The following is a 70215-nucleotide window of genomic DNA, read 5'->3' as shown; positions in this document are numbered from 1 at the left end:
TATATATATATATATATATATATATGTGTGTGTGTGTGTGTGTGTGTGTGTGTGTGTGTGTGTGTGTGTGTATATATGTACCCAATATACTGAGGAGTAGGGCTGCAACCATCACTTGCATTTATTTTTCAATAATGTATTGATTAATCCATTGATCCTTCATGCTATAAACTGAAGCTGTAAAGAAAGTGTTGGAGTCTTTCACCTCCATGTGAACACAGATGAGCGGTTGAACTCGCATGTGAACAACGACTTGTTATCACATCTTCACTTCCAGTATTCTGTTTCATCCGGTCACAGAAACACAGCACAGCTTCTCCTGGACGTTTGAGATGAAGCCAACACAAACGCTCCATGTAGAGACCAGCGTGTTCCCTCAGACCGATGCTCACGAGACAAAGGAGCCGCTGGCGCCTCTTTTCTTCTGTTCTCACGTGTTTATTTACAAGCCGGTGAAACAATGGATTGTGTCCTCTGATATTAGTGACGTCACTCGTTGGGTACGGAAAACCAACATGGCAGTGTTTTGTGTTTATGTATAGTATACTTTAAACAATTAGTATATTGTAAGAAAAAAGTATTGTTTTAGCACCGGTATTGGAAAAAAATAACAATACCCAGACTGCTTAGTACATGAGTTACAGCCGACAGGTGGAGACTCGTTTCAGTCTCAGGTGTCCCATGACCTGCAGGACACATTTAAGCGTGACACAAACATGCAGCTCACTTATAGGGCATATAAGTTATAACTTATAGCTCACTAATAGGGCATATAAGTTATAACTTATAGCTCACTAATAGGGCATATAAGTTATAACTTATAGCTCACTTATAGGGCATATAAGTTATAACTTATAGCTCACTTATAGGGCGCTAAACAGGCGCTAAAAGCCCAAAATGTCCGCTGTGAGCTGCTCCTCTCCAGGAGGCTTTATAGCGGCCGGTGCGCAGGTAGCGGGATGTTGTTGCGATAGGCCCCGCCCCCGCGATAGGCCCCGCCCCCGGGCCAATCAGAGCGCGCGCTCCCCGCACGCATTATGCTAATGAGCCCCGCGTCTGCGCCAATCACGCGGCCGCTGACGCTGCTTTCCTGCATGCATTACGCGCAGAGGAGCCGCGGCGCGGAGCGGAGCCGCGCGCTCAGTCTTTGTGTGTCCGTCCCGCTGGAGCTCTCTGCGTCCGGAGCGCGCCGCGCACCGCCTCCCTCTCCTCCGGTCCGCGGCCCCACGATTATGCGAGACTTTTCTACTTTTATACCGCGGGGCTTCCAGGAGCAGCCGAGGACTCGCCTCCCGGGGTTTTAATGGGCTGGATATGACTTCCCAATGTTACACAGTGGCGATGGATCTTGGTGTTTGTCAACTGAGGAATTTCTCCATCTCGTTTCTGTCCTCTGTGCTCGGGAAGGAGCGCGCGGCCGTCCGGGTTGACAGCAGGTAAAGCCACTGCGCATTCCTCTCCATGACTTCATGCCCCACTGATCCTCCGCCATCGGACCTTTTTTTTTTTCTTCTCCTCTTCCCCTCGACCTCCATTTGCTTTGTTGCAGACTCTAAATGAAGATGCTCCTCTTATTGCGTGTGTTTCCCCACGTGACCCGGGCTTTATTCATGTGTAATGTGTGATAAAGTCATCCTCATCTAACATCAGCTTCTCCTCCTGCAGCTCCTCCGGTGCCAGTGTGGTGGCCATCGACAACAAGATAGAACAAGCAATGGTGAGCATCTGATCCTGTCTGGTGTTATGTAAGCGCTGCGGCGCCTGCTGCTAGATTCATGGTTCATGGAATATGGTTGAGTGGATGTGTGGGCTTCAGTGCAGAGGGAAGTCTCAGGGTGACATTAGGCAAGTGGAGGAGCGAAGAGAAGCACGATGGTGTTTTTCTGTTTTTTCTAACAGTAAAATCCAGCTGCAGACTAATTTCATGCGTAAATGCACCTGCTGGTTTCTAAATTAACGGCAGCAGGAGTTTCCTGCTCCGTCACAATTTAGACCGATGACCTCCTGGCAACTTGATGTGGGCCGGGCGACGGTTCACACGCTATCCCCTCTCTCTCTTCCTCATGCATATACATGCTAGTCCCTCGCCCTCCTCCTCCCTGCCCAGTGTTGCTAGGCAAGCAGCAGCCTCCCTGCAGCTCAGTATAAATAGCTCTGCCGGTGATTGGCTCCTCCCACCCCAATGCAGGAACATTTTGTTCCCTTATTGCGTATGGGGCAGGAGGAGGAGGAGGAGGAGGAGGAGGGGCGGGTCCACAGAGGGGATGCTCGATGATTAAAGGCAAATCCTCCAGCAGGCTGCTCCGGCAGCGTGGGAGTGCTTTGTGCTCCTGTGCAGCGTTCTGTGATGTTCTGTTCAGACTGAAGCCATGCACGACGTTACAGAACCGCTCCACTCGGCTGCTGCACCGGTTTCCTCTAGCGGAAGCTTTCCGAGCCAGTTTGATCGAGTCTAGTTTGTTTTTAAAGATAGGTGTGTGTTATCCACGCATTATCCACACATATATATATAGAAAGTGAGAGTAAATTAAAATGTAGACAAGCCAATACATAAAAAGAAAGGAGACCACAGATGGTTTAGGAAGTCAAGCAGTATGTGTGAATCATGCAGAGTGCACTCCACTATTTTAATTATCGATCTATTAATTGATACAATTATAATTCCTCAAAGACCAAAGTGACATTTAGTTTTTTTTACATTTTCCTGGTGATGTGAAACTCAGTTGAGAAACTGTAACACAATATGTTCGATATGATTAATCGATTATCCACATAGCTCCTACATGTTGGTCAGTTAATTGACAAATTATTAATTGATTATAATTAGATTTATTTAAAATAAAACCTTAGATACCGAGGTGATGCCCTCAAACTGCATGTTTATCTGACCAACATATTGAATGTCTAACGACAGACGAGCAGTACCTCTTCCTCCAGAAGCTGTTGCTGCACAGTGTTTTATTAGAACATGACAAGAAGTTCAGATCTTTACGGTTTCACTCTGCAAGCCAACTTAAAAACACATCAGAATATTTACAGATGAATCTCCCGACTGATCACACCGCTGACTCAGTCGTCATTGTCTCGCAACGAGGAGGTCTAACCGTGTCCTGACCGTGTCTTAACCGTGTCCTATCCGTGTCCTATCCGTGTCCTGACGTGTCTTGTCTGCGTCCTCAGGACCTGGTGAAGAGCCACCTCATGTACGCGGTGCGTGAGGAGGTGGAGGTTCTGAAGGAGCAGATCAAAGAGCTGATTGAGCGCAACGCCCAGCTGGAGCAGGAGAACAACCTGCTGAAGACGCTGGCCAGCCCCGAGCAGATGGCCCAGTTCCAGGCGCAGGTCCAGACCGGCTCCCCGACCGGCGCCGCCCAGCCGCCGGTCCCGGCCGTATCCGGCGCCGCACAAGTCGTCCCTTCCACACAGAGCTCCGGCACGTCTGCGTAACACAGAGGCTGCACTCTGAGGAGGAGGAGGAGGAGGAGGAAGAAGAGGGAGTCGTGCCATACTGTGAACTGACTCTACATCAAGACCGACTGCAGGAGACGCTTTCAACCGGAGGACGAACTTTTCTTTTGTTGCACATTTAATTTAACTTAAAGACTTTGGAGTTGCACCGACGTGTGTGTGTGTGTGTGTGTCCGTGTGTGTGTCCGCTTTCATCACCTGCTTCAGACAATCGTGGTCTTCATCGCCGTGACGATGAGCTGGAGGACGGAGGGATGAGCTGAAGTGTTCCGTCGTCTCCGCTCCTCGGCGCCGACCCGTCGGCACACACCTCCTTCTTTCTTTCTTTTCTTCATCTTGTTTCCTGTTTTTCTTTTTTCTCTCCATGCACTGTTTTTCAAACGACTCAAACGTGGACGAAACTCAAGAGGTTGGCGCGTCTGGAATGGGAGACAAAAGACTGACGTTGTTTTCTTCATCTGAAGACGATGGCGTTCTGGCTTCAGGAGCTTATAAAGAATGCTTAAATATAAATATATATATATATTATCTGCGCCCGTCGTTCACTTGAAGTCTTCGTCCTCCCGGTCCTGGACGCAGAGCATTACACATTTATGCAGGGAATCAAAAGTTTAGTTTTTTTTCTTTCTCGGGAAAGGTTTGTGTTTTTTTTGTCTGTTTATGTTTCCGCTCATGTCGATGTAATTAATGTCCAAGTGATGTGTGTACAATAATTGATGAAAGGAGAAAACAAGTAGGACTGTTTCTAGGACATTTTGTACAGATTAAAATAATTCAAATTAAACTCTGCCAAGTGCCTGGTTTCTAACCATAGATACATATATACGCGCTTTTTTAGTTGTTTTATTCAAAAATGTGTATATACATGTACATATATATATCTATGGTTTTGCCAGGTGAACTACCTGTGATGTCATAACTCAGGGCGGCAACACAGAGGTTACGACCTCGACACCGGATGCTGTCGCTCGACTCATCAAACTATTCTGGTTTTACCGTTTGAGGGGACGCCATGTTGTTTGTTGTTTCCATGACGACGGCGTCTCCTTGTTTGTTTTGTACAGCCAGGTGTGTTTGTTGCTCGTTGGAGCCGAACACGACGAGACAGAAAGGAGAAGCTAGCGGGAGGAAGTTGGTGTTTCGTGCATGTTCCTCAGCCCATCACTATGTGACGTTACAATTGCACTAGACAGTTGCACCTCAAATAAAAAAATGAAAACAAAACAGTAAAAACAGCTGGACTCTTTTTTTTTTCTTTTTTTTTTAAACAATGTTGTGGTTTTATTCAGTAGAAATGACATTTTATGATAAATAACATGACTACTCTATAAAAACTATGAACTGTATTTAAATCAGTAAATTAATGCACAATGTATTTCTCACACAGATCCCAGTTAACAGCATGAATGGCCGCGTCCTCCCCAGACCTCAGCGCACATGCGCAGAACTGTCCCAGCATGTAAACATTTACCTAAACGTCGGCCTCTCATTGGTTACATCCGACCGAGCCCCTTCACAGCGTCCCACGGTGACTCCGCCCCCTGCACGTGGACCTGCACGCTAGTCGGGCACGCGCAAACGGGAGCGCGCAGATATGTAGGACGATGACGTCATGTTAAGGCGCTTATAGCAGCTGAACATTACGACGTGTGTGGTGTGTTTTTATTGTGTAAACTATTTTAAAACCACTTTAAAGTGTTTTATTTATCTTAAGCTGCACAGAAACACCCTCCAGTTGTTTTATAGGACATTTATAGTATTAAAAGCAAGCAATTAATAGGTGACTGTGAGGAAAAGCAAACCTCTATTCATATAATACTAATAATAAAGTTTGTAATACAGCATTCAAAACTAACGATTGCAAAAGTGCATTAGAAAAGAAAATATCTTCAAACATACATTATCTATTATAATACCTGTAAACACATGAATACACAGAAGATCTGCCTTTTAATCTCCTATATGTTTATACTTCTGCTGTGATGTCTTAAGTATTAATGTAAAACTCAACATGATTACTATGAAGCGTTTATCTTCTCCAACATGGACAGATGCTGCAGTACACACTATGCAGTATTTGTATAATTCATAACAACGTTATCCTCAGGTGAGATTTATTCTCTATACTAACATCAGTTTAATGCGACCGGAAACCACCTTCATTAAGTTTTATATCCATGACAGCAGACTAAATATTGAATAAAAGTTAATACAACGGAACATCGTAACCACTTAATATGTAATAATGCACCATAATGCACCATAAGCATCACTAGACATTAGCTATATAGTAACTATAACATTGCAGTCATTTTGACGTTTATTATAAATTTCTCTGCAAATCTAACATGTAAAATTCACGTCAGTGTTATTTAAACACATTTTACACCAAAGAAGTGTCAGACTTTAATGTCCAGGTTTGGACCTCGGCTGCAGCAGCAGGAAGCCCTTTCCTCTCAGTTCAGGCCATCAGGACGAGGTCTTTTTTATCGTTTCTTGATTGTTTCAATAAAAATAAGCTGCTTAATGTGGAATTAATCTTCTTCTTGTACTCTGGTATGGTTAGAACTGGACCTGGGAACACGGAGAGCTTCAGGTTGGGACGTCCTGGGACACAAGCTAATTCATTAAGGTCTTCAATCTGAGGTAAACCCGTTCAGTCAGCCTCGGCCCGGCCTCCTCCTCCTCCTCCTCCTCCTCCTCCTCCTCAAGGCCAGGGTCTGACCCCAGACCCTGGCCTTGAGGAGGAGGAGGAGGAGGAGGAGGCCAGGTCTCAGTGTCTGATCCCAGACCCTGAGACCTGGCCTCCTCCTCCTCCTCCTCCTCGTCCTCGAGGCCAGGATCTGACCCCAGACCCGGCCTCGAGGAGGCGGCCCGGCTGAGAGGCAGAGCTCTTGTCCAGATGGCACTTTCGCAAATTCTGTTTCATTGACAAAAGGTGTTTTCTACAAGCGCGCCGCCTCCGGGACAGGATGTCCTCCGAGGCCGAGGGATCACACGCGGATTAACCTCGTCTATTTGTGCCGCTGCTGATGTTTGGAGGCGCCGACGGAGCAGAGCATCATGTACGGGGTGATCCTCATGAGTCTTAATGCCTGCCGGCACAGCGAGGCTGTTTATTAGTGGGCAGCGTTTTTACTGACATGAACGCACATACACTGATACGCACACCACCTCTGTTTCCGGCCCGCTGCTTCCAGACATACAAAGACTCACAAATCAATCCCTAACCCCTCTCGTCGCCCCTGAACCGGCCCTCCCTCTGTGGTTCCTTCCTGCTGAGAGAGCAGGTGGCTGCTGGGTAAACCACGTCCAGACTGTCAACCCCTCCTCCGAGACGCGGCATGGGGATAAGCCTGTGCAGGGTCCAGGCATCACAGAAACACTCCATGTTTACACACACACACACACACACACACACACACACACACACACACACACACACACACACACACACACACAGAAAACACCCGGTAACAGCTCTCCTCGCTGTGAAAACTATACTGAGGATGAATCCAGACGTCGTAGTTAAGAGGAAACGTCCAAACTGATGTGACCTGGAAACACAACCTGGAGTGAATGCAGAGGAGCCTTGAGCCCGAAGCTGTGATGAGCGCTCAGAGCCTCTACATGGGAACGGTTCGGTCCTGTAGTTTACCAAAGAGAGAAAATAAATCTGCTTATTTAGAACTAGAAATCACAAAATGCACAATTTGACTTTGACTTTATTATTTGATGTGGACATCACAATGGCTTTATAATGTCTAGCACACATGTATGCACAAAGGAAACACCAGATGTGTGTACAGTGTATATAAGTGTATATAGAGAATGATAATTTCCAACACTTGTCCACAGGTAAATAATAAAAGTAAATAGAGGTAAACTCATTTAAATATGTTTTGTTCACCTGATGATTTTTTCTTGGAGGTCGAGATTATTTAGCTTTGCCGAGTCACTCAGTAGTTAGTGTCATATCCATCCAGCTGATTGTTTTCACTTGAAGCTTTTGTGCATTTCTGATGCTATTTCTTCATAAAAGCTTCATTCATAAAACCAGCTGAGTATTGATTCTGGACCGAGGATAGTCGGCTAGTCGGATAGTCTTCATTTCTTGACCTCACACTATTTTTAACCACTTTTTGTTTGGTGTAAAATATGATAAGAATGACACGTGCAGCCTTAATGTGACGCCCGGACTAAACATGAGTCTCTTCTCTTCGCGACGTTGAGGTCAGACTTTGTTGAAACGTTCATCTGATGTTCTGTTCTGAGCTTTGATCTCTTCAATGATCGACTCTGCGGTTATGCCCGAGCCGCCCGAACAAATGAATCCTCTGTGCTTTCACACACACACACACACACACACACACACACACACACACACACACACACACACATGCACACACACACACACACACACACACACACACACACACACACACGCACACACACACACACACACACACACACACACACACACACACACACACACACACACACACACACACACACACACACACACACACACACGTGCACTCAATCAAGCGCTAACTTCCAACTGAAGTCAGCTGCTGCTCCACATGTGAACATCCAGTTCCACCCAGACGTGATCACTGGATGAGCCGCGTGACGCTGGGAGGAAAACCCTGAAACACGAAGACGCTCCCGCTCGTTTCCAGCTGTGCTCCTCCGTGATGTGAGTTATTGTTATGATGTTTCCTAAAGCGATTTCCTGCAGAAAATACTCAGAAAGTTGACACGAGGCTGCAGCATTTAGTTTAACTCTCCTCACAAAAGAGCCGCACTTTAACACAATGCTTCACAATTATGAAATAAACAAATTAAACTGGCAAATAGCTGCAAGATGTGACATTTATTACGTATTTTAGTAAGAAACTCAAAGTGCAAGTTGAGCAGAAGGAGACCTGCGAGGTCACGGAAGAGTTGGTCCTCATATCTCCTCTGATCTCGTCTGTTATTGAACATTCAGAGCAAAGTATTGAGTCAGAAGGAGATTTCTGCTTTCATTCACAAACAACAACATCTGCACCAACGAGGACGTGAAGAGACGTGAAACCAGATCTTATCTTATGATCGTGAACTCGACACAACGTTCAGAGCAAAGCTGAGCTGCTGTGAGATGAAACTAAGAGCCGCAAATATTAAAGATGGAAAACGTTTCTCTGCTCGTCTCTGGTGGTGCAGAGAAAATGAATTATTGTTCAAATCAAACGGAGAAAATATCCATAAAAAATAAAACTCCAATCTGAAAATGTACATGAACATGTAACACACACACACACACGCACACACACACACACACACACACACACACACACACACACACACACACACACACACACACACACACACACACACACACTCTGTCTCTGTCCTCGTTCGTCCTTCACCCAAAGTCACATTCTCAGAGCGAGCTTCCTCTCAAGTTTCAAAACAAACCGCAGACGGAAGCGTGGGGAGCGAGCGCCCCGCCGCTGGCGCCCCGCCGCTGGCGCCCCGCCGCTGGCGCCCCGCTGGGAGAGAGGGGGATTATGGGGGATTACGGCCCGCTCTTATCCGCCACTTTTCCTCCCCTCAGCCCCGTCTCTCGCTGCACAGGAGTTGTCAAAACAAGAAAGGTTTTCACCCTAAAACCTCCGGTCGATGATCATCAGGTTCTGCTGCCACTGGTTCTGGTTCCTGAGCGTCCGTGTGGTTGTGTGTCGTTTAGTCCGGATCCACAGCTCATTACGTCGTGTCATTCGGTGAATCTTTGCTCGCCTGCAGCGTTTATTATTTAATACTTTGAGAAGAGGAACGTATCTCATGACGAGGCAGACAGCTGCAGCTCCAAATGATTTGAATGCTTTGTTTGTTTTGGCACACACACACACACACACACACACACACACACACACACACACACGCACACGCACACAGGGAGTTGTGTGTGTGTGTCATTACAGCGCAGCAGGAGTGATGTCCCTAAAGAGCTTTCCTCCTAATCAGTTGTTTATGACAGACCGGCCTCAGTTTATTAGAAGGACGCTTGAAGGACTTTTTAGTTTATGGGCCAGACAGTGAACTGTGGAGCAACGAGCCTGTTGGTGTCACACGGCTCACCAGCATGGAGGTCAAAGAGCTTCAGCCACTGGAAACACATGGTGAAAGTTAAAAGAGACTCCAGCATCACTTCTCAACAATAGTTTAGTTTATCGACAGCATCTCATTTCCAGCTGGACATTTTGAAGCAACGTGCACCAGAGCGAGTTCAACTAGACTCTAACGGTAAGAGTCACACCATCACTAACGTCGGGTATATTTCACCAGATATAATGGACCTGATGAAATATTAAAGATGCTAGGGTTCTAGTTCTAGTGTTCCAGGACCCATCGTTCCAAAAGTTGCACAGACTTTTGAGGTGTAATGCATCATTTCTGCCTCCGTTATCATCCGGCTCCGGCGAGGCCAACGGATGATCTCTTCACACTGAGGCCGACCGTAATGGATCCCAGGCTCACGCAGACCCACAGCCACCGCCTCAAGTGCAGACGCTCACAATGCCAGCGTGAGCGTTTAGCGCGTCCTTCCTCTTCCTCTGCGGTGGAACACTCAGCACTCGCCGTTCAGACGGGAGGAAGGAGAAGTCTCGACCTTGTGCGACGCCATGTGACCCGAAACCGCAGCCGTGCCCGAAAATAACCCGAACGTGACCGAGAGAGAAAAGACCTGCGCTGACGCTGCTCTGTTTACAGGATTCATTTCATGTGTGCCGAACACTTCCCCTGCATCACCACAGCTGGTGTGTGTGTGTGTGTGTGTGTGTGTGTGTGTGTGTGTGTGTGTGAGCAGCTGTGCACCAAATGCAGTTGACAAAAGCTCAAGGCTCGCCCTGACCCTGGATCAGCCCAGATACTGGACCTTGAGTCAATAAGCAGTCGCCGGCCTCATCTGGCCGACATCTGCCGTCTGTGGCGACTCGTCTCCAGGAGGAACTCAACAAATCCTCCTCTTGTGTTTGCAGCCGGCCCGTGGGTGAGCTCAGAGAGCTCAGAGAGCTCAGAGAGCTCAGTGTGCAGATAATTGGACACAGCGAAGTTTAAACAAACCGTGACTTCTCCCCTAGAAGACATTTGCTCTCGGCTCGCCTCCCTCTACCTTTCCTCCTACAGAACTACTCGGGACGTAAACAGTGACCTAAGTGAGATGGATGATCCGGACCAGAGGCTCAGTCTCTTGCTCCACGTCCTCAGACCCGCCTCCGTCCTGCAGCTGCACATCGTGTTCAACCAGATATGAACATGTCTGAGGTCAGCCTCTGTCACGCCGTGCTTCCTGTTTGCTTCCTGTTTGCTTCCTGTTTGCTTCTTGTTTGCTTCTGTTTGCTTCCTGTTTGCTTCCTGTTTGCTTCTGTTTGCTTCTGTTTGCTTCTGTTTGCTTCCTGTTTGCTTCCTGCTTGCTTCTGTTTGCTTCCTGTTTGCTTCCTGCTTTCTTCTTGTTTGCTTCTGTTTGCTTCCTGTTTGCTTCCTGCTTGCTTCTGTTTGCTTCCTGTTTGCTTCCTGCTTTCTTCTTGTTTGCTTCTGTTTGCTTCCTGTTTGCTTCCTGCTTGCTTCTGTTTGCTTCTGTTTGCTTCCTGTTTGCTTCCTGTTTGCTTCCTGTTTGCTTCTGTTTGCTTCCTGTTTGCTTCCTGCTTGCTTCTGTTTGCTTCTGTTTGCTTCCTGTTTGCTTCCTGTTTGCTTCTTGTTTGCTTCTTGTTTTCTTCTTGTTTGCTTCTGTTTGCTTCCTGTTTGCTTCTTGTTTGCTTCTTGTTTGCTTCTGTTTGCTTCCTGTTTGCTTCCTGTTTTCTTCTTGTTTGCTTCTGTTTGCTTCCTGTTTGCTTCCTGTTTTCTTCTTGTTTGCTTCTGTTTGCTTCCTGTTTGCTTCCTGTTTGCTTCCTGTTTGCTTCTTGTTTGCTTCTGTTTGCTTCCTGTTTGCTTCCTGTTTTCTTCTTGTTTGCTTCTGTTTGCTTCCTGTTTGCTTCCTGTTTGCTTCCTGTTTGCTTCCTGTTTGCTTCCTGTTTGCTTCTTGTTTTCTTCTTGTTTGCTTCCTGTTTGCTTTCTGTTGGCTTCCTGGTTGCTTCTTGTTTACTTCCTGTTTGCTTCTTGTTTGCTTCCTGTTTGCTTCCTGTTTGCTTCTATTTTTCTTCCTGTTTGCTTCCTGTTTGCTTCTATTTTTCTTCTTGTTTGCTTCCTGTTTGCTTCCTAGTTGCTTCTTGTTTGCTTCCTGTTTGCTTCTATTTTTCTTCTTGTTTGCTTCCTGTTTGCTTCCTGTTTGCTTCCTAGTTGCTTCTTGTTTGCTTCCTGTTTGCTTTCTGTTGGCTTCCTGGTTGCTTCTTGTTTACTTCCTGTTTGCTTCTTGTTTACTTCCTGGTTGCTTCTTGTTTGCTTCCTGTTTGCTTCCTGTTTGCTTCTATTTTTCTTCCTGTTTGCTTCCTGTTTGCTTCCTGTTTGCTTCCTAGTTGCTTCTTGTTTGCTTCCTGTTTGCTTCTATTTTTCTTCTAGTTTGCTTCCTGTTTGCTTCCTGTTTGCTTCCTAGTTGCTTCTTGTTGGCTTCCTGTTTGCTTTCTGTTGGCTTCCTGGTTGCTTCTTGTTTACTTCCTGTTTGCTTCTTGTTTACTTCCTGGTTGTTTCTTGTTTGCTTCCTGTTTGCTTCCTGTTTGCTTTCTGTTGGCTTCCTGGTTGCTTCTTGTTTACTTCCTGTTTGCTTCTTGTTTACTTCCTGGTTGCTTCTTGTTTACTTCCTGTTTGCTTCTTGTTTACTTCCTAGTTGCTTCTTGTTTGCTTCCTGTTTGCTTCTATTTTTCTTCCTGTTTGCTTCCTGTTTGCTTCTATTTTGCTTCCTGTTTGCTTCCTGTTTGCTTCCTGTTTTTCAGATAGTAAGAGGAATCAGCCGACTTCTCTTCTCAGCTGACCGTCGTTTCCACTTCCGTTATCTTTTTGAAAAGGGAAGTGGGAAGACATGCAATACAAAATAAAAAAAACACCACTATCACCATCATGATGTGTCATTATACTTATTACACTGTCCTGCAAATGGCATCTTCATCTTTATTTGTTGTAGTCTTGGCATTGTTGCAGTGAGACCAGCAACACAACGTGGATGTTGCCTCTCTGGTGAACGGTTGTGTCTTTTCTTTCCCTTCTTTTGCATTTTAGTGTCGTGTGAACGTGAAATGAGCAGAAAATACGACAAAAGAACGTCTTTCCGTTTTTTAAGTCACAACTTGTAAACTGAGCTATCATATAAAACATTTCCCAATATGAAGTGATAAATGCTTCTTCTTGTTGTCATACAACACACACACCAACCGCCTTATAAATGATGACATGGATATTAAACCACGGTGGTGCTCCACCTTTAATACAAGCACTTTAATATTAGATCAGACTTCTATTTAATTATTTACTGCCGCGCATGAAGCAGTCTGGTGTCTGAAGATGAAATGATTTCCTCCATCCCTCCCAACAAATCATTTGACGTGTCGCTTTAAAATTCTTCTCTCCTTTAAATCTGTGGTTCTCTTCACGTTCTCCAGCTCGGCTGCAGGCAGCGACACGTAGAGAGAGAGAGAGAGAGAGAGAGAGAGACGTGTAGAGAGAGAGAGAGAGAGAGAGGAAACATGCCGTCTCAGGTGTGACGTTCTTAACTAATTGTTTCCATTGATGCCGGCGTGCCGCTGCTGCAGCAATCTGGCATTTGTCAAAGAAGACAAATTGGCTTCCACTCCAACGCTTTGTGACTCAACTCAGCAGCTTTACTTCCTTGGTTGTCTATTAACCAACACCCCTCTCTAGTATTTCAGCTCTCAAACCGGTTCCATCTGTTAATGGTCTCCTTTGGCTCAGAGACCCGTCACCATTGAAACCTCCTCTTCAAGTTAATTCCCCAAGGATTTACTGGGTTTACACACACTATAGTTTAGATGATATATTATCTACTCTGCAGCCACTGAAGAATCAAGAAAGAGTGGAGACATCGATTAACAACCCCTCTTGTGAAGTGGATGACAGCACATAGACGGAAGCTGAGTTGATATGTAGGTCAAAGCCTCTGATGGAAGCACAGCTTACCGCTCGCCCCTCCTCTCTTCAGGCCTGAGAAGTACAGAGTGTCCTCGTACAGATTGTGTACAGCTGACACGCTTCATCCGCCAGACTCACATGCACACAAAGACAGGCGCTGCCTTCATTTGCATTGTATCAGGACACCGTGTCCGCCACACAGGACGGGTGCAGCTTTAATGCTGACACACAGAGTGTCTGAGTTTATATGAGGTGAGTTTAGTAAATACAGATGCATCTTTTCTGTCCTTCAGTTCAGTCGTTTCTCGTTACATAACTGCACATATTGTTTTGCTCTAGCGTGTAACGTCCTCAGGACTTACAAGACGCTCCTGGTGGAAAGAAAGCTATAATTTGCTTCAAAACAAAAGGGAACAGAGATAGTGATCAGGGAAAATGTACTTAAGTTTAAATGGATCCTTTAAAGGAAATGTGTATTTTCATTTGGACGCTATGATTGTGATATTATTATAAAACACTAAATATCGAGATTAAATTAATTGCAATGATAACATTTGAACGTACAGTCGTTCTGAGGTTTGACTTACACATGGAATCTTATTTGTTTTAAACTAATTAAGCGTTTAGTTTCATTAAATTATACTTAATTATAGCTCCAGAACAATAACAGCAGGAGATAATATACCTGTCTCAAATAGTTTCTCATCAGTAACACATTCCTGCACACGTGCAAAGATTTAAAAGCTTCCAGACTCATTCATATCTCCTCTCTCTCTCTCTGTCGACAAAACCAGATCTCCTTTCCCTCCTTTATCCAACACCGACACAAATGCTGTATTTGTAACTTTAGAAATGTGGGAGTTGAAGCCGAGTGCAACTCACAGCGACTGAGATGCACAAAGAAGCACAAAAAGAAACACACATAGAAACACACAGAGAAACACACAGAGAGAAACACACACAGAAACACACAGAGAAACACACACAGAAACACACACAGAGAAACACACAGAGAAACACACATAGAAACACACACAGAAACACACATAGAAACACACACAGAAACACACAGAGAAACACACATAGAAACACACAGAGAAACACACATATAAACACACACAGAAACACACATAGAAACACACATAGAAACACACACAGAAACACACATAGAAACACACATAGAAACACACAGAGAAACACACACAGAAACACACATAGAAACACACATAGAAACACACACAGAGAAACACACAGAGAAACACACATAGAAACACACACAGAAACACACATAGAAACACACATAGAAACACACAGAGAAACACACATAGAAACACACACAGAAACACACATAGAAACACACATAGAAACACACAGAGAAACACACAGAGAGAAACACACAGAGAAACACACACAGAAACACACAGAGAAACACACACAGAAACACACATAGAAACACACATAGAAACACACACAGAGAAACACACAGAGAAACACACATAGAAACACACACAGAAACACACATAGAAACACACACAGAAACACACATAGAAACACACAGAGAAACACACAGAGAAACACACAGAGAAACACACATATAAACACACATAGAAACACACACAGAAACACACATAGAAACACACACAGAAACACACATAGAAACACACTTAGAAACACACACAGAAACACACATAGAAACACACACAGAGAAACACACACAGAGAAACACACACAGAGAAACACACATAGAAACACACAGAGAAACACACATATAAACACACATAGAAACACACACAGAAACACACATAGAAACACACACAGAGAAACACACAGAGAAACACACATAGAAACACACATAGAAACACACATAGAAACACACACAGAAACACACATAGAAACACACACAGAAACACACATAGAAACACACACAGAGAAACACACAGAGAAACACACAGAGAAACACACATAGAAACACACATAGAAACACACATAGAAACACACACAGAAACACACATAGAAACACACACAGAAACACACATAGAAACACACTTAGAAACACACAGAGAAACACAGAGAAACACACACAGAAGCACACAGAGCGTGTTGTTTGGGCGGGTTTGGGCGGGAGGTGGATCACACGTCCAGCTCGATGCTTTGAAGCAGGAAAACCAAACACCTGCCAGGCGCTCACCTGCTCTGTGATTCATCTTCCAACACAAAGTGTCAAAGCCAGAGAGACGTCAGTGTCACGGCTTACAGAGACGAACACGAGGAAGATGTGACCGCAGAGCTCGTAATGCGACGTGTTGGGAGGGATTCACCCTGAGGGAGTCTCTCTGTGACTCCTGCAATGAGTTTCCTACTTCACAGCTAAGACTCCTCCTGAACGTTGTCTGTGACCTGCAGCCGATGCTCTCATTTAAAAAACAAGACAAAGTCAAACATTGGCGTGTAAAGTCACCTGGTGAACGAGCGGCCTCCTCACAGGCGCTTCACTGCTCCATGTGTTTATCTCCCTATTTAAAGAGACAGAAGAGCAGCGTGCAGCATTAGGCATTGTTCTTGCAGGCGAGAAGAGCGTTGTAAACGTTCTGTCTTTAAGATGCTCGTCGGGTTGCTAGACGGCGGTTTAACTGATGTGCATTTGATTGTTGCATCGAAGAGGAAGCGCTTCTCCTGCCCGATTCAGTTGAGTCTAAAATACGACGCGCGTGTTAGAGTTAATAGTGATACTGTAGCGGACCACTTGTCTACATCCATAAGTCCACAGCCATGAAGCTCCTCCTCAGAGAAGAAACCACACCGTGTCCTCAGCTGAGAGGTCAGATTGGTGTTTTCTCTCAGTCATATAGGAACAGTTTAGGAACAGAGCAGCGCGGTGAAGGGGGGGGATGTTGCTCATGCTTTTCATTGCCGATGTTTAATGCCTTGTGAAGAAGGGGGAGCAGAAAGTGATCAAACTGCAGCTGTGGTGCTCTGTGAGCGGGACACATGGGGAACAGTGTGTACGGGACGCCAGAGCTTCCTCTCTGTGAGAGAGACAGTGAAACACAGAGGAAGAGAGACATATTCAAGCTGCACTTCCTTTCCGCCCTCAGTTTCATTCATAACTTACTGAAGCGAGTCAACGGCCCTCCCTCCTCCTGCCGGCCTCGACCCGGGACCCTTACTGCCTGCTTCCTATAGCTGCTGCGAGGAAACTAATCTGCTTCCTCATCGCTTGCTGCAGTTGTGAAGGAGGCCAGAGGGTTCTGCCATGCGAGCATCCAGACAGGCTGTTTACTCACAGCGCTATTTATAAGAAGTGTGCCAACGGGGCGCTGCCAGGATGAGGGTCTGACGCTCCTGATGCGTTCCCTCTCAGGAGCACATGAGGGATACGCCGGATCAGAGGCTGGAGGGAAGAGGAACGCTGTGCTGTGTGATTTGAGGAATTAACAAAATATCATTTTCCTGTGACTGAAACTGCTGTAAAAGGCATCTGAGGTCAAATGCTGAACACTTTGTATTGTTTCTCTGGAAAATATTGAACTTGTTACAGCACTGCAGTAAATGTGGATATTAAACGCCTCTATTGAGCAAAGAAAATACAATGCATTGGATGAATTGTTGTGAAATGAGCACTTCCATCTCAACAGCTCAAGGAAACGTCTCCAGATGTCAAACGTTATTGACTTTACTATCATAGAAGAGTAAAACACATAAATAATGACATGCATGAATAGTAAAATAGTCTTTTATCCATTAATTAATCGTTTTAGCTCGACATTAAACCGCCCAACAATACAATGGATAAAACCAGCTACACAATTATATATCAATGCATCCGTCATAACAATCTAATAGCATAATGAATAATAATGTACGCTGACACGTCTAGCTCCATAGTGTAGGACAGATAACACATGCATGCTCTAAAGTAAAATATGAAAATACTTCCTCCGTCACCACGATCAGTGCTGGAGGATTAAAGGGCTGAACAGCCTTTAGAGAAGTGACTCACTGCTGGATGGGAAGCACCGACTCTACCGCCTCCAGACCAAGTACATATACACAACACTGTATATATATATATATATATATATATATATATATATATATATATATATATATATATATATATATATATATATATATATATATATATGTATGTATATGTGTATATATATATATATATATATGTATATATATATATATATATATATATATATATATATATATATATATATAGTGTGTTCAAATGGATTCATGATTCATTTGAGTCTGAATAGATCCTCTCTGACACAGTGGTCACGTCTCTGAGGGAGTTCATGTAATAAGTGATGTCAGCTGGTTTTAGGACAAAGACTCGCTGACTGTGTCCGAACACGCGCTGAGAAAAGAGTCACCAGCCTGGATACCAGTACATAGAGAGTGTGTGTGTGTGTGTGTGTGTGTGTGTGTGTGTGTGTGAGTGTTTGTTTGCGTTGCTCAGGTAGCAGGGTGGGGCTCCGTTATGGGTGTGTGTGTGTGTGTGTGTGTGTGTGTGTGTGTGTGTGTGTGTGTGTGTGTGTGTTAAAGGTTTCGTTTATTACATCTATTTTTGGTCTGGGCTATTTCCTGAAGCTAAGCGAAACCATTTAGGCCCGTCACGCTACTGAGAGAGTTAACTATTCCCACATTCCTGATGTCTCGCTCCGAAGCCCGGGCCACGCCCCTAACAGCCTGGCCACGCCCCCACCAGCTCCACACCTGCACCTGGTTTCTGTGTACAGTAGGACGGGCTCGGCTCTCGGCCTTTGGGAACGAACGTTACCCAGTGGGATTGTTTAGAGTCGGAGGAAGATTGTAGTCATCGTGACTCACAAGCTGAAGCTGTGACTGAGCACTGCAGCAATGTGAAGGCCAGGATGCTGGAGGTGGTTTGTGGCAGGCTGCTGTTGTTTAGTTAACACGGAGCAGAGGGAGCAATCAGAGGCCAGCAGAGCCAGAGGTGTCCCTGTGATCCTGAGGGATCTCCTGAGGGATCTCCTGAGGGATCTCCCTCCTCACCTCTCTTTAATGTGTTGTCCACACACACTACACACTCTTGAGTTGCCTGGATGACTTTACAGAGACAGTCATTACTTGTGCAAACAAAAGAAGCTAAATGAAGTCCCTCTGGGCTCTGGAGGTGAAGCTTCTCACGCTGAGCCGCTGCCTGAGGCACGAAGACGGAAACAATTACTGCAGCGCTGGAATGTACAGCGGATCCTCCATGAACTCATGTTCATCTCATGTTCATCTCATGTTCATCTCCCTGAACTCTCATGTTCATCTCATGTTCATCTCGTGTTCATCTCATGTTCATCTCATGTTCATCTCGTGTTCATCTCATGTTCATCTCATGTTCATCTCGTGTTCATCTCGTGTTCATCTCATGTTCATCTCCATTAACTCTCATGTTCATCTCATGTTCATCTCGTGTTCATCTCATGTTCATCTCCCTGAACTCTCATGTTTATCTCCCTGAACTCTCATGTTCATCTCGTGTTCATCTCATGTTCATCTCATGTTCATCTCATGTTCATCTCATGTTCATCTCCCTGAACTCTCATGTTCATCTCATGTTCATCTCGTGTTCATCTCGTGTTCATCTCGTGTTCATCTCATGTTCATCTCCCTGAACTTTCATGTTCATCTCGTGTTCATCTCGTGTTCATCTCATGTTCATCTCATGTTCATCTCCCTGAACTCTCATGTTCATCTCATGTTCATCTCATGTTCATCTCCCTGAACTCTCATGTTCATCTCATGTTCATCTCGTGTTCATCTCGTGTTCATCTCATGTTCATCTCATGTTCATCTCCCTGAACTCTCATGTTCATCTCATGTTCATCTCATGTTCATCTCGTGTTCATCTCGTGTTCATCTCATGTTCATCTCATGTTCATCTCCCTGAACTTTCATGTTCATCTCGTGTTCATCTCCCTGAACTCTCATGTTCATCTCATGTTCATCTCATGTTCATCTCCCTGAACTTTCATGTTCATCTCATGTTCATCTCCATGAACTCTCATGTTCATCTCGTGTTCATCTCCCTGAACTCTCATGTTCATCTCGTGTTCATCTCCATGAACTCTCATGTTCATCTCGTGTTCATCTCCATGAACTCTCATGTTCATCTCATGTTCATCTCATGTTCATCTCCATGAACTCTCATGTTCATCTCATGTTCATCTCCATGAACTCTCATGTTCATCTCATGTTCATCTCATGTTCATCTCCATGAACTCTCATGTTCATCTCATGTTCATCTCCATGAACTCTCATGTTCATCTCATGTTCATCTCATGTTCATCTCATGTTCATCTCGTGTTCATCTCATGTTCATCTCCATGAACTCTCATGTTCATCTCAAGGAGGTCATTTGTGACTGGACTGCTGATATGAAAGAGGAAAACTCCTCGGTGTGTAAACGCTCAAAAAGGACCAGCTGATGGTGAACACACACTCTGGAGGTGGAGCGCCGCCCCACTCACCAGCTGCTGGTGGGAGTCGTTGTTATCACTGGAAGATATCAGCAGGTGTCTGGTCATAACGGTCGGAGGCGGAGAGAAAATGAAAAGTTTGGTTTGTCTTTTGGAAAAGTACATTGGATGATCTGTGCTGAATAAAACCTGTGGCTCACGTAAACACACCTGTGTTTCTTCTGGGAAATGTTTTGGATAACGTCTTCTTCTTCTTCTTCTTCTTCTTCTTCTTCTTCTTCTTCTTGGAAAGTACTCAGATGTTCGTTGCTGCAGAAAGCAGATGCTCAACTTATCGTTGTAAAAGTTAAAGTCTGGCTGTGCAGCAGCAGACGAGTCGACACTTATCACACATATTCCCATCAGGAGCTTCATCTTCAGACTGGCTTCTTTATAAATGCTTTCCCAGAAGACAATATCCCAGAATGCCTGGCAGAAAAAACCTTGCTGTCTAGATAACGAGCAAAACAAACACACTCCCACAATGCATCAGCTGTTTGGTTTACACCTCAACCTGAAGAGTTCAGGAATCTATCTCACAACGCCTCCAAATAACACACGCGTGTGCCAACGACCGTAAAAGTGTCACACGCACTCACACACGTCAGGAATGCAGCGCTGCCACCACAACATGCAGCAGACCTGAATACGAACTCACCGGTTGGTTCATGTGTGTCTCACGTCTTTCTGCACATGAGTAAAGTACGTTCTGCAAACATTGACAACTATTTAAACAGTGGCTTCTACTCATTGTTGGATATTCTCTCCTCCCTCCACTTGTTGAGATAAATGATGAACGCTACACTGAAGTAAATGAGTCAATGTGAAAGCTTGCCAAGCGTTTTATCGCCGTACTCATTTACCACAAGGTGAACTCAGGGAGAGAGACGGTGTTCTATGGAGGACAGCTTACGTCAATAAAAGCCTTTTTTTTAACAATAACTTGTTATGTGAATGGTCAAAGTAGATGGTCGTAGTTTTGTCCTCTTAGAGTTGTAAAAATGTCCTTTAAGGTGAAGCAGCTGATGAAAAATGAGCTTCATGTCTTTTACATGTTAATAAAACTCTACATTGTCACATGAGTTCATTTGGTTTAATCCCTAAACTCCTCCTCTACTTTTAGCTGCCAGGTGCATTTTGAATTGAAGGTAGATGCCAAGGTGGAGAAGACAAATAAATAAAACAGCAAGTGGCAGAGGGTTGGTGTTGACGTGTTCCCTATAGCGAGGTTTAAACAGCTCCAAGGTTCTGGATGACATTTATTTAAAGACTTTTATATAAAGAAGCTCACTGCTCCAACACAGAGCGCAGTAACACATGAAGTTACTGAGGTCGAAGCAAATACAGTTTTACTTGAATAGAAGAAACAGCCGCGTCTCGTGTTTTTGTTAAAAGGTCACGCTGTTCCCTGCCGTGTGTTTCTACACGGGACCGTCCCTCCAAGAGGAGGCTTTGGGCAGCGTGCCATGACTTCATGCGTGTAATATACTGTGTATTAATATACCATATAATACACTGTGTTTCCAGTTTGTGTGCAGGGCCGGAGCAGAGGACACGCTAAGGCCAGCCACAGAGCAGAGGACACGCTAAGGCTAGCCACAGAGCAGAGGACACGCTAAGGCTAGCCACAGAGCAGAGGACACGCTAAGGCTAGCCACAGAGCAGAGGACACGCTAAGGCTAGCCACAGAGCAGAGGACACGCTAAGGCTAGCCACAGAGCAGAGGACACGCTAAGGCTAGCCACAGAGCAGAGGACACGCTAAGGCCAGCCACAGAGCAGAGGACACGCTAAGGCCAGCCTGGCTGCATGGACTACCCCGTGTGGTTGTGGGTAATGAAACCCTCCTAACGGTTTGAGTAAATCATCACGTGTTTCCCACACATTCAAACAGACTCTGGCTGTTTATTACAGCTGAAGGCAGAACAGGTTCCCACAGCTTGCATCTTTTCAGGGGGTAGTTGTTGTCACACGGTTGCATGTCTTCATTTTGTCATGTCGGGGTTGACTTGTATTTATTTGCCGGATAAGCTTTATGAAAGCTGGCACACGTCATCCTCTCTGCAGATAATCTGCACAAAACGTAACGCAACAGATTCCACACGACCACGGCCAGAGTTTCATGAAAAGGCAGTTCCATTGTTTCAGGGTTCTGGTTGAAGGCCCGCCCCCGTTACCCGGCGGCGGGCCGTCGCCTCGCGGGCCGTCAGGCGGCCGGTGAAGCGGACGCTGGAACAGCGTGTGCCAAAACAACACCGCGGCACCGACAGTTAGAGCCGACACTCGGCTTCTGTTGTGGACCAACGATTAACTGTCACCGCCTAAAATCCCATCCCACGCACGGCTGATGTTGCCCCGATTCAGTCTGGAGCAGCCGCTCGCCGTGCAGCTGTCCTGTTTAAAACACAGCAACCTCACTGAGAACACACACGTTTTAATACGGACCTCTCACATGCATTTACAGGAACACAATCAGAAAGAACAGGTATGTTAATAACAAGGTGATGGTTTTGTGATGAAATGAAACAGATCGCTCAACATTTAGTTGACACCGCTGCCCCCTGCTGCTCAACTGCAGTAACAGCAACACATATACCTGCAGGCCTCCCTAACAAATGGATCCTATACTAAACGGCATCATAAACCATGTTCATGCAGCTGGTTCAAGATGACGGCAGCTGCCCTTTGAGCTCGGCGAGCTGCCTCTCCAGGTGATGGACGTCTGTAGACATTTGCCTGAGTGAGTAGAGGAGTGAAGCACCTTGTTTAACACGTGGGACGTTAATGCAATAGAAGCCTCTGAATAGCTAAATAACAACAAATGTAAAGGCGCTTAAGGGAGATGGGCCACTTTAAATGTATTACAAATAACAACATATGAGTGGTTTGTTCCTAATATAACATGTGCACCTGCTGCATGAATACAGATGTATGATTGCTGCTGTTTGCATGCTTACCTGTGAGCAGCCTGGGCTCGGCTCAGCTGGCAGCAGAGGCGCTTGAGGATGGCTTCAAAGCGCCTGTTCTGGATCTGGAGGAGCGGAAACACAACATCACGGCCTTAGCGCTGATATCTTCCCTCCTGGTTCTGCATCCATGTCAATAACGTTGAATTAAATTCCCCATTCCTCTGTTTTGCCGTACCTCTATGTCTTTCTTTATCTGAGAATGAGTCTCAAACTCTTTTTTCACTTGCTCTCTCTTCTTAGCGATGGTCTCCCTCCTCACGGAGATCTCCCTCTTCAGAGCATCATTTTCACTCTGCAGAACAAAGAAAGAAGGACAGTAAACACTCTTAAAGTTTAGAAGTATACAACATCCACTTTCTTTCCTCCACCTTTTCCATGTGCACCGTGTTTCCATTTGGATTCTCCAGATCTTTCCTCAGCTCCTCTTTCCTCTGGGCCAGCATCCTGAGCAGCGCCCTCTTGTCCTGCAGCTCTTTGTGGGCGTCCGTCTGGCTCTCCGCCTGCAGAGCCGCCGCTCTGTGCGCCTGCATGATGCCTCGGTAAGTGTTGAACCTCTCCAGCGCCATGCGAGCTTTCTCTTCCTCCTCGGCTACACCGATCTGGAGCTCTGTGTTTTCCCCGCCGATGGCGACACAGCGACCTTGCAGGACGTTAGTCCGGCCCTCCAGGGCCTCCAGCTCGCCCTGCAGCAGCAGGAACGCCCTGTCTTTAGACCTCAGCTCCTGCTCGGCCGCCTCACACTCCCTGCTGACGCCTGAGAGAGCTGCCTGGAAAAGAAGGCAAATCAAAATGTCCAAACCTTCTCTGCAAATATACATTTTTGTGACACAAAGGGATTTGAAATAAGGAAGTAGATCAGATGAATTAGAGGCCAACTGGTGCAATATAAATACATGTTTTCACTAAATGTTATTCTGTCTGTCATCTGTTTGTCTGAGCACTATATTTTTGACTTAATTTAATATATATTGCACTGTTGTTGTTGTTGTTGTTGTTGATTGTCTCGTCTAAAGTTATGCACAAGAAAAAATCCTTGTTTGTGTAAAGATACCTGGCGAAAAAATGGTTCTGATTCTGATATATAAAATTGCTATTGTGGATTCTTTACTGTTTTTATTACGGTTTAACTGTTTATTTATACTACTACTTTTTTATTTTACTATGCGTTCACTTTACCTGTCTGCTGCTGTAATCCTGCAATTTCCCCACTGAGGGACTAATAAATAATAATAAAGGACTATTTTATCTTATGTCAACGTGTCTATTTGTTACCATTGTATTGCATGGATGCATATTCCTTATAATGAACTATTTGTTAGTTTGATATGTTGTACCGCATGTACTTAACTTTACATTAAACCAGGCTCACGTTGCCCCTTTGTGTCACCACAATATTAACAATATGTTCAATATAACCATAAATTCCACTACTGCTGTTTCTGCCACTTCTACAAGGACACGTTATAACGCTTATAAGCAGCTAGTTTGATAATTAATGAGTGAATCCGTGAATGAGTGAATGAGTGAATCCGTGAATGAGTGAATCCGTGAATGAGTGAATCCGTGAATGAGTGAATCAGTGAATGAGTGAATGAGTGTCGGGTGCAGTGAACCTGGAGGGAGGAGAGCGTCCTCCTCTTCTCCTCCAGGGCCTCCGTCTGGGTGAAGCCGTGTTGGCTCACGTCCTCCACGGCTCTGGTCAGCGCGGCCCCGGGCTGGTGCTCCGGTCCTGGGCCAGGAAGTCTGGTCAACCCGCGGGCTGTTAGAGGAGATGAACACCGAGAGGAAGCAGTTAACGCGAGCAAAAAGAGCTTAAACAGGTTTATGGTCCAATAAAAGTATCCTAACTGAGTTAAACCCACTTTGTTATAATGAAATGTATTTATTTTAAGACTATAAGTCTAACTGTAGTTAATATCTTACCAGAGTCACTCAAGTGAGACATGTTGACCTCAGTTAAACGATTTCCAAACGGCCGATACAGCGGCACTACATTTCCCAGAGTTCCCTGCGCGTCCTCGACCTCTAACTACATCCGGGTACGTCTCGCTACAGCAGCAGCTCTTTGACAGCAGCAGCACGTGTTCTCGCTGTATTGAACTAAATGAAGTCCGATGCTCGTCTCTCGCTGTTTGCGGCTGCGCTCCTGCGGTAGTCGTGTAGTTCCCAGCAGCGGAACATGGCGGCCTCTGACGCGTGTTTACTGGGCGCCAACACGCCTCTATCACGGGGACCTAGGGGACCTGTACGAGAGCCCGTCTGTGCAGAGGCACCTCCAGCAGCGCATGCAGGAGTTCCGGGACGTTCACCAGAAGCTGCAGCGCGCTTTCCTCAGCGAGGCGGACCGGAAGCTGCTCCTGCAGAGGCGCGCGGAGCTGCTGCCGCTGGCCGCTGCGCGCGAGCGGGCCGAGCGGGCCGGGAGGGACCTGGAGGAGCTGCTGTCTCTGCTGCAGGGTACCACTGCTGCTATGACCACTGGTCAGTGCACACGTAGACCGAGCATTGGTTCCTCAGGTTCTCTTAGAGGCAACATTGACAACACTGTTCTATAAATGCATGTCACGTGCATAAAGGTTGCAGGCTGTGTTATTAGGTGTCCATGCTGAGCTGCGTTCCTCTGCCTGCAGGTTCAGGGACCCCAGGTGAAGATGAGCAGCTGACCCAGCTGCTGAGAGAGGAGGAAGCACACCTCTCCTGCAGGGCGGCGGCCTTAAGGAAAGATGTACGGACACAAAAGAATCAAATAAGTGTGGATTTGTGTTATCGGATGGTTAATTACAGAGAGTCTTCTCTCTCCAGGTGGTCACAGCTCTGGTGCCCACCGACCCTCTGGACTCCAGTAACATTCTGCTGGAGGTCGTATCCGGACGGACAACAGGAGGTATGAGGGATGCAAACTGTCTTTTGAAGACCGATACCACACACAGCGTTTAACACCTGTCTCTGGCTGCAGGTGACGTCTGCCAGCAGTTCACCAGTGAGATGTTTGACATGTACCAGGGCTTCTCCTCCTACAAGAACTGGGACTTTGAGCTTCTGAACTACTCGCCTGCTGAGTGTGGTCAGTCACGTTTTATCTTGCCGTGGCGGTTCTAAATGTGGGGCATGATGGAGAAGTTCCTGTCTCTCTTTCAGGTGGTCTGCACCATGCAGCAGTGAGGATAGCCGGGGACGACGTGTACAGACACCTGAAGCATGAAGGGGGAACCCACCGGGTGCAGAGGATCCCTGAGGTGGGCCTCTCCTCCAGGATGCAGCGCATCCACACGGGGACCATGACCGTCATCATCCTGCCTCAGCCGGTGGAGGTGAGCTGCACTCTGCCTTCATCAGTCGGTGTTATGAGTATTATTGTTGTTTGACTCTCTCTCTTGTCCCATGTGCCAGTAGCTTGACCTCCACGTGGATCCAAAGGATCTCCGCGTCGACACGTTCAGGTCCCGAGGAGCCGGCGGACAAAGTGTCAACACGACCGACAGCGCGGTTCGGATCGTTCATCTTCCCACCGGTAAAACACGGCGGAGCGGCTCTGAGCGTCCAGACCAGAGACGTGATGCTTTCACGTCATATACACACTACTCCTCTATGTTTAAGCTCATCTTCCTTCAAACAGGAACAACAGCTGAGTGTCAGCAGACTCGCTCCCAGCTGCAGAACAGAGACACGGCCATGCGTGTGCTGAGGGCCAGGCTCTCCCAGAGCATGATGGGTAAAGACAGCGAGCAGAGGCAGACGGCACGGAAGCAGCAGGTGGGTGACCTCCTCTCACAAGAGCACTTTACAGCACAATGTTTGACTGTCTTCACTCCCTAGCTGTTCCTCCCGTTTGTCCGGCTGCAGGTCGGCACGCGCTCTCAGTCAGAGAGGATTCGTACTTACAACTTCAGCCAGGATCGCGTCACGGACCACAGGACTGGATATGTAGCCAGAGATATTAAGGTAAAATATTAATGTGGTTAAGAATTCTGCATAAATCACAAGAAACCTGTACATTTCTCGATTGTCGTTCTTGTGACTTTCAACCAGAGAGCTGATGTTAATGTCGCCAACTGTTTCTCATCGTTAAACTCGACGTCCGGTGTGTTCTGCTGCTGCAGGAGTTCATGAGAGGAGGGGAGGCGCTCCGGGATCTGATCGGTGACGTGCTGGGACATGCAGAGAGGGAGGCTCTGCTGCAGGCGGTGCAGAGCAGCAGGAGATGAGGCACCAGGCTCTGGTGCCTCATCTCCTGCTGCCCTGCTGCAGGAGATGAGGCACCAGGCTGGACGTCCTGAGACTGACTGCTTACAGAATGTTCTCCAACACGTCATGTCTGCACACCGGGGATGAAACGTACATTTAATATAAATATACGCTTGTGCAATAGTCGAATGCAGTTCACTCATACTTAAGATGTTTCTATTTTTCTAATAAAATATTTAATGATATATTTGTCATGGTGATTCCCTAAACAACACAATATCTTTATTAATGACTAATACTTGTTCATAAATGATCAATACTTTAAACTGCTTTAGGATAAACCAATTGCATTTTCTTAGCAGTTTTAAAACTAAGCTATTGTAGGTTAATTAATGAATACTCTGCAGCTGTACATACATTTCACTTCACACACATACTTGGCATTTTGCACTCTATTGTTTACATTTAATTTGCTAAATTAATAAATACTCTGCAGCTGTACATATATTTCATTCCAGTTATTTGTATTCTATTTTATTTGTGTATATATATATATATATATATATATATATATATATATATATATATATATATATATATATATATATATATTACTTTATTTTTATTTGTATATATCTTTCATCCCTGTTGCTTTATATATTTTATCTTTTGTGTTTATTTGTATCTGTAAACTGTAAGGTGCTCCTACGACAACACATTTCCCCTTGGGGATTAATAAAGTATATATCTATCTATCTTAAGAATAACTACCTAATGCAAAATAGATCATGTACATTTGTCTCTCTATATATATTTTTATAATTTGTGCTCTAAGTGGGAGTTTGGTTGTCTAAGTCATAATCTCATCTTGTGTCCTGGCAGACTTTAACATTACATGTGAGCCTGTTTACTCCACACATGGAGGTAAAACCTTCATATTAAAGTTCAGTAAAGATGTTATTGTCGGTAAATATCCTTCACCTCAGGGTGCGGTGAAGCCAGCTATCAGCTGTACACACACTCACTAAACACACGTCACACCATGCGTGTGTGTGCCAGCTGGCCAGCAACCTCCACATTTACTTTCTACTCATTCGACATCTTTTTATAAATATTGTTTTCACACAGTTGCATTTCAAAAATGATTTTACGTTTCCAGTATCCGGACGTTCATCATTTATTGAGATCACACGTTCCCGTCCTCCATCTCGCTGCTTCATGAGTTTGCAATGTTTCCACAATGATAAGAAAAATACAAATATGAAAAATACAAAACGTTATTAGAATTGCTGTAAATGAAAGAGGATGAAATGACAATATTGTACACGTGAGATAAGACTAGAAAAGTGTTGCACACCTTCATTATGACAGATCATAGTGCAAAGCATGTTGTGGCCATATTTATTAAAGGGAAAACTAAACAATGTGTCCTAAAAAAGATGTGTGCATCTTAAGTAAAGAAAATAAAAACACCTACATTTAATATGCTGGAAAAATGTAAAAAAAAAAATAATCCTAGAAAGAGTTTTATTTGAGTAAAGGTCTTCTGCGGCTGGAAGTCTTTATGTTTTCGGGTCAGTCGTCGTCGTCGTCTCGCTGCCGGAGGATCCTGGATCTGCCGTTCTGAGACTTGTTTTTCCTGAAGGAGGCCGGCCCGCCTTCCCCTCCCAGGGATGTGATGATGCGTTCCCTGAACTTTGCTTTCGGCTCCGGCGGCCGCACGGCTGGAGCGCTGCCGCTGGCGGTGAATCCCTCCACCTTCGGCAACTGCAAGTCCACCTTGGAACTGCAGAGGGAGGAGAAGAAGCGGTCAGAGCGTTGTCAGCACACGTATGTAGTGTGTAGCGTATGTAGACATGTCATCAGAGGACCAAGCAGCAGCACTCACTATGGATCCACCTCTTCCTTGATCTTTTCCCAGGTCCCGTATGGATTGGCAGTGTTGGGCCTTCTGGCTTGTTTCCTCACTGGAGCCACCTCCATCTTCTCCTTCTCTTCAGATTCAGCCGCCGTGCTTTGGACCGCTTCCTCTTCCTTCACCTCTTCAGCCTCCACTTCAGGAGCATCATCACTCACGTTAGCTTCTCCCTCCTCTTCTGACGGCTCGGCTCCTGCTTTCCTTTTCTGAAAACAAACAAGGAGGGGAAAGTGTGAGGTCTTCTTCTTTCTTAATTATTAATAATAATATTATTATTATTTGCCAGGACTCGTCTCACCCTGAAGCTGATCTTTGGAACGTTGGGCTGCTGGTTTTCTGGTTCAGGGACGTCAGCCTCCTGCGATACCGGGGCCTCGCTGGACCCGTCCTCTGCTCCTGGGTGTGGGCTTGAAGGCTTCTCCTGACTCTCCACCTTCATGCTGGACTCAGTTCCAGGCGGCACAATGGAAGGGAAGCCTGCTGGCTGCTCCCAGCTGGTTTCTGTGAGGGAAGGAAGACACAGCGTGTGATAATCAGACGGGACAGCAGCGGTTTTAAAACTAACTATTGAGGGATAGAACACAAATATTGCACCTCCAGTCTCTGGGCTGTAGTAATATGTATAACCAGTAGGACTGACTGCTTCCATCCAGCGACAGCCTGAAGAGCTCTAAACACAAACACAATATTAACACATAAGCAACCAACAGAGTTTGAAATCAGACGAATGCACAGAAACTATGAACATAAATATGAACCTCTGTCTGTGCAGGCGGTGCAGAGGCTGGGTTCTGTCCCTGGAAACCTTGTGGGGTTTGTCCCTGGAAACCTTCTGGTTTTTCCCATTTGGATTCTGTAGTTAAAATACAAACACAGCATAACGCCAACACCAGGTTGGAAAGAGTCTGTTTGACCATAAGGTGTAACAATACCATGTATGTTGGTTGTGTTTTCAGGCTCTTCTCACCTCCAGTTGCTGAGTTGTAATAGTACGTGTTTCCATCTTCTGTGTGTCCTTCGACCCAAACCTGTGCTTCCATTTGGCCTTTGAACTTTCTCGCTTTCTCTTGCTTTTGCTTCTGTTTTTTGGTCTGTGGTTGAGGTTTCACCTGATTTATCACCACAGGTTTTTTTGCCGGTGGCTGTGGAGTTATTTCGGCTGGCAATCCTAACACAAAAACATATATTTGAAGTGCTATGAAAGAGCAGAAGCTCCTCTCGAGAAGAAACGTTACACATTATTTAAATAAAATGTCAAAAAGAGTTACCTGCTGCCTCCCTTTCCATCCTCTTCAGATCTTCCTCATATGCCTTCAGTGCAGCCTCCTCCATTGCCGCGAACTCCTTCGACATACGCGCCTCCTGCTTGGCCTTGTCGATGCTTTTCTTTTTAATCTGCGGGAGGAAAGATCAAATGAGACGAGTGGTCAAAGAAATTAGCCAATAAAAAGAGAGCTTTAGAGCCGCAGCGTTCAGCCTGGACCTTATCTCCCCTGCCAGGCCTGAGCACCGGGCCGAGACCGGCAGGTTGTTCTGGGCCGTCGTCCATGAATATAGATTAACTCTAATCTGGGTTTTATAGTCATGCACATTAATGTGCATGTGTGTGCAAGCAGACGGAGAACCATGGAAATTGAATTACATGCAGACATATTTTTTTTGTTTTAGGGCACAATAACACCATAACTAAAAATCCAGTTATACAACTACTACTTTAAATATATCAAACTTCTCAGGCTGGCAGCATTTAACTCCTGGTAGGTGGAGCTATTCAACCCTTAAACACAGGCAGAATAAAGACATGTACAGCTTCGTACCTCAGAGATCTTTGCAGCCACATTTTCTTTGTGATTCTTCCCTCTTTCGTGGAACTCAACGCTCTGCAGGAACAAACAGGAGACACATTGGCACACTGTGGACTGTCTTCAGCAACATGCACTGCCTCCTCTGGACAACTCACAGGCTTGTTGTCCGCGATCCAGCACTTGCAGTAATTGCAGAACTTCCTTGGTTGTGACTTCCAGTAGTCAGCCCTGAAAACATGCACACAACTATCATGAACTAACGAAACGTGTAGAATCATTATCTTTAGCCTGGACAGCTAACGGGGCTAACTAGCAGCATTGTTGTCTATTTAAGATTAACTTGTAATAATACTCACTGAACCTGCAGACAAGTGTGTTCTGATTGTATCTCAATACTTACATTTCAAGTCTCGGTGGTTAAAGAACGACGAAAAGGTTTAAAACGAACCGAATAAAAAGACAAACGCTTCCCACATTTCAGGAATGACAACAAGGTCCGTTTGTGATGATGTCATCGCCAGTCGCCGGAGAGATGGTCCTCGAGCTGACATCAGATTTTGAGAAACACAAGGTAAATTATATATTCATGGGTTATAATTAATAAATACATACACGTTTGAGGTACATGATCTGCTAAAAGTGGGTTTGGTTTTTAAAGAAGTCGAGTTAAACCACACGGCATGTTAGGACCATTACCGTTAGAATGATAGAGCACATCGTCCCATATGGTCTAGCGGTTAGGATTCCTGGTTTTCACCCAGGCGGCCCGGGTTCGACTCCCGGTATGGGAACGACCATTTTTATAGTCTGCACCAAGAGTGTAAATACAATCTGACGTTTTATTGTATTTCACCAAACATTAACACATAGAGATCAGTTTGAGAGGGGTACATTTACACCTGTCATGAATATTCCACAATAAATACACATTAAAACACATTCAACATTTCTATGAATGTGACATATAAGAGAAATAAAGTACTGCTTTTTTGGTATCTTTTGAAATGTTTATGAGAACATTTTTATCTCTAAAAGGATGTCAAGGTAGACTTGACAAAAGTCTGGAAACAATTTGTTTATATATAAATGAAGGATTGTGTGTCTGTAATGTGTATTGTTGTGTCTCCAGAAGCTGCTCAGCCTGCAAGGCGAGCTGAGGATGCTGGACCAACTTTACTGATTCATAACTTGTATATTGAATTTCAAATTCAATTTGCTTGTGTTGGCACTGTGGGAACCCGGGACGTGGATGCAAGGAAGACAACAGAAGACTCAGAGACGACAGTAACAGATAGTGTTCTTTAAAAAATAGGTTTGGGTAAAGGAGGTCAACCTCAACAAAAGATTCCTCCCGGTCGGAGTAAAATACAGTCCAGACATCAGTTAATAAATATATGATCATGAGCAATCAACATAGCCATCTTATAAAAATAAAGGACTGCCCTTTCCCCGTCCTCTGCCCTGTCTCCAGGATCCATTCGAATATTTAATGATTATTATGATTACATTAAAATGTCCTCTTTGAGTCTCTTCCAACACTTGAACTTGTTTGGACTTCCACTCTGAGGAGCTGTGACGCTTGGCCCCATAACACCTGAATGCGCATGCGTGGCCGTGTGGACGTGTCCACCGCCTGCCTGCGTCATCATTGTGCGCCAGGACAGAAAGCGACGGACTGGACGCCTCCCTTCAGCTCTGAGCCGCTTTCGCCGGGTGTTGATAATCGGGTTTGTGATCCAGCTCAAACAACGAGCTCTGTGGCCGCGGATGAACGGCCCCATGGCGGCGTCCTCTCACCGGATGACGCTGGGCCCGCTGGTGGCGGCCATCGACCAGGGCACGAGCTCCACCCGGTTCCTGGTGAGTCCCCCCGCGCGACGTGCGGCTCTAACGGGCCGACAGAGCGGCGTCCTTGGTGTGTTTCTGTCTGTTGTCATCGGTGTGCCCTCTGGCGGCAGCCACCATGCATCACTATGTACATGTCCGCTCCATGCGTCACTATGTCTACTGTCCGCTCCATGCATCACTATGTACATGTCCGCTCCATGCATCACTATGTACATGTCCGCTCCATGCATCACTATGTACATGTCCGCTCCATGCGTCACTATGTACATGTCCGCTCCATGCGTCACTATGTATATGTCGCTCCATGCGTCACTATGTACATGTCTGCTCCATGCGTCACTATGTACATGTCCACTCCATGCATCACTATGTCCACTCCATGCATCACTATGTACATGTCCACTCCATGCATCACTATGTCCACTCCATGCATCACTATGTACATGTCCACTCCATGCATCACTATGTACATGTCCACTCCATGCATCACTATGTACATGTCCACTCCATGCATCACTATGTACATGTCCACTCCATGCGTCACTATGTACATGTCCACTCCATGCATCACTATGTACATGTCCACTCCATGCATCACTATGTACATGTCCACTCCATGCATCACTATGTCCACTCCATGCATCACTATGTCTACTGTCCGCTCCATGCATCACTATGTACATGTCCGCTCCATGCATCACTATGTACATGTCCACTCCATGCGTCACTATGTACATGTCCACTCCATGCATCACTATGTACATGTCTGCTCCATGCATCACTATGTACATGTCTGCTCCATGCGTCACTATGTCCACTCCATGCATCACTATGTCTACTGTCCGCTCCATGCATCACTATGTACATGTCCGCTCCATGCATCACTATGTACATGTCCGCTCCATGCATCACTATGTACATGTCCACTCCATGCATCACTATGTACATGTCCACTCCATGCATCACTATGTACATGTCCACTCCATGCATCACTATGTACATGTCCGCTCCATGCGTCACTATGTCTACTGTCCGCTCCATGCATCACTATGTACATGTCCACTCCATGGCAGGAATATAGACACAAACTCATTTTGTGGAGTTGTTGCTGTCTTAACTAGGAACAGATGTTTTTATTCATGTTCTGGGTGTGGCTGATATCTTATTCTTAATTGGCATAAATCGCCACATATTTTAAAACTTTAGATTTAAAATTCGGGGTAACGTTTAATATAACTGTGACTTCTCATTTGAGTTTGGTTCATTTAATGCAGAGATTTGTTCTGGTTGAAACTGTAGAGTACAATAATAAATGTGTGTAATTATTGAAGGTGTGTCTTAAATTACACCTGCTCATTCTCACTGCAGACATGAGCAATAATATTATCGTTGCATCGTTGGTCGATAGCCAGTGTGATCCTGCTGGGATCAAGTTAAATAACGTGATCATGAATCCATGATGAACTACAGACAAGACGCTCAGCCATCTTCCCCTGAATGATGGAGGATACAGTTCTGTGTTATTGACTCATTTCTCTCGTTGAAGGTGTTTAATTCTAAAACGGCAGAGCTCCTCAGCCACCATCAGGTGGAAATCAAACAGAGTTTCCCCAAAGAAGGGTGAGTAAGACGCTTCGATGCGTTCCTCAAAGATGCATACGCAGTTTAGAAATGTGTTTTATCTGAGTTTTATATTTTTTTGCCTTTTATTTTCAGATGGGTGGAGGAAGACCCCAAAGAAATCCTGCAGTCGGTGTACGAGTGCATGGAGCGGACGTGTGAGAAGCTCACCCAGCTGAACATCGACGTCTCCAACATTAAAGGTATTCCTTCTCTCTGAGCTTCAGGCTTCCATCGGCTCCTTCAAGACGTCCTCATTCATCTCTAAGCCGCTAACGATCTAACGTCTTTGTAAATCTGTCCAGCGATCGGAGTGACCAACCAGAGGGAGACCACGCTGGTTTGGGACAAAGAGACCGGGGAGCCGCTCTACAACGCCATCGGTAAAGTTGTTGGTTTCCTTTTCATCCTGTCGCGATCTTTATCTACACGGAGACACACATGGCGGCTGGGTTTGACTGATTCTTCTTCTTCTGTTGCTATGAAATCTCTTCAGTTTGGCTCGACCTGCGGACTCAATCAACAGTTGAACGTCTAATTAACAAAACTCCAGGAAGGAATAAGAACCACTTGAAGGTGATTTACATTCTGCTCTCTCGTTTTTGCTGAAAGTGTTGCTTATATTTGAGAGGATGTTTTTGCCCGGTAACAAGGTTTTATCTATTGTCATCATGGCTTTTTTTATGGTTATCTCAGCATTGAATCTTGTCAAGTTCCTGTTCATCCAAATATATAATTTTTCCTTCCTACACATTTGATATTAAAACGTCCTCCGGCAGCACAAAACGGGGCTCCCGATCAGCACTTACTTCAGCGCAGTGAAGCTCCGCTGGCTGATGGACAACGTGGACGAGGTCCATGAAGCCGTGGTGTCGCACCGCGCCATGTTCGGCACCGTGGACTCCTGGCTCATCTGGGTGAGTAGCGGCCGTACAGATGTCGTGTCATCTCATCTCATGTCGTGTCATGTCGTGTCATCTCATGTCGTGTCATCTCATGTTGTGTCATCTCGTGTCATGGCATGTCGTGTCATGTTGTGTCGTGTCATGCCGGGTCATCTCGTGTCATCTCATGTCGTGTCATCTCGTGTCATGTCATGTCGTGTCATCTCGTGTTATGATGTGTCGTATCATGGCATGTCATGTTGTGTCGTGTTGTGTCATCTCGTGTCATGGCGTGTCGTGTCATGGCATGTCATGCTGTGTCGTGTCATGTCATGTCGTGTTATGTTGTGTCATCTCGTGTCATCTCATGTCGTGTCATCTCATGTCGTGTCATCTCATCTCGTGTCATGTCGTGTCATCTCGTGTCATGGCATGTCGTGTCGTGTCATCTCGTGTCATGGCATGTCATGTCATCTCGTGTCATGTCATGTCGTGTCATCTCATGTCATCTCATCTCATGTTGTGTCATCTCATCTTATGTCGTGTCATCTCGTGTCGTGTCATGTCATGTCGTGTCATCTTGTGTCATGTCATGTCATGTCGTGTCATCTTGTGTCATGGCATGTCGTGTCATGTCGTGGCATGTCATGCCGTGTCATCTGGTGTCATGTCATGGCATGTCATGGCATGTGGTGTCATCTCGTGGCGTGTCGTGTCATCTCGTGTCATGTCATGTCATCTCGTGTCATGTCGTGTCATGGCATCTCGTGTCATCTTGTGTCATGTCGTGTCATCTCTTATCAAGGCGTGTCATCTCATGTCATGTCGTGTCACGGCATGTTGTGTCGTGCCATCTTCTGTCATCTCGTGTCATGTCGTGTCATGGCATCTCGTGTCACGTCGTGTCGTGTCACGGCATGTTGTGTCGTGTCATCTCGTGTCATGTTGTGCCACGGCATGTCGTGTCATCTCGTGTCATATCGTGTCATCTCTTATCAAGGCGTGTCATCTCAAGTCATGTCATGTCGTGTCACGGCATGTCGTGTCGTGTCATCTCGTGTCATGGCGTGTTGTGTCATGTCATGTCGTGTCATGGTATGTCATCTCGTGTCATGTCGTGTCTTGTCATCTCGTGTCATGTCGTGTCATGTCAAGCCATGTCGCGTCGTGTCATCTCGTCTAATGTCATGTTGTGTCGTGTCATCTCGTCTAATGTCATGTTGTGTCGTGTCATCTCGTGTCATGGCATGGTGTGTTGTCTCGTGTCACGGCATGTCGTGTCTTGGCATGTCGTGTCAGCTCGTGTCATGTTGTGTCGTGCCATACAGATGTCGTGTCATCTCGTGTCATGTCGTGTCACGGCGTGTTGCGCGCTGCAGCTGACGGTGTAGAACTGACCTCCTGTGTGTCTTTCAGTGTTTGACTGGGGGAAAGTCGGGCGGCGTCCACTGCACCGATGTGACCAACGCCAGCAGAACCATGTTGTTCAACATTCACACTTTGGACTGGGACCCAGAACTTTGCACGTACGACATCTGTCCGTCATTCACCTTCCATCCTGCCACGCTGCCGATGTGTTTTATATTGTTTTTTTATTTCGCCAGTATAATCCCATTAGATATTTCTTTGACAAGAGATGGCAGCATAACATATTCACCACATAAACACAAAGATAACAAACTTATAAAACAGTTAAAAAGGACATAAAAAAGTCACATAAGAGACGACAGACTTGGAAAAAACAGAAAATAGCATAAATCGAAGGCTTTCCAAAAAGTGTTAAGACAATTACATGCAGTGCTCAAATGATCCTTTATTCTGCATTTAAAATTGTGCATGTGTATCAAATATATAGTTTAAATTGTCGTTTAAATTCACACAAAGGTGGTCAAAAAAACGATAAATAACGGTGCAGCTTCTAGTGGTGAATTTATCTGCAGCTCCTTGTTTCTGTCGTGGACACCTAATTTCATCCTGAGGTTTTTTTGTGTAAGACCCTCAATGTGATGGAAAAGCCACCACATAGTTTCACAATACCTTGTATTGCTTCATATTCCGTATTGTTTATGAATGCAAATAGCTTGAAAGCAGAGTTGGCTCAATCATTCTCTCTTTCCCGACAGATATTTTGGTATTCCCATGGAGATCTTGCCCAAAGTGAGGAGCTCTTCAGAGATCTATGGACTCATGGTGAGCATGAAGCATGAACATCAACTCTAATTTTTAAAGTTTTATCCTAATAATGTCACTGCTGTGTTTCATGCATGAACTTGGACTAAGAAATTATTTTAGGCTTTTCTTCTGTGTGCCATTGTCTCTCCTCTCTCACTGGTAGAAAATTTGTTCTAGCCGGGTAAGTAATACTCGCCATCGCATCACTTTCCTCCTCATGCACCGTCACCGTCACCGTCACCGTCACTCCGCTTCTTGTGCCGACCGCGTGTCACACAGTGCATTTCCAAGATTCACAGAAGGCAGATAGTTTTACCACAGGAGGGTGCAAACCGAAGATCATCCCCAGAATGATTTAACAAATAAACGAGCAGAGAAACGGGAAATACGTGTTTTATGTTTATCTTGCGTAGCTTCATCCCAGACCTGTGTGCAAAACAACGGCCTTGGTTCCGTGTTCTTAGGACACACGCATGCACGGCGTGTTGGAAATGTACTGGATGCTCCGTCCCTCACCGCTTCTGTGGAACGTCGCCCTCGCCAGGGCCACGCCCGGAATGTCTTCACTCTTTGTGCACTTCTTTAAACTTCTTTAAACGTCTTTAAGCATCTTTAAACATCTTTTAAGGTCTTTTAAACATCTTTAAAGGTCTTTAAACATCTTTAAGCATCTTTAAACATCTTTTAAGGTCTTTTAAACATCCTTAAAGGTCTTTAAACATCTTTAAGCATCTTTAAGTATCTTTAGAGGTCTTTAAACATCTTTTAAGGTCTTTTAAACATCTTTAGAGGTGGAGGAGTGAAGACATTTTAACTGACACAGGTTCACGGGTTCATTTCTGTGGGAAAGTCTGTATGTTTGTGTTATTTGGCCTCCTGTTGTCAAATAACGAGCTATTGACTTAATATTTGCTATTGACTTAATATTTTTAGCTACAAATATGTTTAACTTCACGGTTTTAATCATTTTAATTTGACATGTATTTCTGGTGGGGAAAAGCACATCATCAGTTTCAAACTATTTCTACACATTCTTCTTTTTAAAAGCAGCGTTGACATTTAAATCTCCAGCATTAAAATACTGCGTTCACTTATTGAAACAAGTTCATCTTTTCTTTTGGCAGAAGTCTGGAGCTCTGTCAGGAATCCCCATTTCAGGAGTAAGTTCCTCTCTTTACGTCTCATCTGCACTTCGAGGCATTCAATGGCTCCTGATGGATGTTTGTGTTATTAACCCTTTAATTTCTTCAACTGGTGCAATATAAATACATTTTAAATACATTTGTATTTTGTCTGTATATATAATACTGCTATTGTAGATACTTTATTGTTTTATTACTGTTTGACTGTTTATTTATATTACTTTTCTTTTCTTTTACTATGTGTTTCTTGCTGCTGTAATCCTGCAATTCCCCCACTGGGACTAATAGAGGAACATCTCATCTCATCTCATCTCATCTTATCTCATCTTATCTCATCTTATCTTTTAACCCAGTGTCTCGGGGATCAGTCGGCGGCGCTGGTTGGACAGATGTGTTTTCAGGACGGACAGGCTAAGAACACGTGCGTGGCTCTGTGTGTGTTCACACATCTTCAATGCATTCTGTCTTTAGTAGTTTATTTATATATAGTATTTATGTGGGTTTCAGGTATGGAACTGGCTGCTTCCTCCTGAGAAACACAGGACCCAAGGTAACACTATTCTACATATTTTAGTTTTAGCCGTGCCATCGGAGCACATTTTGCACACGGTTGCATTTTTCTGGCTCCTGTCGTCCGCAGCCCGTCATGTCCGACCACGGCCTCCTGACCACTGTGGCGTACAAACTGGGCCGAGACAAACCCGCCTGCTACGCCCTGGAGGTATTAAACCACCGATGCTCCTCATTGTATTCTGTGAAGTCGTTCTTCTAATGCTGAAGGCGTTTCTCTGGTGCTTCCTGCAGGGCTCCGTGGCCATCGCCGGAGCCGTGGTCCGTTGGCTGCAGGACAATCTGGGGATCATCCAATCACACGGAGAGCTCGGTACGTGCTGGTCTGCAGCGTTCGTACTTAATCTGGAAATGATCGAATAAAAGGACCGAACCCAGTAAACTTTCCCTTTTCTGCTTCTTTCCCGTTGCAGAGAAGTTGGCTGCGTCCGTCGGTACTTCCTACGGCTGTTATTTCGTTCCTGCCTTTTCCGGTCTTTATGCTCCGTACTGGGAGCCCAGCGCACGAGGGTGAGTCCCAGATCTCCTCCAGTCGTTACGCTCAACTCCCCGTCCGGTTATTCACGCTGCCCTTCCTCTGACCCGCAGCATCATCTGTGGGTTAACTCAGTTCACCAATAAGAGGCACGTGGCGTTTGCAGCACTGGAAGCCGTGTGCTTCCAGACCAGAGAGGTGAGCGCTCTGCTCCTCTGTCCTGCAGCCCGGCTCACGATGCAAGCAGCTTGTTAACGCTCAGTCCCAGCTGCAGAGACATTTCTAATTTAATGTACAACATTGAAACAGGTGTGAAAATGATACTTATTCTAGATGCAGGTGTTTGGGTAACTATTATATATATTTTTAATGTTTTAACGCAGATACTGGACGCCATGAACCAGGACAGCGGCATCCCGCTGACGCAGCTCCAGGTGGACGGAGGAATGACGTCCAACAGGCTGCTGATGCAGCTGCAGGCCGACATCCTGTGCATCCCTGTTGGTGAGACGCCTCAGCTCATCATGCGTGTTCTGTGTGTTCTGTGTGTTCTGTGTGTTCTGTGTGTTCTGTGTGTCAAAATGAGGAAACTGTGGAACATAATCAATGAGAGGATTTTTCCTACACTAAATGTTTTTACAGCACAAATCATTGTTTGACAGCATCCTTGTCATTTTCCAACTGAACATTATGGTGCTACTGCCCTCTGCTGGCAACATGATGTATGACTTATAACAGTGAAAATGATTATCAGTACAAAGTTATTATCAGTTTCTAAGTATTGCTCATGCCTGCAATGACGTGTGTTTCAAAAAAGTTTTGTTTACAAGCTAAATTGACAAAATAAGTCCCTAGAAAAGCACCAATGTAGATTTGAGTAGCAGCGTCTCTACCGTGAGTCATGTTGTCTAACGGTGAGCCTGCTGGTCGTGTGCAGTGAAGCCGTCCATGCCGGAGACCACGGCTCTCGGAGCGGCGATGGCGGCGGGATCGGCGGAGGGCGTGAGCGTGTGGAGCCTGAACCCCGAGGACCTGAGCGAAGTCACCTCCGAGAAGTTCGAGCCGCAGATCAACCCCGAAGGTACGGCGAGGCCGGCGTACGGCGAGGCCGGCGCGTACGGCGAGGCCCGGCGTGCGGCGAGGCCGGCGTGCGGCGAGGCCCGGCGTGCGGCGAGGCCCGGCGTGCGGCGAGGCCCGGCGTGCGGCGAGGCCCGGCGTGCGGCGAGGCCCGGCGTGCGGCGAGGCCCGGCGTGCGGCGAGGCCCGGCGTACGGCGAGGCCCGGCGTACGGCGAGGCCGGCGTACGGCGAGGCCGGCGTACGGCGAGGCCGGCGCGTACGGCGAGGCCGGCGCGTACGGCGAGGCCGGCAAGGCCGGCGCGTACGGCGAGGCCGGCGCGTACGGCGAGGCCGGCAAGGCCGGCGTGCGGCGAGGCCGGCAAGGCCGGCGTGCGGCGAGGCCGGCAAGGCCGGCGTGCGGCGAGGCCCGGCGTGCGGCGAGGCCGGCAAGGCCGGCGTGCGGCGAGGCCCGGCGTGCGGCGAGGCCCGGCGTGCGGCGAGGCCCGGCGTGCGGCGAGGCCCGGCGTACGGCGAGGCCGGCGTACGGCGAGGCCGGCGTACGGCGAGGCCGGCGTACGGCGAGGCCGGCGCGTACGGCGAGACCGGCAAGGCCGGCGTGCGGCGAGGCCCGGCGTGCGGCGAGGCCGGCAAGGCCGGCGTGCGGCGAGGCCCGGCGTGCGGCGAGGCCCGGCGTGCGGCGAGGCCCGGCGTGCGGCGAGGCCCGGCGTGCGGCGAGGCCCGGCGTACGGCGAGGCCGGCGTACGGCGAGGCCGGCGCGTACGGCGAGGCCGGCGCGTACGGCGAGGCCGGCAAGGCTGGCGTGCGGCGAGGCCGGCGAGGCCCGGCGTGCGGCGAGGCCGGCGAGGCCCGGCGTGCGGCGAGGCCGGCAAGGCCGGCGTGCGGCGAGGCCCGGCGTGCGGCGAGGCCGGCAAGGCCGGCGTGCGGCGAGGCCCGGCGTGCGGCGAGGCCGGCAAGGCCGGCGTGCGGCGAGGCCCGGCGTGCGGCGAGGCCCGGCGTGCGGCGAGGCCCGGCGTACGGCGAGGCCCGGCGTGCGGTGAGGCCCGGCGTACGGCGAGGCCCGGCGTGCGGCGAGGCCCGGCGTGCGGCGAGGCCCGGCGTGCGGCGAGGCCCGGCGTACGGCGAGGCCCGGCGTGCGGCGAGGCCCGGCGTACGGCGAGGCCGGCGTACGGCGAGGCCCGGCGTACGGCGAGGCCGGCGTGCACGTCCTCGCCGGCGTGCGGCCTTTAAGCCTTTAAACAAGCTAACGTGTCTCTGTCCACAGAGAGCGAGTTCCGGTACGCTCGCTGGAAGAAGGCGGTCCAGAAGTCCATGAACTGGGAGACGACTGAGCCGCTTTGTAACGGAAACGGTGAGCAGAAATATTATTAGAGCCATGAAACAAACGTGAATGCTCACTGTTCATTAAACATGACGGGTTCCCATAATGTCCTTACTTAAACAATAGTGGAATGTCTGTGCATTGAAAGGATTGTTTCATCATCATTGTGTATTTTTCATGTAAGTGATGGGGACAAAGCTGTGGCTCATAATTAAACACGTTTAAAGCTTAACCTGCGATGGACATTTCTATTTCTTTACTGTTCTGAATAACCAAACTGCACTCATCAAACAGAAAATATTGACGCACAAAAAGAAAATCTCCTGATTTATAGATGTATGTTTATCTGTCAGCAGGTTGGAGTCTTTGATTTCTGTCTTTGTTTGTTAGTTTTGTGTATAATTTCTCTCCATTTGCTCAAATGCCCAACAGGTGAGTCCAGTATCTTCAGCAGCATCCCTCTGGGCTTCTACATCATGAGCAGCATGTTGATATTAGTCGGAGCCAAATACCTCGCAGGTCAGTGTCATGAAGAAAAGCTTCTTTTTTAATTCTGCACAAATATTCAAGTCTTCTTTTTGTTGTTACGGTTTCATGAGAAATAACAAAGTAAATACAGTCAAGTTAATGGTCAATATTTGTACTGCGAGGTTTATTAAATCAACAAATGTTCCTGCTTTCAGGCCCTGACTAGACTAGACTCTAGACTAGACCCGACTAGACCCGACCCGACTAGTCTAGACTAGACCAGACTAGACCCGACTAGACCAGACCCGACTCAAAGAGGACCCGGCGCTCTTCCAGCTGCACCGCCACGCTGCTGCCTGGTTACCGACTACCAGGAAGACTTCTTCTCTATTATTTTCTTCTTCTTTGTTTTGCTTCTTCCTCTGAAGCCGCTTTGGTGCGTTAGAGATAATTTAGCGTGTGCATGCAGTATTTGTTGTTTCTTTTCATGCAGCACTTGTTATTTCTTTTCATGAAGTCTTTGTTGTTTCTTTTCATGCAGCACTTGTTGTTTCTTTTCATGAAGTATTTGTTATTTCTTTTCATGCAGCACTTGTTATTTCTTTTCATGAAGTATTTGTTATTTCTTTTCATGCAGCACTTGTTGTTTCTTTTCATGCAGCACTTGTTGTTTCTTTTCATGCAGCACTTGTTGTTTCTTTTCATGAAGTATTTGTTATTTCTTTTCATGCAGCACTTGTTATTTCTTTTCATGAAGTATTTGTTATTTCTTTTCATGCAGCACTTGTTGTTTCTTTTCATGCAGCATTTATTCCCTGTTCTGTAGCGGTTGCCATGGTGGTTCTGTAGCTCAGCTGTGACGAGTTGTTCCCTCTGTGAGGCACAGAGCACTTTATGTTGTGTCTTGTGGGAGATGTGTACTAACAGAGTTTAATATATATTTTTTCTAACAGTTGGGATTAAGAGTTTGTTGTGGAATGAAAATAAGGGAAAGTTATTGAACTAATGAGATTGTTTGTTTTCTTTGGAGGAAAGCTCCGGTACCGATAGTCGTGTTCTGAACTGTAAGAATCTGTGAAGGCCGACGATGAATCAACATCTGTTCCCACGGAAAATATGAAGACCTAAAAACACACATAGTTGTCTTTAAATATTAAAACATTCTCCCAAAGTTTAACTACAAAGATCAATAAGGGACAAAACCTGAAGCAGCTGTTAATAAGTGATTTATTTTGGAGACTCTCTTGTTTTGTTTCCAGTATTCTGGTTAAAATCTCCAGGTTTTATTGTTATGATCATCAAAACAGCAGAATGTGTTATTTATTGAGTTGATGTGATTATTGTGTAATAATCTGGATAAACTGCACGTTTTAGTCGCTGCCTAGCAAAACAAGTTAAATTCTACGCTGTGCTCCAGAACATGAGCTTTACTGCTTCACCTCAGTGTTGAAGCTCTGATGAGACGATGCAAAGGGAGCGCGAGGTTTATTCTGACAGCTGGAGCAGAATGTGTTCACGGTTGTTTTCTGTACATTCATCATTCATGCAGCTTCAGTCCGCCTGGAGGACGGAGGACTGCATTCAAAGTGCTCTTGTGTACCCGCAACTAATGTGTATTTATGAATGAATGCAATATGGAACAAGTCATCTTTCATGCTAAAGTTAAACTCGTGAAGCAGAGGATGAACCAGTGCGACCTCTACCTGACCTCTGATGAGGAACGCTCCGCCCGGCGACCCGGCTCCGCCCTCAGAGACCCGAGAGGAAATGAGACGGTTCAGTTTCACGTGTGACGTTTAACACGGGGAGACGAGGCGTGTTCCATGTGGGGAGACGAGGCGTGTTCCATGTGGGGAGACGAGGCGTGTTCCATGTGGGGAGACGAGACGTGTTCCATGTGGGGAGACGAGGCGTGTTCCATGTGGAGAGACGAGGCGTGTTCCATGTGGAGAGACGAGGCGTGTTCCATGTATGGAAACAGGTTTCATGGGAAAATAAAGTTCTGGAGTTCTGAATTGTTCGGCTGCTCTTTGTTTTTTTCCGTCTGTAAAGATGAGAGCATGAGACCTCCTTCAGGATCCAGGGGCAGTGTGGGGAAAATACACTTTATTTTTTTAATTATTATTTATTGGGTATCTTTAACAAAACAAGTTTTTCTTTTTGTACTCTCAATTAATACATTTTTCAGATAGGAGGTTTTTCTTTATCACCATCGATTAAAAAAAAATGATAAAGAATAGAATGTGTAAGCTGCATAAAAGCTGCTAACTCTACTTTCTTCAGATATAGGACTTAGTTCTTTAACCTGAACATGACTCAGTCTTCCTGAACGTTACAAACACAAACTGTCTGTCATCGCTTTGCTTTGCACCCGAGTTACTGATTCACTCTCACAGGCGTGTTGAGCCTTCATTTGCATATTAACTGACTGACTTGTTGATCGGCTGGAGGGAGGACTGCTTTATGTTTTTAATGTTAAGGTTTACTTCATGCCTCTTTTGCATGTTTAGGACCTTTATTTTGAAACTCATTAGTAATCAGTCAACCAGGAAGTGGACTCAAGTGTTTTGTCATTGGAAGCTGAAGGGTTGAACAGGTGAGTCATTTCATGATCTCTGCCTCTACATTCCAGGTGTGTGAGAAGGAAGAACCTGAACGTCTTTTTTAAATAACTTTAACATTTTAAGGAAGGAAGAACCTGAACGTGTTTTTTAAATAACTTTAACATTTTAAACCCAGAGGAAGACACGTTTTACCAAATGGAGACAAACTTCAACCAGAACCATGAAGGTCAGTTTGCTGCTGTTGTGGTGATCGGATATGTTTTATGATTATGAACCCAGACGGGTTATCTGGTTGTCCCTGAACATTTGATCCCACTTGTAAGGCGTTGGAGACGCAGGAGAATGAGGAAGTCCAGCGGTTACACTTTGACTTGACACTAGAGAAGACTTTAAACTTTAAACTATAAACTAACGCTTCAAAATGTCTACTTAAGCACAAGCACCCTTTGTGTGGAAATGTACATTTGAGCTTCATGAAAATAAATCCTCTCACACACACACACACACACACACACACACACACACACACACACACACACACACACACACACACACACACACACACACACACACACAATGAAGCAATCTTCCATGGCCGCTTCTAATAGAACCTTATCTGCTTGAATAGACTAGAGTTACATTTGTATGATCAAGTTTCTAGGACTTTTTTACTCTGAGTTCAATCTAATAATGTCATTATAATGTAGCTGCGAGTACAATTCTGAATTCAGGACTTCTTCTTTTAGTGATTGAGTTATTTAAAGTTACTTAAAGTAAAAGATGTAAATTCTTCTTCTTCCTGTTTATTTGCCACCTATTTCCAATGTATGTAACATGTCAGTGCATGATTGTTTATGAGTCCCTCCTCCCTCAGGCTTCCTGATGACTGATCCCAGACCCCCAGAATACCTCCACGCCTTCCAGAGGAAGACCGTGAAAGAGCTGCTGCTGATGAGACGCCAGGTGAGCCGCAGAGATACGGTGAAGACGTTGGGACTGTTGTGTTGTTCTGCATATTATTTATTCATCAATGGGTGGACCTATCTAGCTTTTTTTAAAGTTTCTTAAATATGAGGAAGAAGCAGTTGAACATTCCTGACTGCAGCATCCTCCACATTGCATTGCCATGCCAGATTAATCAGGACTTAATCACAGCGTGGGAGCGACTCTCTTTCAGAAGTGGAGCGGCTCGCAGGACGACAGCTGGGCTCATGCGTTTAAATCTGCGAGGTTTGAAGCGTGCGGCAAAGAGCTGACCCCTCAGCCGCTGGGCCCTCCGGCAGCGGCCCCCCATCTCACGAGCCGTGCCCTCGGTCACATGACCCCACCTGCGCCGCACCTGCAACACGCGGCTCCGCAGCGCCACCCGGTGGAAGTGACTTTGTTTCACTGGCAGGTCCAGCGGGAGCTGCAGAGGGTTGAAGGAGTTTCTCCTGAGCTGCTCAACATGCAAGACGCGGATGGTGACACGTATGTCTAATGGAGAAAGTGTGCAACACATGAATATAACCAGGAGCAGATAAAACCGTATTTCCTTCTGCAGACTCCTCCACATCGCCGTGGCACAAGAGAGACGCGCTCTTGCTTATGTGCTTGCGACCAAAATGTCCCGATGGGGTTCTCTGGACATGAAGGAGCACAACGGGCAGGTAGGACGGGCACAGTACTGTACTCATGCATAGAGGTCACGTAGCAGGACTGACGCTGCACTGCTCTCTGCACGCAGACGGCTCTGCAGATCGCGGCCGCCACCGACCAGCAGCTCATAGTCCACGACCTGCTGACCCTCGGAGCGCAGATCAACACGCGGGACCACTGGGGCCGATCTCCTGTGCACCTGTGTGCGGAGAAAGGTCATCGGCTCGGCCTCCAGGTGGGTCAGTGTAAAGGGTTCATCGAGGCTTCCTGTGGGGGAATCCTGTGAGACCCATGCCAGCGCTTTGAAGGAGTTATTGTCTGGTTTATAAACAGCTTTAACCCCTTTTTAAGTTAGATGACAATACGATGGGATGGAACCCTTAGGGATAGAAGAACGGTGAGGAGTCAGCAGGTTGTGGGGTTTGAATCTCATGAGCTGATAACCAAACAAGTCAAATACAGCAAGGAGTGTAGGTGTTGACATGCTGTCTTCTACAACCGTAAAGATCATGTTGAACCCATAACCTTTAGGTCGGAGGGTCTCATACACGGGTGAGCACCATCTGCCATGTTGATCTGTTTATTAACCGTTTATTAACGTTTATTAACCGTTTATTAACGTTTATTAACTGTTTATTAACGTTTATTAACCGTATATCAGCGCTGACCGCCCCCAGAGAAGGAGAGTAGGTTTGAAGCAGCCCTCTGGCTCCTCCCATCAGCAGCTTATGACTTCAACATGCTATATTTTGACATTTTATTAAAGTATCACCTTTTCTAAATATATATAACAATGTATCTCGTATTTCTATAAGATTTGTAATATTTTTCTTACAATGACTTTTTTTTTTATACATACTTTATTATGAATTAATCATACTTTTTTATGACATGCTATATTATGACTTTTTTTTGACATGCTATATTTTGAAAACAATTTCTGAACCAGAAGTTTGAAATTTTTACGAAACGTCTCTGGCCAAATATCGTAATGAATCTGTGTGTCCTTAACAATTCTAAAGCTATATCTCCGGGTCGTTAAACGTATGTTTTGCATTATAAGTCCAGGTGTTGTTGTTGGTTCCCTTTCATTCGCCCTCACAATAACAGGAAACACCAATATGATCAGATTGCAGAGTTTCTTATAAACCTTTGACTAAGCAGCCCTTCTGCACTCAATGACATGGGTAGAAATAAGCATTGCAACATATTAGATGTTTTCATTGCTTCCCACAGGGCATCTGGAAGGCCCTGATGAGCAGCAGGCAGCCAATTGACATTGACATGTTCAACTATGATGGTGAGTGCTCTCCTGCAGCTAACGCGGTTCACGTGAAGCCTTTGTGTGACGCTGTTGTGTCTGAAGGGTTGACTCCGCTGCACGCAGCCGTGTTGCGTCACAACGCTGCGGTCAAAGAGCAGAAGAGTTCCTACGAGGGGAAGGAGCAGAAGACTCAGACCTATGTGGAGTGCATCAAGACCCTGCTGCTCATGGGCGCCTCCTGTGGGACGAAGGTAACGTCGCCGCTGCTGCAGAGCTCGGCTTTGGTCGCATTCCCCGTCGCCTCGTTCAGAGTTCACTGCCGTCCCGTTCTGCAGGATCTGAAGAGCGGAAGGACGTGTCTCCACATGGCTTCTGAGGAGGCGAACGTCGAGCTGCTGAACATTTTCCTGGCGCAGCCGTCTTCGCTGTCTGTGGTCAACGCTCAGGCGAGTTGTTTTGCTGGAGCTAAATCGAGTGTGACGCCAAAAACAAACGGCTTGTGACGCCTGAAGCGATTCTGCCTCCTCTGTTTCAGACCTTCAGTGGAAACACGGCGCTGCACATCGTCAGCTCTTTGCAGAGCCACGCCTCTCAAGTGGAAGCAGCGCGGCTGCTGATGAGGGGAGGAGCCGACCCCGGCAGCAGGAACTTTGAGAACGAGCCGCCGGCCCAGCTGGCGCCAGAGGGACCCATCGGGGAAAAGGTAACCGGGTTACGCGTGAATATTCTGACCGTTAAGCAGAATAACATGAGTCGCATTATAAATTGAAGTGCGTGTTGTTTGACATCAGTTCGATGATTTGAGTTTTATTTGTTTCCCAGGTGCGGAAGATCCTGAAAGGGAAATATTTCAATGCTTGAGTGAAGCTCCAGAACACCGTCAGTTAGACGGTCCGATTATCATAATATTATTTGCCCAAACGAGGCAGATGCTGGTTGTTTCTGTGAAACATGCCATTGTTCATTACCATGTAATGCCAACGGGAAAGTGGAGACATGATTGGGATTTTTTTGTTAATTAACTTGTATTGTATTAGGAATTAAGGTGGTATGTTTAAGATTGCAATACAATGAGCGAATATTATACATTTGTAATTTGTTTTTTCATCGTGATGCAGGGTTGCGTTGTTGGTTTTCTTTATTTTCAAGTAGTTTAAAGATTTTACCGTCATAACGTCTGCGTATTTTGGTTTATGTTCATTTTAAAGTAGAATTGTTATGCTGCATATCACAGTTTAACATGTTGTAGGTTTTGTTTTTGAAATTTCTTTTAATGTTTAGTTTTAAAAATTTGCATGCATTTTCTCAAAGGTTGAATCATGTAGAAAACATTCGGACCTGTACTTCATTTTATTTTGAAAAGGTTGTTTTATCGTTTTATCATGAAATTCTTTACTGAAATTGTTTAAGTATATTACGTAACTGTACATTTTCAATTGTTTCGTTAAGTGATGGAAATGTACAACACTAAGTTGTCTTTGTGAAACAAAAATGATGTAGATTACAAAGATTTGACATTTTATTGTGAAATATAAATTGTACTTAAACTTTTAGGGTGACTTTAAGCAATAATTGCTATTTTCAGTGAAATAATGAAATTAGATATTTTTCTTGAATATATATTTGTATAAATGTTTGTTTTAATCTGAATTACTCAATCTATGTATCGTATTAAAGGTTTATCTCTTAAGTTGATATCTTTATTTCAAACAGCCGATGGCCTGGAGAGCCGTTATCTGGATCATAAATCATTCAAAAGCATCGCTTTGACATTTTAACCTTCCTGCACGCGTTCCCTGCAGGGTGTGTTTACTGCACACAGAAAGCTGTTGCAACATAAACAAAAGAAGGTCGGGGAGAATATTGGCTCAGATGAAGTAATCCCCCAAAAAATACTAAATGAAGACTTAGAGAAACCCTGTTCTGGTATCTGGCTTTGGCAACTTAAGGTGCAAAATATCCAGTTTAATATTCAATTTTATTTTTGTTTCCCAAACATCAACTTACACATGATTACAGTCTTCTTCCAGTTCCTCGTCGGTTTAATGTCCAGAGTGATGGCAGCAGTCCAGAGAGAGATTGCTTTTTAACAACGTTAATATCACTGTCAGATATAAATATAGAAAAAGACAATACTTTAGAGTCTCTTGTCTGGCTCGATCCACCAGCTCAGTGGCTGCTCTCCAATAAAAAGCAGAGCTCATTATTTCTTCTTCTTCTCCTGCGTGCTGGTGAACCACTGGTCCAGCAGCTTCTTGCTGTAGTAGATCTGCCAGGCGTGCACCTGCACCGCGACCACGATCACCAGGTACATGACCGTCACGGCGGAGAAGCCGAAGATGAAGCGGTAGGATTTGCCGTGCCGATACAGCTGCTGCGCCACGGGGAACATCTCCATGCTGCCGTAGATCAGCGGCGCGATGCAGAAGAGCCCGCCGCTGATCATGGACACGACCAAGTAGCTGATGTTGTTGCGCGGCAACGCCAAGAAGCTGAAGACCGTGGGGATGGCGCTCAGGAGGTACGGGTACTCCCACTGGTACGGAGAGGCCACCACCTTGTAGGACACCAGGCTCAGCTGGCTCACGCCCACCTGAGAAGAGATGACACGCTTAACTTACATGCATTATAACGGTCATTACAACATGCATATACAAAAGGTCGGGTCTCACCTGAGCTGCCATCAGCACCCAGATCAGCACATGGACAATGTTGAGTTTACGGATTTCAGACTTCAGAGCAACGCTGTGTCGGATGAGACAGAAGGGTGAGTCACACACTAAACACGGAGATTTAAGGGTTAACCATCAATGCATTGATTATGAAACCTGGGGATCAAACTGTATCAGTTGGCTTTCACGTAACAGAGGAAGTCCTGAGGAGAGATTTGGGTTCTGTGGATCCGTTGTGTTTTTACCACTTGACATAGCGCTCAGTGTATTTCATGCAACAGGTCCTACCTCATCTGGTAGTGGGAGGCAACCTTCTCCCGGTGCTGGAAGTCACTGCCGTCTGTTCCTGCAGCTCTCGGACCTGCTCGAGAAGCCATGGTGGATCTCTGGAGGCAAAACACAATATACATACACATTAAAGAAAGCATGTGTGCATACATATATAGATAGAGGTATATACAGGGAGTACATAGTATTTGATACCTTGCCGATTGACAGAAATGAACGGTCTGTAATGGTGGGTTTATTTAAACAGCGAGAGACAGAATATAACTCATAAATACTTATTTCACACAATCAAATATAAATACATGTATAACTTGTATATGATTTGATTTTTTTGGGGATATTCTGTCTCTCATTGTTCAAATTAACCAAATTAACCAACATTACATTGACAGACCGTCGTTTATGAGTCAGTGGGAAAACTTACAAAACCGGCAAGGGATCAAATACCTATTTCCTCCACATAAAAAATATAGATACATAAACATATACATAAATACATAAATATATACACATAAATAAATACATATATATAGACATAAATAAATACACACATAGACGCCGCTGTAAAACGATTATACAGATGGAGAACGTCACTGTCCTCGGTTGTTATCACGATGACATATTTAAACAAACAAAGAGATAAAGAATCATTAACAGCTGCAGCGACCTGCTGAACTTAGCATGAGAGACTCCATCAAACAGCTAGCTGACAAGCTAATGCTAGCTAGCCAGCTAGCTGTTAGCGAGTGTTAGCTAAGCGCCGTGAGATACATGTGGGCTAAATTGCCAAAACTGTCACGTGACGTTAGTATAAATGCACGCGAGGTGAATCAAAGCTCTTACTTGTTATGTGTCGTTGTTCATAAAGAGCATTAAACCAGGAACACTGCGGATGAAACGGGGAGACCTGCTAGCTGACGAGTACCGAATTCACGGGAGACAGACCGGAAGTGTGACGTTTCAAACTCTGATTGGTCAGACTCTTTCTCGAAATCTCGCGCAAGTTCCCGTTACGTTTCATACAAGCAGCAAAAAGCGTTCGCTCACGAACTCTTAATCAATTAAATAATGATTTAAAGAACTATTTAAGAGGCTATTGAGTACATTTACTCAAGTACTGTACACATGAACAATGTTGAGGTACTTGTGTATTTCTATTTTATGCCTCTTAAAACCACTAATCAATCACTAATTAACTAACTAATTAATCACTTAAAACCACTAATGCCACATTTCAGAAGGAAATACTTTCTCCTGTAGTTAATGGTTATATTGCAGATTTTTGATAAATGATTCACAAATTAATTATGTTGATTATTAAAGATTAAGCAACCCGGAAGTGTCTACATTTGTTAATATAAACCCAACCATTACATCTGCAAATTAAAGTGATGCTTACACATGAATGCACACTTAACTGTAATCCAATTATATGATAGATATTATTCTGAAATGGGCCATTCTGCATTATGATCACACTGTCTGCAGAAATGCTGAAGATGAATTTAGCTATGCAAACCCTTTGTGAAGACGTCTGACCCATCTGTGACCGAACATATATAAAAGATGTGGAATTGAATAGGAACAGATTGCCTGGAATATTTTGTGTCATTTCATTTTCTTGTTTCTTGTTTATCACCATAAAACTGTACAGTGTATTGTGGATAATGACCATTGCATGTAGCACAGAGTTTAAATGTGATGGGAATGAAAATCACGTAAAGACAAATGTTTAGATTTTTTTTAATAAACCAATAATCAACCAATCAAAGCAACAACATTCACATACTTTAGGCACTGTTTCCCATTTCATGCTGTGCACTATTGTCCAAAAAAAGAAAGAAAAACAAATAAAACCCTCCGACATTAAAAAAAAGACACAGTTTAAAGAAATAAAGTACAACATAAAAAGGCACACGTGGTATGAATGGGTATGAATGAGCACATTTTTCAATATTTGTGTTTTATGTTTTGACAGAACATGTCCGCTCTGCATTTTGGAACGGATTCCGTCATTTACTGTCAACACAGAAATGAACACAATCCCAAATAATCAGTAGTCAAACAAATAAATTACAGAGAATACTGACAAACTGACAAAAACCTTTTAAAGATTTCCTGTCTGTTACAAATAAAACAAGACAAATCATGACATCAAATAGTCAAAAGCAAAAGAATCAAATTATAGTTCAACTGCCAAATTGTGGACAAAACTGTTCTGTTGTGGACATAGATGTGGTAGAAAATTTATTAAAAACTCACTCAAAAACGTATTTTACAGTCAGACGATGTAAAAAGCCATATTAAGATTTGATTGTATTAAAAAGACGGATTTTCAAAATAACATAAAAGACTAACAAGGACGTAATAACTGCAAGATGACCCTAAAGACATAATACAGCTTGTACCGACAGCATGTACCGACAGCGGTGAATAAATGCATTTTACATGAAACCAATACGTTCTTATGTGCCCAGGATACAGCATATAACTGTAAAGCAAAAAGAAAAACGAGTGAAGTTTAAAAACAATTCTGCAACATAAAGCCTCATTGTTCCAGGAACTATTCCAGCCTGATATATTGTGTTTGGATGGATACAAGAATAAATGCACAATGCAAACTCACAAGAATTATGATAACTGAGATATGTGGTAGTATTTATTTACCTCTGCTCTCCACAACCCTCAAATGAAATATTACTTCATTTATCCAATGACCAGATCTATTTCAACAATGAACATACCCTGCACATTATTTCATAACCGCATAACTTTCTGAGAATCAATTGATGTGATGAATGTAAAGCAAAGAATAATTCAATGAAATATGTTGCTATTATATGAAAAAAGATTATTCAGACACCACTCATTGTAAACCATTTAACTTGACCCACATTTGACCTTTGATACTGCTGTAGTTTACCATACATATGGTAGAAGACTCCATCAATGTCACTCTCATCTCCTTTGTTGACACACATTTCTTACATTGGGTACAGTAAGTATCCAGAAAACGTGGAGTGGACATATTGGCCAGCATAAAGTCCTGCAGCCTGGTCAGACGGTAGCTGCATATGCACAGCGTCTCCCTCTCGTAACGGGAGCACAGCGCTCCCCGATGCCTGGTCCAGCAAGCCCTTTTTGTATTCATCATACGTGTACATTACTGGCTCATTATTCTTCATCAGTGCCACCCACACATTACTCCCTTTGCAGTGGACGTGGTAGGCAAAGTAGTAGACCCCTGGTACACTGCAGGTGAAAATCCCATTTTGGGGATTGTAGTCCTGATTGCCGTTGTGTAGGAGTTTGTCAAAGATGACAGGCGAGCCAACGAGAGGGAACGGGTTAGTGAGCTTAGCTGTGAACGCAGGCATCTCCACGCCACTTCCAACCATGTCGCCTCCACTCTTTTGCTTCTTGTAACCTTGCTTTTGGCCGGTGTATGGGCCCGTCACTGGGAGGACCTGTCCGAGGTCAGGAGATGATAGTCCAGGAGGACCAGGGGGTCCAGGTTGTCCTGGTTGCCCTGGAAGTCCAGCAGGGCCACTTGGCCCAGGGTTACCTTGAGGACCAGTATGACCAGGGGTTCCTAGCTTTCCCTCCCCAGGATAGCCAGGTTTACCAGGTAGGCCTGTTTCGCCTTTTGGCCCTAGCAGCCCAGGAGGTCCAAGTGGTCCTCCTGGTCCTGCAATCCCAGGGATACCTTGTGGTCCCTGGTAGCCTGTCCCTCCAGGTTGCCCCCCTTCTCCTCTTGATCCAGTTAATCCTGAAGCACCAGGGGAACCAGGTGAACCCTTCATACCGGGTTCTCCTTTTGGTCCAATAGGCCCTTGTAAACCTCTTTGTCCTGGTTGTCCACCCCCACCGGATGAACCTGGCTGTCCTGGAAGACCTGGGGGCCCTAATTCACCCTTAATTCCTGGATATCCTTTTTGTCCCCCAAGACCATTTTCTCCCTTTTGCCCTGGAAAGCCAAGACTACCGGGATTCCCTATTGGTCCTGGTGGGCCAGGAATACCACTAGGACCAGTGGAACCAATGACCCCTGGGAGACCTGCATGCCCTTTATCACCTTTTAGGCCTGAAGGTCCAGGAAGACCAGCATGTCCGTTGTGACCCTTAGGTCCTGGAAACCCTGGTTTACCATAACCTGGCAAGCCTGGACCCCCTGGTAAACCAGCAGGGCCCGATTCTCCTTTCCCTCCAGAGAACCCTGGTTGTCCTTTTAAACCATCTTTTCCTGGTTTTCCAATTCCTGGCAAGCCTGATGGTCCTGGTTGACCTCTATCACCAGGAGGCCCTGCCAGCCCTGACTCTCCAGGAGGACCAAGTTTTCCTGGTATCCCTGGTTGTCCAGGTAGACCATTTAAGCCAGGTTTGCCAAGCCCAGGGATGCCTGCATTTCCAGGTGGACCTGGTGGTCCGTAAGGTCCTTTTAAACCTGGCAAACCAGGCTGACCAGATCCTTTCTCTCCCTTGGGGCCTGAAGGACCAGGAAACCCAGGTGGACCTTTTGTGCCAGGCTCCCCTAGAGAACCCAACTGGCCAGGAAACCCTTGACCTCCTGGTTTTGAAATTCCTGGGAGTCCAGGGGGACCTGGGAGCCCTGGAGGCCCACGAAGTCCAGTTTGTCCTTCGCCACCATAAGGACCAAGGTCACCTTTTGGTCCTGGTAATCCGGGTCCTCCAGGTTTGCCTGGTAATCCTGGCATGCCAGATTTTCCAATTCCTGGGTAGCCTTGAGGACCAGAAGGTCCTGGCTTTCCTGGTAGCCCTGGCAATCCCTGGCCTGGTAGCCCAGAGGGGCCTTGTGGGCCTGGCGGTCCTGTTGGTCCTGTGGGGCCCTGAACTCCTTGTGGTCCCTCTCTCAGACCTTCTCCACCTGGAATATGAGGAGGTGGACCTTTGCCCCCTCTGGGGAATGTTTGTCCTGTAAACAAGAGGGAACGATTGGTTGATAGACCTTTGAGTCCGCCTACTTCACAGTAGGTGGACTCAGCTAACAATTAGCCATGTGTGGGGTTAATGCCGTTATCAAGCATTCTCATCTGTGCTCCAGAAACAAGGAGTAATAATAACTCAAATAATTATTTGAATAGTTTAATTCGATATGACTCCATTGATGAACTAATTCATTTGAAATATATGTCATGTCTTATTAAGTTATTTTTTTCACCGGCCGCCATTAGATTCATGCGAATACGTTGGCCACTAGTGATTAATTAGCAAAAATCAAATTCCCCCCATGGCAGACCGGAAAGATAGATGGGAATAGTTGACCAAGTCAATGAAAACTGATCGATAAAATAGATCAATCACAAATGCACCTGATATGATCTGATATACATTTTTCTGACATCAAGTCTCATGTTGACATATTTAGACCACTGAGGAGTTTGAACATTTAAGAAGAAGTTCAATGTTTGTGATAATCGTGATACTGGTTAATAACTCCAGTTTGGGCTTTATAGCTATTACTCATTGAATAAAAAAAACAGATGACTGTGGCGCCCCCTACAGTTCAGTAATGGTGGCAATTTAGGTGAGCTCTTAATTTACCACCAGAAATGAAACAGATTGACTGGACTTAAGAACACCTGTTGTTTATCGGGATCCTTTCTGTCAATTAGTCAATCAAAAGTTGTCTATATATATATTTATATAAATATTAAGTAAAAACTAAATTCCCACGAGCAGTTTTCAGTAACTAGTTGACCTCACCTTTGCCTTTGCCCATTTGCAAAGGCAGCTGAGGAAGCTCTTTTCTATACTGAGGCATTAATGGCACTTCTTTGCCATAAGGCAGGTGTGGCATCTCGTTCCCCAAAAACTGCTGCTGAGGATACCCATCATTGTACTGTGGCACGGGCTGGTGCTGCTGAGGAGGTTGTTTATGCCCATGGTACTCCCCGCCCTGGACTACGGGTAATAAACACAGCTGGAGTAGACAGAGAGAGTGGAGGCGTACAGCCGCCATGTTCTGCAGTGGAGGAGAAAGTAAACATGTAACACAGTGAATGCAGAGAGGTCTCATTACACGAGACAGAAAAACACATTACTACTATAATAATAATACTATAACAGATTCAAACATTACAACAAATGTAGAGGATTTTGCAGGCTTATGGTAGATTTGAGATATCTTGACTTTTAAGTATTTTCTAAACACTCAATCCTACACTTCCCATAATGCAACAGGATAGTGTTTTCACAGTTTAGTTTGTAACATAGTATTGTTGCTATACATTTGTGGTCTCTAAGAGCCAGCATGATTCATATGATGTGGGTTGTTTTTCTTCCTTCATAGCCATAACACACATGAAACAACTGAGTTAATAAACTGATCTTAATGTGACCCTTAAGTTGTTGAATCAGCGATTCTAATCAATTCAGTGAATATCTCTCACGGATACCGCTGTCCTTAGTCAGCATTTTCTCTAAAAATGGGAAACTAACGATGCTGTTTCAGCCAATCAGCACAGGGGGCGTTCATGCTCGTGCACAGCGTTAGTGTTTGTTTGCATCTTTCTCCAGAATGGCTGACTCTAACTTTAACTGGTTATTGATGTTTCTTCTGTTTATCATTTACTTTCCAGCCAAGCAGAAATAAGAGCCTGTAATGTGCTGCTTGCACCACTAGGATACACACACTGTACACACACCATTGTGAGAACGAGGCCTTCATGAGTGACCAGCAGGTGGTGCTCTTCGGTCTAGTCAAGGAACTATGAAACCCACTGTGGTGAAACCAAACCCTGCTGCCTGACTTGGTCCTTCTTTCCTCTGTTTACACATTCAAACATACTGTGGAAAAGCCTCAGAGCCTCATATCCTTGAGGGGAATTAACACAATGCACATGCGGCTTAAACATATATCGCAATTAAGAGGCAACTCAGGGGACGGAGTCCGTTTAGAAAATAATCCTTTAAACACGTCTCTGCTGAAGAGATTGGCAAAGTGCTGCCAAGCGCACAATAAGAACATAAACAGTGATGCTGAATGTATGGTGTCCTTCAAAGTGGTATTTCTACCGAAGAGATCAAAGTTTGGGGATGTTTCTATTATTTTGGGCAATTACAAAAAATGCAAGCTAAGTAGTGTCAGGCCGAATATGTTTACAGTACAATATGTTTAGCATACATTTCATAATCTATAATTATCTGATAGAAATGGATACCAGAGTAAGCAACAAAGAAACCCACAGTTCAACTTTAACTTAGATCTGTGAGTTTGGGTGGAAAGCTGATCTCATAATGTGACTCTTATAAAATATATAAAAATATAAATATATAAATGGCTGCAAGAATCCTTTAAACTAAATGTAGATAATATTGTAGGGATGTATGTTTTTTAAAATGTTTTTTTTACTGGCTGCTACTTGTTAATTATGACTTCAGTGTACATTTTAACTGAGGCTTTTTAAAATAATCAATTCCCATAATAAATGTTAAATATGAATTTCACATTTAGTTTATATTTGTAATTTTGTTGCAATTCCTACTTTATCATCACAAATCAATGAATTTAAGCCTGGAAACAATAACTACACCTTACTTATTGCAGTCAAGTTATGAATACACAAATCAAAGGAAATGTGCACAACAGAGTTTGACATGAGATTCATCTATAAATGTGTTTTATGGATCCACTGACAGATCCCCTTACTTTCAGATTCCCCTCCTCTCTAACTGAAGGTCTGCTCCTCCTTCGTCGGCTCCTCCTTCGTCTGCTCCTCCTTCGTCTGCTCCTCCTTCGTCGGCTCCTCCTTCGTCGGCTCCCTCCTCTTCTTCCCTCCGCTCAGGTCGCTTTTCTGGGTCTTTTCCAGGGCATGAGTGGGGCGGCGGCCACGGATCCAGCCAGGTGTGAGCTGTGAAGAAATGGGCGTCAGGTTGGATGAATGTCAGGTGGCAACCTTTCACGGAGGCCTGGGGTTTGTAACACTAAGCTGCCATCTCCCTCTGGGAGACATGTTGTGGCCTCATCCAGCGGAGGCTCACCTCTTCCCTGAGGAATGTCGGGACCGAGGTATTACAAGTACATGTCCAGAAATGTAAAATGATAACTGTTGCTTTGCAGCTCGGCATCAGGATGAAACATCCTCTGCTTTACTGGATTTGTCGGAGAATTGAAGCTCCAATTTCCAACAAAAAATAGATGAAATAGTGATTATAAAATAAAGATTTATATGAAAGAGTTAAATATAAGGGCACATCTCAGTCATATGGGATTTTTCCTTGAAGTTACAACATTCAGAATCACACATCATAAATGTACATTCATACAGTAAAAATAGACTAAACAAAACCTCATGTGAAAGACTTTATGATCATCTGAAATGCAGTCTGTTGGTCTTAAAGCAAAAGAAGCTTTAATGTATAGATCCAGCACCATGGACAGATCCTTATTCTCTGTAACTGACCTCTGACCTGTGACCTGTTTCACTGCTCATCAATCTCATAACCACAGCAGCAGAATCATATTTATATTAGATTATACATTTTTAAAGCTATTTTTAAACCAGTAATAGTCATTTGACCCGTTTCACTCCAATTGAAAACAAACAGACTTAAAGGCCACAATGTTTGTTGATCCTTGAGGTGCTTTTACATTTTCTGCAGAGAAAATGGAGCAATAAAAAGTTACAGGCAGGCAAACAGCTCGTCAACTCACGGGGAGATTTAGGTGTTTCCATGCAGAGCTCAAACATCTTGTTCACATATAAAACCAGCCAGCGGTTGATCCTCCAGCATTGATTTCCTAAATTGAACATGATTTCACACATGGTGACGCTGAACTGATCACCCTGTGGTCAAAACACCCACAATGCAAGTTATTCTCTGCACACCATGAAGGGAACGTATGAAACCAGACGGTCGCCGGAAGAAGAAAAGAGAGAGACAGCAAATCATGGAGGAGAGATTTAAAAACCAGCTTTGAAACAGGCGTTCCTCGAGCCTGAAGGAGACGTCACGTCTTCACGGGGCAGACGAGTCGCCTGACGACTTCAGAATAATCATTTATGTGAGAAACTGGACTTTAATGTGGTCGTTATATTTTTCTTTCCTTTTTATTTTGTTCAATTTCATTTTCGCTCTCGGGCAGCTTTATAATATGAATCTTATTGGAATTTAATTAACACGTACATCTGGGAAGAATAAGGTGACAGTCATTGTACTCCATGTATTTTTGCAGGATACTCAAAGCAATTAAAAAAAACATGTTAATGTATTTAAAGTCTGTAATTGTCATTCTTGATCCACCTTTTCTGAACAGTCTTTATACATTGCTCTGGATATTGACTGCAGAACCAGGTCATCGTCCTCAAACATCACATTTCAATGTTCTGATGCTACGATAACGACCCGACTACATGCAGCTTGATAGGAGATTGCACAATGTGGAGCCAGAAGACATGCTCATATTCTCTGCATCCGGCTGCCAGTGAAACGTCTCAGTTGTGCCGAGGCCTCAAACACACAAACACGGCTCTGTTTTCATGTAAGAGAAGTAGAAACGACTGTCATGAGTCCTCATGCTCGACTCTGGACCCGACCACATGAGGGGAGGCTCCTCCCACTCCTGCAAAACCACCGAGCGGTTGTTGTGCTTCCTGAAGGCGGCTTCACTGCTGGCTCTGCGCCAATTCTGCTTCTGTTGTGGAAGACCGACGTTAAATATGTTTGGTTGAACGTGTTTGGTTAAACGTGTTTGGTTGAATGTGTTTGGTTGAATGTGTTTGGTTGAATATGTTTGGTTGAATATGTTTGGTTGAATGTGTTTGGTTAAACATGTTTGGTTAAACGTGTTTGGTTGAATGTGTTTGGTTGAATGTGTTTGGTTGAATGTGTTTGGTTAAACATGTTTGGTTAAACGTGTTTGGTTAAACGTGTTTGGTTGAACGTGTTTGGTTGAATGTGTTTGGTTAAACATGTTTGGTTAAACGTGTTTGGTTGAATGTGTTTGGTTGAACGTGTTTGGTTGAACGTGTTTGGTTGAATGTGTTTGGTTAAACATGTTTGGTTAAACGTGTTTGGTTGAATGTGTTTGGTTAAACGTGTTTGGTTAAACGTGTTTGGTTAAACGTGTTTGGTTGAATGTGTTTGGTTAAACGTGTTTGGTTAAACGTGTTTGGTTAAACGTGTTTGGTTGAATGTGTTTGGTTGAACGTGTTTGGTTGAATGTGTTTGGTTAAACATGTTTGGTTAAACGTGTTTGGTTGAATGTGTTTGGTTAAACGTGTTTGGTTAAACGTGTTTGGTTAAACGTGTTTGGTTGAATGTGTTTGGTTGAACGTGTTTGGTTAAACGTGTTTGGTTGAACGTGTTTGGTTGAACGTGTTTGGTTGAACGTGTTTGGTTGAATATGTTTGAATGTGTTTGGTTGAATGTGTTTGGTTGAATATGTTTGGTTAAACGTGTTTGGTTAAACGTGTTTGGTTAAACGTGTTTGGTTGAACGTGTTTGGTTGAACGTGTTTGGTTGAACGTGTTTGGTTAAACGTGTTCGGTTGAATCTGTTTGGTTAAAACATGTTTGGTTAAAACATTTGTCAACGGTCTTCAGTTGATGCAAATGATTTTGGGGTCTGGGGAAACGAGTTGACAGACGGTTCAGCTGCTTCTCTCAGAACTTCAAAGCGTCCGAGAAAAACAACCCTGGCTCTCATTGAGGCTTCAACATGTGACGTTTGGTCAGGTTCTGGTTCTGGTTCTACCCGGCAACCTTTATGCTTTCTTGCAACGTTATCATTCAGACACACGTCATATTCATACTCATCACTCCTGAATATCAATGTAATGTAATGTGTTTAAATGAAATGGGCCGGGAGCTTCTGGGAGCTGATTGGTTGTGTTGATGAAGGTCTGTGGTGGATGTTGGCGTCTTAATGGAGTAAAACATTGTCTGATATGAATTGAAGTTCCTTCTAATATTTTGTTCCAGGGTCTGTGTTAGGTTAAGTACAGTCATTTCTGAACCCTTCATTTTGTACTTTGCCTCTTTCTTTGTGTTTGTAATAATTCCTTGTAAATAAAATAACTTTATTTTACTGATTCCATCTGCTTTGATGTCGCCTCCTCTTCCCAAGCAGCTGTTTCCTCCGTGTGAAGTCTCTTTAAGGAGAGAGAGATTTCCTCCACGGTCATTTGGAGCGACTCGACCATCACAACACATTCATGATTGGACTTTCATTTTAATAAATAACCCATTCCTCAGGGGCTGCCTCCTCTTCTATAGATTCAACAGGTCATTTGCAGAAGGTTTCCCAGCACAACATATGCTCTCAATCATAACGTAATGATCAGTGATGTGAACATGAAATGTAACCCACACAGTGTCCCAGTAAGCTATGAGTCAGCACGCACAAATCATTTATTAACACATATATATATGTATTAATAAATATATATATAAAGCCTGCTGGAGAATTACATCTACATCTGAACATGGACTACAATGTACAACATCTGGCAACTATTAGACAAAACATCTGCGGTTTATGTGATGAAATACATATTGAATGTGCATTATTGGAGAATGCATTGCTGCTCATGTTCTCCTGCTTTGTGTTGCTGTCGCAGCATGCTACTGGAAGAACAACCTTTCATTACAACATATACCTAAACATATATGTATGGATATGTATTCAATATCTACTTGACTTGACCTTACATCTCAAGACCAAACAGGACTCTCCTCGCTCTGATCTTGAGCATGACCTTGACTGAAAGCTCCTCTGTCTCGATGGCGCCCCGTGATGCATGCTGGTCCCTCTGAACCTCTTCGCCAGCGCTTGGTGATGAGCCACCGGTCTGTTATCACCTCCAGCTCGGCTTTGAGAATAATCAAGTTTCCATTTCTCCTCTGTGTTCTTCTGCTGACCGATTCCAGATGAGGACTGTGTCGTCGCTTCCAGATACGGCTCGTGTTTTAAAATGATTGTCTTTCTTTTCTACAACTGTCATCAGCCCTAAATGAAGACAACCATTATTTAGATGGTTGCTTTCTAAGAAATAAACCCTACAGCAGTGAGATAATGCAAAATGCATGAAACTATTCTGTTTGTGTGAAAACACTTAGACACACACACACACACACACACACACACACACACACACACAAAGGAATGCAACGATCAGCTGACAGAAGCAGCAAAAGCGCCAAGACAACATCTGGGGAATGTACCTGTGTGTGTGAGACTATGTGTGTGTGTGTGTGACTATGTGCATGCATGTGTGTGTGTGTGTGTGTGTGTGAGACTATGTGCACGCATGCATGTGTGTGTGTGTGTGTGTGTGTGTGAGTTGTTCTTTTTTAACCTTATCAGAAAAGCACCCCCCCTGCACTGTGATTACTTGGCGTTCACGCTGCAGTCTCACGACATCAACAGAAATATAAATGCCGATTTTGTTAAAGAAAATGTAGGAAAAAAAAAAGACAATTTCCTGGTTCCAGATGTTCAAAATGAAAAGATGTTCTGCTTTCCTGTGGATTATATAATAACAAATTAAACACCTTTGGGGTCGGACAAAACAAGTTAATGACGAAGAGCAGTTTTCATATTTTTTCTGACATTTCATAGAACAAACGATTATCTACTGGCCTGCTTATATCAACAATATACAATATAACTCGGCCTACATAGGCATCCCAGTAGATGTAAGGTTATCCCTTCATAAATAATTACATTTTGACAGCACATGTCAGACAAATGATCCATCTCGCTGCAAAAGCCAAGGTCAATAGAGGGCGCCAGACTCCAGAGCTGGATCAGGTTTCCAGGTCATCGATCCCCATGTTAGTCTTGTTTACTGCTGTTTTCCACAGACTGGGAGGAGGCCTGCATGGCCTTCCAGTGGCCAACAAATAAAAGACCAATGTATCCTGCCAAAGGCTGTGTTTGCTGGCTGACTTTAACACTTTTGCACAATCGGGGTTTACTTTTGCTTTCAGTGTAATTACTACTGGACGCTGGTTCTGTGCGTCACGACGCTCATTTTCCATCTTCACCCGTCGCTCCCTGCATTATTCTGACAGGTCAGATTGTGGGAGTATTCTGGAGTCTTATCCCGCCTCCATCATCGCGTAGCATAGCTTCCTCCCCGCCACTCGGCTTGTCTTGATGGGAAGACTTGTTGTACGTCTGCTCCGCTTCCTCTCCGACCCGTTTTGCTCTTTTACAGCATTCCTTCACACCTCCTCGATCTCTTTGCAGGGCGAAGGCCGGAGACGTCTCCCCGGCCTCAAACAGGCAGAGGAGAGGGGTCAGCCGGAAAGCCTCGTTAACCGCGAGGGGAAGTAGCACGCGGATGAGTTTCAAACTGGCAACCGCAGTGTTTGCTCTCTGCTCCTCTGACCTTTGACCTACACGTGCGTACATGCACCTCATTGCTGCGACACCTCCCTCCCACGCCCGGCCTCCTGCATCCTCCTCATTGACAGGTTTCCCTCTCCTGCGCTCTGGGAAACCACAAGTCACCCGACGGCTGGCCGCAATTTTCTTTTCAGGCAAAAATTGGAGCGGGAAGAGAATTATTTTCCTATTAGCTTTGAGTTCTGTCAAAACAGAGTATCTAGTGTCTAGTGTTCAGAACCAAGAATCACTTTTTACATACGCTGCGGAGAGAAGAAAATCAATGGGAAACACGGATGGGAAGAAAGAATTGTGAATCTGAACAAAGCTTATTTCTTATTCTAAATGATCTGTTCCACTATCTTTAACGGCCTTTTCCAAACTTCATCCAGTCTTCGCCTGAGCTTCATGTGGTTTTGTCACATTTCTTTCTTGCTCTCGCTCATATTTGCTCTGGCTCTCAGAGGGACACTCCGCTAGTGAATGATTATTTTTGTAGGCAATAGCAACGTTTGGCCAATAATCAGATCTGATCACTCGCACTATGCTCAGACCACAGACTCCAGAGGGAATTCGGCAGTTTGCAGCTGCATAAATATATTTTATGTTCTGTGTAAATCTGAAAAGAGCAGCCCACGCTGAGCAGGAGGCCTCATGTCGTCTTGCTTCTCTCCACATGGATTCACTCAGCGCTGAACATAAATACTAATTTGTACTCCACGTTTTCCATTTTATGCTATTTCATACTCCATGACAGTTATCTGATAGCTCACTAGTTACATTTACATATATATTAAGGACAATGTATTGTTATATTTCTTTATTGTTGTTAGAGTTCTACCAAACAGACATTTACTCTCTTAGCTTCTTAGGTTTTATAGCATTCATTTTTCAAGTAAAAGATTAGAGAAAAGTCCAAATAATAAATACAAACCTGTTGTTGTTTTTGCTTCTTTCAGGTTGCGCTAATTATCTCACGACCCCTCAGATTAATATTGTGACCCTTTGGAGGGGCCTTGACCTTCAGGCTGGAGCCACTGGACCAGACTGTATTTAAATGAGTTTAAACAGCTTTAACAGCAAAATGCTGCTCACACATTGATGCAGCCGTGTGATTAATGTCATAATCATATATGATCAAACATCAGCCACAGGGCCCAATTTATACGACAGAACTACTTTTACATTTGTACATTTTACTGCTACTAATTACTTGAATAATAGATCTGAATACTTCCTCCACCACTTCCATCATAAACTGACCACAGAAATGTATGCTTTTGCAGTGGAAAACACAGGACATCAAACACATGGAACAATAGGGCGACTACAATAGTGCACTATTAAAAAAGACCTGTGGTGATTATATGTTGCTCTGAAAGACGGTTGATTAATGACCGTTTCACTTTGATGGAGCATTTTCCAACTGTAGCTCTCGAAGATGCAGACCTCTCATTGGGCTTTTTGGCTGCCTGAATTCTTGCACATAAATCAATTTATTGAGATCATAAAAATGTCTCTGGATTATTAAGTTATTGCTCCAACATGCATGCATTGTGTGACCGGTGACAGAAGTGGGATATGATGAAGCCTAATGTGTTACGCAGTCACACCGTAAAGAACAAATATGATCCTCCATTTTCCTACTGTCCAGATGTTTTTGCAGTGGAGTATTTACGAGGGATAATAAGAGCTACGACTCTGTCTACTTAGGAGTTTAGATAAGAGACACTTTACAGTGAATCTGCTAAATGTAAAACTTTAATTGTGGACGATCCCACATGGATCACTTTAATGTGAGCGACGAAGAAACATGCGTATGATTAACAACGCAAATTGCAGTTTCGGAGGGATTTATCTTTTGCATTTTGAGACGTTTCTTCGGCTGCAGCTCTGCACGGGAGCAGGAGAATGTTTGGACACATGGCCTCGAGTCACAGAGTCTGCAGCTGCGGGATCAAGAGACACATTCCCTCTGAGCCACATAAACACTTCCTGTTCAGTAGGTGAGAACTGAGAGGGAAAACAGAGACTTTACAGAGTGACACATATATAAAGTCACCAAGAGAATTCACTCTGCACAGATAACACACTCGCAACTTTGGTTTTCTTCTCCTGCAACCCGTTCGTACAGCTTCTGCTTTCATAGCTTACTCTAAATATGAAGAAACAGCCATACAACCGGTAGCTTAGCTTAGCATACATACTGGAAACAAGGGGCAACAGCTAGCCTGGCTCTGTCCAAAGGGAACAAGAACCAAGTGCACATGTTAATCAAGACGTGTGCTGTTTCAATGTTCCGCTTCATAAAGGTTCAGTTTCAACAAGCTGATGTTTTGAAGCTTCTGTCTGTGGCAAACCTCAGAGTTTACAGGAGGAGATCCTTCAGTGGCTGCAGCATGTTAGCGAGGACTCAAACCTCTTCAGGTTGAGCTTCATGACATGTACATGCACAATATCCAGTTCAGTTTCTGTACACCAGATTATAACCTGAATACCCGAACCATGGACTAGCTAGTTTCCCTCTTTCCATATGATACTCTACACATGCTCCATCCAGAGCAATCAGCCTTAAACTAAACGTACTGCCCTAAACTGCGAGGCTCTAGACGTCTTGATTAGCGTCCTGACCTCCTCCCTTCTGCACATCGGTGTTTGGTGTGTTTCCACGGCGCTGCCTGCTACCACATCTTGCCGATGCCAACAGTGGATTACACTCACGGTAATCAGCGACTTAATTGTGCAACTTGTTCGACCTCAACTATTTCAGCTTACCCGCATTTTCCCCTAATTAAGAGTTTTCTCTCGAAGAGAGGAGGAACACCATAACGTTAAACGCAAAAACAGGACAAAGTTTCTCTCAGTTCCATTAAAACTTTTATTGAGACACTAATCACCTCAGCTCATCAGACAGGCTACTTCTTCTACTTCTTCTACACCAAAACAGATGCTCTTGCACCCGAGTCATTTCTGCCCACTCAACACAAGACAACCGCCTCACCTTGGACACGTTCAACATTGCCATAAATCCATATCGGGTGTGAAACAGGGATTCCCAACTGTTTCCTGGCAGCTGCGCACTCAGATGCTCTGTCATCACGGTGCGGAGAGGAGAGAGAGGTCGTAACATCTAGATGCACTGGAGCGTGTTCACAGCCATTCTGTTCATCTCCAGCAGGGACACACAGGATGACAATGAACACCAAAGACTCAACACACTGCGTGTGTTCGGTCCAAAGAGAGAGTTCCTGAACCCCAAACTTTCCATCTCTGACTCATGCCAATGCGCTGCCAAAAAGCCTCTCTCTCAAAACGGACTTTAATCTTGTTTTCATTATGTTTATGTGGGATCGTTAAAAGTACAATAACCTGAACACTAAATCCTTTTCTCTCTCAAACGGTGGACGAAAAAGTGCCAACTCTTTTTGTTGAAAGACGTGCAACTGAGACCTTCAAAATGTCAAGACATTCCATTAACTGGTGCTAAATCCTGTCAAGATGCTGCAGCGTGCATTTATTTGAACAAGCTTAAGCCTGAGTTATTCTTCCCAGGTGTATCTTTTGGATGTTCTTTGCATTTGAGAAACTCAGGCGTTATCTGCAGAGACTTCTGTCAGCAGCTTCACAGCAGGCTTACCAACTGTTTTCTTGCTTTGCCCTTTCTATCTCTAAACATTTTTCCGCTCACGCAATCCCAAAAGTTATTCTTGCGTCGTGCCAAGAATTCAAACGGGACGTGATCTGACAGTTCAAGAGAGAAATGGGTCGAGCGATCCCGTCAAGTCACTGCAATCGGATAAACCGTGCAAGAAAAACACGTTAAAAATCAAACCATGAGCTGATGAGAGCTCACTGGATGTTACTGCACCAACAACACCTAAACAACCAAAACATCGTGACACCCCGCTGTGCCAGAGGTGACGCCCCACTCACCTCAGTGTGTGCTGCTGCAGGCTGGAAGCACCAGACGCTCTGAGGGGTTCGGACAGACGCTGAGCAGCAGCTCTGCTGAGGGCTTGGCTTTTATCTGCAGGTGGGTGGAGCTGCATGAACCCAGAGAGGAGAAGCTCTGGATCTGTGCATGAGGAGGAGGGAGGAAATCAGAAAAGAGGAGCTGTGTGAGAGAGAAACCACTACTGGAACTGCGTGTTTGCAGCATTAGACGTTATTAAAGACAGGAGCGCACCGAGGCCCAATCAGCTGCACAAGCGTACATCAGGAGAGGAAGGCGCTCGTCTCTCTTGGACGTCTCGCAGCATTCTTTGCATGCAGAAAGGTTTCAGGGTCTCACATGGCTGAGGTTCAGATTGAGAATACACACACACAGTAGTTAATACAGCTATCTAACCACAAGGCCTGTTTACAAGCTGTTCCAGAGCTTTTTATTGTGTCTTCCTCAGGAGTTTTCCCAGCATGTTTAAATGTCCACTTAAAGACAACATGGAGAGAATTAACTTTGTTTTTTTCTCACATGCATTCATTATTATTTCTCCCTGTATTTGAGAACTAAAAAAAGGTCAGAATGTATAATAAAAACAAGGAACTATAAGTCATAGCTGCTCTGCGACGTTAGCGGGTAAAGTCAGCACGCTAACTGCAGGTTTAACGTCCGCCATCTTAGCGTGATAGCATGCTAACGCGGTACAGCTGAGGCTAATGGGAATGTCCGGTATTTGGTGAACTTGGTGACCTGATAGCTGAAAGGTTTGAGCTGTTGGTGGCGCTAGAGGAGCGTTCAAGTCACCAAAGTACCGATTGATCCTTTAGGTATCGTTTCTAAATCTCTCCACCATTTAGAGGATGTGTATCTGCATGAGATCTCTGGGTGTAAAATGTCCAGAATGTCCAACGTTTGTTCAGTCCTGACTGCTGGAAGCAACAGACAGAGGCAGAGCGGAGACAGCTGGTTCACATTTTGGGGAATTATTCTTTGTGTTGCCGTTTGTGTTGCCGTTTCAGTTCTTTAACATGTTCTCGGTGCAGGAGCTGCTCGGAAAGAAAACATTTTGGTTTCCCCCTCCGACAAATCTTTACTGTCAGCTCCTTTGTGCTGAAAGTCGCTGTGCTAATTCCAGCTTGTTAAAGTAATTCACAATGCAAATAATCACGACTTCACTCACCGGTCGACTAAAACTGACATAAAGATACACTTATATGTACAAACCCGTCTGTCACATACACACTTTACTACTTTAAAGCTAACAGATGAACCTTTTCCTCATGCTTCATTGTCTTTTCAGTTGAGAGCAGAAGACTGTTCTCCCAACAGAACAACAAGCAGTCAGCTGAGTGGAAAGACTGACCTCATACCTGTCTGCATGCAGACTTCCTGTTCATGTAGTTGTTGACCTGGATCTTAGATCTCGAGGCCAAGTTGCCTCAGCGACGTGCAGAGCGCAGAAAGCCTGGCGGTGACTCTTATTACTCCCTTTCCTGTTCCTCAATCAGCCTTCTTTCATCTTCTGGATCGGCAGCGACGCTAGCAGGTGGGCGCTCTGTGACGATACAGGAGTTTGTGTTTAATGTGTCCTGATTCCTCGCAGCGTTTCTGTCCAAAGTGGGACGTTTACAATCTTTTCTGATGTTTTTCTCTTTGAAAACAAAGGTCTTTATCCGTGAGCGTCACACAAACCTTTTCCTGCGATGATTGACGGAAACGTGATTCATCCAGTCATCGTGATCAGAATGTGCTGGTGAGCATGGCTTTCATCTACAAATTGGCAAAAAGTGGAAATAAGTTAATGCTCCAAAAGCAACAAAGCGCTGAAGTGAAGCGAAGTGGACATTGGGAGAAAAACAGTCTGTGGGCGCTCTCTTTATTTCTTTTCCTGGCACCTCTCCCCGCCGTGGTCGTTGGAGGGTAACAGCAACACGGAGACGTTGTACGTCCTTCATCCTCAATACGCTGCTTCTTTAGGCCGGTTCCCGAAGCTTCCATCGACCTTTTGGAGCAAAGAGAAAAAGAGAAAA

At 44.9% G+C, this 70215-nt stretch overlaps 8 protein-coding genes across 9 annotated transcripts in view; 4 read left to right on the top strand and 4 right to left on the bottom strand.

Moving 5' to 3' along the window:
* The window catches only part of LOC306752827 (TSC22 domain family protein 1), a gene marked incomplete at its 5' end in the record, with an annotated part of 19346 nt that extends 14664 nt beyond the window's left edge, over positions 1 to 4682 (top strand). The window contains 3 exons of one of the 2 annotated variants that reach the window (XM_079236635.1): positions 1193 to 1436; positions 1666 to 1717; positions 3181 to 4682. In XM_079236635.1, the coding sequence (XP_079092761.1) occupies positions 1315 to 1436; positions 1666 to 1717; positions 3181 to 3447 (441 nt within the window). In that variant the 3' untranslated portion in view covers positions 3448 to 4682. Of the gene's footprint in view, positions 1 to 1192; positions 1437 to 1665; positions 1718 to 3180 lie in introns of those variants that run through there. The other variant, XM_079236634.1, reaches the window with a different exon arrangement.
* A 17786-nt stretch (positions 4683 to 22468) lies between these two features.
* ccdc122 (coiled-coil domain containing 122) lies at positions 22469 to 24945 on the bottom strand. Its single transcript, XM_079236510.1, has 6 exons — positions 24910 to 24945; positions 24600 to 24745; positions 23355 to 23753; positions 23162 to 23278; positions 22975 to 23048; positions 22469 to 22753 (listed from the first exon to the last, which is right to left on the bottom strand). The coding sequence occupies exons 1-6, from the start codon at positions 24929 to 24931 to the stop codon at positions 22681 to 22683; spliced, it is 831 nt and encodes a 276-aa protein (XP_079092636.1). The 5' UTR covers positions 24932 to 24945; the 3' UTR covers positions 22469 to 22680.
* Positions 24946 to 25061: 116 nt separating this feature from the next.
* Positions 25062 to 27188, top strand: mtrf1 (mitochondrial translational release factor 1; the record flags this gene model as incomplete). Its single annotated transcript, XM_079236509.1, has 9 exons — positions 25062 to 25464; positions 25614 to 25708; positions 25786 to 25867; positions 25940 to 26047; positions 26122 to 26294; positions 26377 to 26494; positions 26600 to 26736; positions 26827 to 26925; positions 27084 to 27188. Exons 1-9 carry the CDS (start codon positions 25101 to 25103, stop codon positions 27186 to 27188), a joined length of 1281 nt encoding a protein of 426 aa, XP_079092635.1. The 5' UTR covers positions 25062 to 25100.
* Positions 27189 to 28337: 1149 nt separating this feature from the next.
* Positions 28338 to 31367, bottom strand: wbp4 (WW domain binding protein 4; the record flags this gene model as incomplete). Its single annotated transcript, XM_079236507.1, has 10 exons — positions 28338 to 28954; positions 29057 to 29292; positions 29385 to 29587; positions 29681 to 29756; positions 29845 to 29939; positions 30054 to 30254; positions 30355 to 30481; positions 30904 to 30966; positions 31047 to 31119; positions 31357 to 31367. 10 exons carry the CDS (start codon positions 31365 to 31367, stop codon positions 28744 to 28746), a joined length of 1296 nt encoding a protein of 431 aa, XP_079092633.1. The 3' UTR covers positions 28338 to 28743.
* Positions 31368 to 32658: 1291 nt separating this feature from the next.
* On the top strand, positions 32659 to 42812 carry LOC306753130 (glycerol kinase; the record flags this gene model as incomplete). The annotated part of the gene is made up of 21 exons (XM_079236976.1): positions 32659 to 32751; positions 34286 to 34359; positions 34456 to 34562; positions 34665 to 34742; positions 34856 to 34935; positions 35139 to 35276; positions 36660 to 36769; positions 37367 to 37433; positions 37579 to 37596; positions 38540 to 38575; positions 38911 to 38978; positions 39065 to 39107; positions 39198 to 39278; positions 39362 to 39440; positions 39541 to 39637; positions 39716 to 39800; positions 39986 to 40106; positions 40540 to 40683; positions 41942 to 42028; positions 42431 to 42517; positions 42682 to 42812. The coding sequence occupies 21 exons, from the start codon at positions 32659 to 32661 to the stop codon at positions 42690 to 42692; spliced, it is 1704 nt and encodes a 567-aa protein (XP_079093102.1). The 3' UTR covers positions 42693 to 42812.
* A 2304-nt stretch (positions 42813 to 45116) lies between these two features.
* Positions 45117 to 49605, top strand: nfkbiz (nuclear factor of kappa light polypeptide gene enhancer in B-cells inhibitor, zeta). Its single transcript, XM_079237036.1, has 10 exons — positions 45117 to 45256; positions 45905 to 45993; positions 46208 to 46500; positions 46574 to 46679; positions 46757 to 46903; positions 47905 to 47968; positions 48035 to 48183; positions 48268 to 48378; positions 48468 to 48635; positions 48755 to 49605. The coding sequence occupies exons 1-10, from the start codon at positions 45226 to 45228 to the stop codon at positions 48791 to 48793; spliced, it is 1197 nt and encodes a 398-aa protein (XP_079093162.1). The 5' UTR covers positions 45117 to 45225; the 3' UTR covers positions 48794 to 49605.
* Positions 49606 to 49891: 286 nt separating this feature from the next.
* Positions 49892 to 51836, bottom strand: LOC306753091 (protein jagunal homolog 1-B). Its single transcript, XM_079236928.1, has 4 exons — positions 51736 to 51836; positions 50893 to 50990; positions 50605 to 50677; positions 49892 to 50525 (listed from the first exon to the last, which is right to left on the bottom strand). Exons 2-4 carry the CDS (start codon positions 50979 to 50981, stop codon positions 50136 to 50138), a joined length of 552 nt encoding a protein of 183 aa, XP_079093054.1. The 5' UTR covers positions 50982 to 50990; positions 51736 to 51836; the 3' UTR covers positions 49892 to 50135.
* Positions 51837 to 53876: 2040 nt separating this feature from the next.
* On the bottom strand, positions 53877 to 56712 carry LOC306753168 (uncharacterized protein; the record flags this gene model as incomplete). The annotated part of the gene is made up of 2 exons (XM_079237024.1): positions 56617 to 56712; positions 53877 to 55825 (listed from the first exon to the last, which is right to left on the bottom strand). Exons 1-2 carry the CDS (start codon positions 56708 to 56710, stop codon positions 53877 to 53879), a joined length of 2043 nt encoding a protein of 680 aa, XP_079093150.1. The 5' UTR covers positions 56711 to 56712.
* Positions 56713 to 70215: the final 13503 nt, after the last annotated feature.

This window comes from Taurulus bubalis, assembly GCF_910589615.1.
Source record: "Taurulus bubalis genome assembly, chromosome: 21".
Lineage (NCBI taxonomy): Eukaryota > Metazoa > Chordata > Actinopteri > Perciformes > Cottidae > Taurulus > Taurulus bubalis.
Note: the sequence above shows the minus strand (reverse complement) of the source record. Positions and strands in the feature narration are given on the sequence as shown.

Bases quoted from the DNA above. Each gene is read 5' to 3' on its own strand.
- nfkbiz (XM_079237036.1), top strand. From the start codon at position 45,226: ATGGAGACAAACTTCAACCAGAACCATGAAG. The intron at 46,680-46,756 runs GTAGGACGGGCA...CTCTGCACGCAG, and splicing joins TGAAGGAGCACAACGGGCAG to ACGGCTCTGCAGATCGCGGC. The intron at 47,969-48,034 runs GTGAGTGCTCTC...TTGTGTCTGAAG, and splicing joins TGACATGTTCAACTATGATG to GGTTGACTCCGCTGCACGCA.
- LOC306753091 (XM_079236928.1), bottom strand. From the start codon at position 50,981: ATGGCTTCTCGAGCAGGTCCGAGAGCTGCAGGAACAGACGGCAGTGAC. The intron at 50,678-50,892 runs GTAGGACCTGTT...CATCCGACACAG, and splicing joins GCCTCCCACTACCAGATGAG to CGTTGCTCTGAAGTCTGAAA. The intron at 50,526-50,604 runs GTGAGACCCGAC...ATCTCTTCTCAG, and splicing joins GGGTGCTGATGGCAGCTCAG to GTGGGCGTGAGCCAGCTGAG.
- ccdc122 (XM_079236510.1), bottom strand. From the start codon at position 24,931: ATGTCTCACTTGAGTGACTCTG. The intron at 23,279-23,354 runs GTGGAGGAAAGA...TTTGTTCTGCAG, and splicing joins ACACGGTGCACATGGAAAAG to AGTGAAAATGATGCTCTGAA. The intron at 22,754-22,974 runs GTAAGCATGCAA...CTACTCACTCAG, and splicing joins CGAGCCCAGGCTGCTCACAG to GCAAATGTCTACAGACGTCC.